The 72,089-nt window shown below is 37.7% G+C and overlaps 2 protein-coding genes and 1 long non-coding RNA gene across 3 annotated transcripts; 1 reads left to right on the top strand and 2 right to left on the bottom strand.

The window, feature by feature from the left end:
• Positions 1–22,521: 22,521 nt before the first annotated feature.
• Positions 22,522–29,741, bottom strand: LOC110907168. The gene is made up of 13 exons (XM_022152190.1): positions 29,688–29,741; positions 28,953–29,142; positions 28,729–28,841; positions 26,601–26,609; positions 25,790–26,116; positions 25,123–25,324; positions 24,736–24,978; positions 24,495–24,613; positions 24,288–24,388; positions 23,571–24,224; positions 23,428–23,489; positions 22,966–23,367; positions 22,522–22,874 (listed from the first exon to the last, which is right to left on the bottom strand). Exons 1-13 carry the CDS (start codon positions 29,739–29,741, stop codon positions 22,522–22,524), a joined length of 2,829 nt encoding a protein of 942 aa, XP_022007882.1.
• Positions 29,742–36,837: 7,096 nt separating this feature from the next.
• LOC110905766 lies at positions 36,838–38,256 on the top strand. The gene is made up of 2 exons (XR_002573399.2): positions 36,838–37,223; positions 37,834–38,256. It is a non-coding gene; the product is annotated as an uncharacterized LOC110905766 (long non-coding RNA).
• A 19,308-nt stretch (positions 38,257–57,564) lies between these two features.
• LOC110907167 (protein FAR1-RELATED SEQUENCE 12-like) lies at positions 57,565–59,990 on the bottom strand. Its single transcript, XM_022152189.1, has 5 exons — positions 59,957–59,990; positions 58,880–59,052; positions 58,378–58,814; positions 57,925–58,147; positions 57,565–57,789 (listed from the first exon to the last, which is right to left on the bottom strand). The coding sequence occupies exons 1-5, from the start codon at positions 59,988–59,990 to the stop codon at positions 57,565–57,567; spliced, it is 1,092 nt and encodes a 363-aa protein (XP_022007881.1).
• Between the last annotated feature and the right edge of the window lie 12,099 nt (positions 59,991–72,089).

The raw sequence follows: 72,089 nt of genomic DNA, 5'->3' as shown, positions 1-72,089 counted from the left end.
TACTGATGTAATTATTATATTTTCATATAATAACAGTAAGTATAAGTATATGAACTCAAATTTCCAGTTTAGCATTTTTAGCCCTTGTGAAATTACTAAAATACCCCTACGGTGCATAGTTTGATTTTAAATGTTAAGTGTGGTATATGGGTCATACCCTACTGTTATAATATGTTAAATGAAGTATATTTACGGTATAAACCAGACCCGAAACTCAGATTTCTAATTTGACTCTTTTATAATCTTTTAAATGACCAAAATGCCCTTATAAGGCATAAATTGAGTTTAGAATTATTCCGGGCAATATAGAACATAACTTACTGATATTATATCATATTTAAAGCATATTATCTCAGGGAACTTGCATTTGACTCATTTGACTACCCGTAACGCCCTTTTTGCGTTCGGTTCGGTTTACGTAACTAGTTTGCGTAAATTGACCGAAACGGGTCAAACGTTATCATTTTTATCTCAAAATCCAGAATGTATTTAGTATACCCATATTATACAAGCATTCAAACTTGTCGGGTCTAAATCACGTTCTATCCGGTCTTCGCTTAATCGTGCGCTTGAACCGCATATTTCCTTAAAACTAACCGGTCTAAGCTTAGGCTTAAATAAAGACCCGTTAGTATTCTAATTGGTTATTTATACCATCGTTCCAGACTAGAGCTCTCCGGTAAATTGTACCTACGCTTACTTAGGAATACGGCTGAGTTATTATTCTTGCTATTTAAGACAGGAGCTAGCTCAGGTAAATACTTTTAACTTATTTTCCCTTATACGGGCTTGGGATACGGTATTATAAAAATACCGCTTGGTCGGGTGTAGAAACTGTTTAATCGGAGATGATTAAATTGCATAATCCCGTTTTAATCTGTGTTGATTGATAACAAATAACATTGGGGGTTAATGACCGTGTCCTGGATATCCTTGGCTCATTTTAAAAAGTGAATGGCCACGACGTAAGCACAAGGTGTAGGCAGAACACCTCCTGTTGCATATGTATAACGTATACTCACTCGTGAGATTATCTTCTTGTGAGATTATATTCGTGGTGTGTCGATTAATCTTGTCCGGCTTGTATTGTATAATCACCGGCCCTAAATGTTGGACAACCATGTAAATCGGATACAAGATTTTTATTAATAAAATTGTCCCAAGTATAAAGATTAATTTTGCCTCTGGGCATTTTAATCAATGTGTCAAGATATTTTGTGCCGTTTGCACTCGAATCACTTTTCAAACTCTTTTTCCAAAATGAGTCAGTTAATTGTATTTACCAGTGTAAACTGACGTATTTTCCAAAAGGTTAAGTGACAGGTACCATGCGTAATTGGCTGGGAGCTCAGGGCGTCACTAAGGAAATCTTGCAAGTTCTAGATGCCTAAAGTCTATTGAACAGTTTTCTTTTTTTGATCCGCCTGTGGATCCTCTACTTTCCGTTGTAATACTTGATATTACCGTATATTCGGAATGTAATATATTTATCTTTTGCTTCCGCTGTGCATTTATATATTGTGTTGTTTGTCTATGATGATGCCAACTACGTCACTATACTCCCCACCGGGCCCACCGGTGACACGTGGAAAATTTGGGGTGTGACACTCAGCCAAGCTACTGGGACACGAAGCAAACCTAGGGTAGATTAGGGCCTGTCGCGCCACGCGACAGGAACAGGAGGACCTCTCGCGTGGCGCGAGGGGGGTGATTTTCTAACTATAAATAGTAGGCTGTGGGACTGGAACTTCTGCGTTGATTTGACGTTTAAATTCCAAATACACTTCGAGTTATGATAGAAATAATCTGAAAACACACACTAATATCGAATCGCTGCCGCGGAACAGGGTAATTACTCGATCGCTATTACGATTCATTTTCCGGGATCAATATATCCAAAGAATGTCTAAGTGCCGCCCACATTGGGTTATGCTTTGTCATTTGTCGATAATTCGATAAATGAGTTGAAGCATTATACTTTGTCGTTTGTCGATAATTCGATAAATGAGTTGAAGTATTGCACTTTGTCATTCATTGTGAGAATTTGATCTCGTAAGTTATCGTAACTGCTGTATTGATCACTAACCCTGTTTTGTGTGCATTATTGTTGAAATTAGGTTAACAGGGCTAAAATCATATTCTGTCAGTACTAAATCTGCAATGTGAGTTATTCTTCTTTTATAAACTCTTTTCTCACAGTTTGTGAGTTGTTAACTATTTTACAATACTCCAAATTCATTTTTCCGAGATTATAATACCAGTGATTAAGTTGATGTAATCACCAAATTACAGCCAGTATGTGGGGTATTGTGCACAATATTATTATTATTGTTTCCTTCACATTAGGTGGGCGAGCCTAAATGTGACATACGTCATTCATTGGGGCAGCCAATGGTGATATGACCACTGTCACAGATCCGGTCGAGTGACAAATACTGTGGGTAGTTGGTTGATATCAGAAACATACGTAAAAGATCTTAACACTGTGAATAATCATAAAATGTGTCATTTTCAGTAACTAGAATAATTCACTCAGTATTTCCCGCTGACAAAATCTTTTTCAAACATGTTTCAGGTAATCTGCTGTAAATCAGGAAAAGTGCTGAGGAGCATTTCAAGCTTAAAATAGTGGCCCAGTATAAAATAAAGAAAGATGTTTTGAAATAAGGATTTATCACTAAACTTATGTATTGTAAATTATCGGGGTTTTATCCCGAATTGTGAAATACAAATAATCGGGAAAAGTTTTAGCTTTACAACGATCCTAATATTAAAAATTTCCGCTGCTAAACTCAATTAAACAAATATCACGGGGTTTCTGTCCCGCGGCTCCGGAAACGGGTCAAACCGGGTCGGGGGCCGTGACAGAAACAAGGTGGTATCAGAGCCACTAAGTTAAGCTAATTAAGTATTTAAACGATACTTAATTTTCCTGATTACTATTATGTAATTATGTGTTATGTGCTTTTAACTGATTATTTGTTAGTTACAGTATGGGTAAGCAGAAGTTGCAAAATATCTATCTTAAATTAGATAGATCAATTTACGAAGAGGGAAGTTCATCCAAAACTAAATTTTCAAAGCTCCCTACGATTCCTGAGGAAGGAATATTTGTGCGTAAAGCACAGTATGAGAATCCATTATCTCCTAGAAAAAGGAGTATGATTATTAAGAAAAGTAAGGAGCAAATCCGAGAAAAGAAGATTAAAAAGGAAACCCAGGATTTAATCAATAAATCACCTTGGGAAGATAAGTTAGATGAAAAATGGGCAAATTTATATATGCTAGCTACTGTAGCAGAAAATGCAAATCTTTAAAGTACTCTGAATATAGTACTAGTATTTCTCAGTAAGTAAATAAATAAAACTGAGTATGTGTTTCCTTGTATTTAGTACAAATAGTGTACAATAAAACTTCCATGTTATTTGTTAAACTTTGCTCCAAAGTTTTAACTTGATATTTTGTGCATTTTGCATATATGCTACACAGCATGAACGAGATATCTGAAGCTTTTCAGAACCTCAATCTGTATCCAGTGAATATAGAAGTTTCTCATGAATTTACGGGATATGTTGCTGATGTGGACCAACCTATAAAATCTCCTACTCCATCATTGACCAAACCAAAAAGAAAGAAAAAGAAAAATTATGTGTGGGGAAGCCGTATACGTAAGAAAAAGTCAGTTACAAAACCTCCTAAAATTCGTAAACCTTTAGAGAAAGGAAAGGCGATTATAATCCAGGAAAACCCTAATCAGCGAGAACAGGAAACTGAAGCCAATAATGAGTCTAGGCAAATGGAGGAACAGTTTGATCAGTATTCTCAAGAAATAGAAATAGAAATAGGGCAAGGGTCTAGAACAACTTAGGTAGAAGTTGGAGAGAGTTCTAATCAAAACAAGAGAATTACTTTTCAAGAGCAGATAGATATTTTACTAGAAAAATGTGAGACTATGCAACCTGCCAGTCCGGGTATTTTTACCTATCCTATCGAAAACCCAATCCCTATGAATTTTGCACCAACCATCACTGAACCAATAGTCCATGACCAACCTGTAGGAATGGAAGAATGGTGGACAAACGATTGGCAATTTCAAAATATTGTCAATAGCCCTTACTCGTTTCTTCCACAGTTCGACCCAGAACCCCTACCTAATCCACCAATGAGCAATGAAAACCTGGCTGAACTTCGCCATTTCGGTGAAGAGTTGATGGATGCAGGGAATAGAATTAGGGAAATAGGGGGACAGATTGCCTGGAAGTATGACGAGAGGGAACTCCGTTTCTAGAATGACAAACAGGAAGGTGGTAAAACTATCTTTGTATAATAGTAAAAGTAAATAGTGAAATCAGTTGTAACATAATGAATAAAACCTTGTAAAATATCGGTGTGTATTGATGCATACTATACTGATATGAAATGGAATCGAGAAATCGATAATTTTGGCTTTATGTGCTTTAAATTGTTTGAATTATTTGTATAAATTGCTAATTGCTAACTACTCCTAATAAAATTATCATCAGATGGCAAATAATGATAACGAACCAGTAAATGAAGTTAATCAATCAGAGCAACACCCAGAAGATCAATATATGACCAAACAAGATATTGAAAATATGGTTGCCCAAGGAATAGCCAATGCAATTCCAATGTTCGTTGCTGCTATGAAAAATCCAAACAATCCGCAACATATCGTTCCTAGTAAACATACTATCGAAGATAATTTCAGTCATAGTATAAACGGGGGCAATGATCATATAAATCATGATAATGAATCTCAGCACACGCCGCGCCCTAAGAAACGAAAGGCTGCAACACCTGGTTGCACTTTCAAAGAATTCCTTGCTTGTAAACCCGCTGAATTTGCAGGCAACGAAGGAGCAACTGCAACACTGCGATGGTTAGAGAAAACCGAAGCAGTAATTGCAATAAGTAAATGTGCTGAAGAAGATCAAGTCATGTATGCCTCAAATCTGTTTAAGGAAGGAGCACTAGAATGGTGGAACACAGTGCTGCAGGCAAAAGGATGACGAGTGGCTTATGCTATGACTTGGGAAGAATTTAAGAATCTTGTTGAAAGAAAATTCTGTCCTGAGTATGAGAAGGAACAAATGGCAAATAAGTTCCTAAATCATCGAATGACAGGGGTAGATTGTCGTGGTTATACTTCGACATTCTTCGAATATGCGAGAGTGGTACCTAACTTGGCTTCGCCAGAACCGGTACTCATTTCTCGATATATTTGGGGATTAATTAGCGAAATTCGCAATATCGTTAAAGCTGCGGGACCTCGCACTATTGACGATGCAGTAGAATTAGCTAACACCTTAACGGATGAACTGATACGCACAAGGGACGAAGATAAGAAGAAGGAACTAGCTCAGAGAATTACCCAAGGATTTAGGATGGGTAATAGTAGTAATTCCAAGAAGAGAGGGACAGGACGATCTGCAACTGTGCCATTTTGCAAAATTTGCCGTAAGAGCCATTTTGGAAGATGCAATAGAATTTGCAATTTTTGCAAAACAACAGGACATCGTGAGGAAAACTGCAGGAAGAAATCTGTAATTTGTTACCATTGTGGAGAAGCTGGCCATTTCAAAACTGAATGTCCTAAGTTAGTTAACCCAGTAGACAACAAACCCAAGGCAGCTGAAGGAACTACTAAAAAGAATGCCAGAGCTTTCCAACTGACTACTCAAGAAGCAGAACTCATTCCGGATGTGATCGCCGGTACGTTCTTAGTCCACAACGTCTATGCAAAAGTATTATTTGACTCTGGTGCAAACCAAAGTTTTATAAATACTTCATTTTGTCAAGCTCTTAAGTTACCATTAACTACCGTTAGGCAGATTTTTACAGTCGAAACTGCAGATGGGAATTCAGTTAAAATCAATCAGGTTTTGCAAAAAGTAGAAATAGAACTTTCAGGTCATAAATTTGTTGCAAACCTATTGCCTATGAAATTAGCTGAGTTCGATGTTGTGTTAGGAATGGATTGGTTAATAGCCAACCATGCTCAAATCATTTGTGATAGGAACTCTATAGAAATTCAAGCACCTAATGGACAGGTAATTAAGATTTCAGGAGATAAACCTCGAAAGCCATTAAAGTTCATATCAGTAATGAAAGTTGCTAATTATGAACGAAACCAAGGAATAGTATATATGATTTCCGTAATCATCTGTACTAAAGGTAAGAAACTCAAGGAAATCCCTGTAGTCTCAGAATACCCAGATGTATTTCCAGAAGGTTTACCTGGATTACCACCAGATAGAGAGGTAGAATTTAGGATTCATCTAGTTCCAGGAACTACACCGATAGCCAAAGCACCTTATCGATTAGCTCCTACCGAAATGCTAGAATTAAAGAAACAATTAGATGAATTACTAAGCAAAGGATTTATACAACCTAGTTCATCCCCTTGGGGTGCACCAGTGTTGTTTGTGAAAAAGAAAGATGGATCAATGAGAATGTGTATTGATTATAGAGAGTTGAATAAGGTTACAATTAAGAATCGATACCCATTACCTAGGATTGATGATCTTTTCGATCAATTACAAGGAGCTAGGTATTTTTCTAAGATAGACTTAAGATCCGGATATCATCAATTGAAAGTTCAAGAAGAAGACATACCTAAAACTGCTTTTAGGACTAGGTATGGACATTATGAGTTTACAGTCATGCCCTTTGGATTAACTAATGCACCCGCAGCATTCATGGACATGATGAACAGGATCTGTAAACCATATTTGGATAAATTTGTAATTGTTTTCATAGACGATATACTTATTTATTCCAAAAGTCAAGCCGAACATTGTCAGCATTTGCATGCACTCTTAACTTTGTTAAGAAAAGAAAAGTTGTATGCTAAATTCTCAAAGTGTGAATTTTGGCTACAAGAAGTGCAATTCTTAGGCCACATGGTGAATCACGAAGGTATACACGTAGATCCCGCTAAGATCGAAGCCATTACCAACTGGAAAGTTCCACAAACTGCAATGGAAATTAGAAGTTTTATAGGTTTAGCCGGTTATTATAGACGGTTTATTAAGGATTTTTCCAAGATAGCTGTACCATTAACTAAACTAACCTGTAAAGCCACTAAGTTTGAATGGGGACCAAAACAAGAAGAAGCCTTCCGAATCCTAAAGCAGAAATTAACCAATGCGCCAATCTTAGCCTTACCAGAAGGAACAGAAGATTTTGAAGTATATTGCGATGCTTCAAAATTAGGATACGGATGTGTATTAATGCAACGCAAGAAGGTAATTGTGTATGCCTCCAGACAATTGAAAAAGCACGAAGAAAACTATACGACTCATGATTTAGAATTAGGAGCTATAGTTTTTGCCCTTAAGATTTGGAGACATCATCTGTATGGAAGTAAGTTTACTGTTTATACGGATCATAAGAGTTTAAGGTATATATTCGGGCAAAAAGAGTTAAACATGAGACAAAGAAGATGGATGGAAGTCTTGAGTGATTACGACTGTAATATTCAATATCACGAAGGAAAGGCCAACGTAGTAGCAGATGCCTTAAGTCGTAAGTATCATGAAAAACAAAGGCGAGTCCGTGCTCTTAGAATAAATCTACAAGTAGATTTAAGGGAACAAGTGAAGGAGATCCAGAAAACAGCAGTCAAGGACGATGCCGAAGGAATGAAAGGTTACCTAAAAGAATTGGAACAAGGAAATGATGGAATTTGGAAATTCCACAAAAGCATAATTTGGGTACCTAAACAAGGAAATTTAAGAACGAAAATTTTAGAAGAAGCTCATAAATCTAGGTATACGATACACCCAGGAAACAATAAAATGTACCAAGATTTAAGAAAGAATTTCTGGTGGATAGGAATGAAAAAGGATATAGCTGAATACGTATCTAAGTGTTTAACCTGTTCACAAGTTAAAGCCGAACACCAGAAACCCTCAGGTTTACTACAACAGTTAGAAATGTCTGTATGGAAATGGGAACTCATAACAATGGACTTTGTTACTAAGTTACCCAAAACCAGAAAAGAGAATGATGCAATTTGGGTAATTGTGGACCGATTAACCAAATCAGCTCATTTTCTACCAATAAAAGAAACCTTTAGCATGGAAAGATTAGCCAAGCTGTATGTGGATGAAATAGTATCTTTACATGGAGTCCCGCTCTCCATTATATCGGATAGAGATAGTCGTTTCACTTCCCGATTTTGGACAAGTTTTCAAACATCAATGGGGACCCGACTTAATTTAAGCACCGCATATCATCCACAAACCGATGGACAAAGTGAAAGGACGATCTAAACTCTAGAAGACATGCTCCGAGCATGTGTAATTGACTTTAGAGGTAATTGGGATAACCATTTACCATTAATTGAATTCTCCTATAACAATAGTTATCACTCAAGTATTGAAGCCGCTCCATTCGAGGCACTGTATGGACGCAAATGCAGAACACCTGTATGTTGGGCGGAAATAGGAGAAAGTCAATTATCAGGTCCAGAAATTGTGCAAGAAACCACAGACAAGATAACTCAAATCAAGGAAAGATTGAAAACAGCCAGAGATCGCCAGAAGAGCTATGCCGACAATCGTCGCAAACCACTTGAATTCCAAATAGGAGACAAAGTACTACTGAAAGTATCTCCTTGGAAAGGCGTTGTAAGATTCGGTAAGAAAGGGAAACTGAGTCCCCGATATGTTGGACCATTTCCAGTGATTCAACGAATCGGACCAGTTGCTTATCGCTTACAGCTACTAGAAGAACTAGCTGGAGTACATGATGTATTTCATGTATCCAATCTCAAGAAATGTTTATCAGACGAATCTCTGGTAGTACCTCTTCAAGACATAGAGGTAAATGAGAAGCTGAAATTTATAGAGAAACCTTTGCAAATAGAAGATAGGAAAATTAAGTTTCTCAAACACAAGCGACTCGTATTGGTGAAAGTCAAATGGAATTCCAAGAGAGGACCAGAATACACTTGGGAACTGGAATCCGAGATGAAGCGCAAGTATCCTCATCTATTTCAGTGAATCTCGAGGACGAGATTTTTCTTAAGGTGGGGAGGATGTAACAACTATTATTAAAATCAATAATTAGAATGATAATTAATCAATAAGGAAACCCTAATTGAAACACCCAAGTAATTCTGCACTAACCCTAAAGTTTTCGAAACAATCAGAATCAGGATCAGGGCCCCTAAAACTTAGGGGGGTTAAAACCCTAGTAGATGTTTATCTTTCAATTTTGCTGTAAAAATGAAATTAGTTCGTGCAAGTTACTCAGCCAAGCTACTGGGACACGAAGCAAACCTAGGGTAGATTAGGGCCTGTCACGCCACGCGACAGGAACAGGAGGACCTCTCGCGTGGCGCGAGGGGGGTGATTTTCTAACTATAAATAGTAGGTTGTGGGACTGGAACTTCTGCGTTGATTTGACGTTTAAATTCCAAATACACTTCGAGTTATGATAGAAATAATCTGAAAACACACACTAATATCGAATCGCTGCCGCGGAACAGGGTAATTACTCGATCGCTATTACGATTCATTTTCCGGGATCAATATATCCAAAGAATGTCTAAGTGCCGCCCACATTGGGTTATGCTTTGTCGTTTGTCGATAATTCGATAAATGAGTTGAAGCATTATACTTTGTCGCTTGTCGATAATTCGATAAATGAGTTGAAGTATTGCACTTTGTCATTCATTGTGAGAATTTGATCTCGTAAGTTATCGTAACTGCTGTATTGATCACTAACCCTGTTTTGTGTGCATTATTGTTGAAATTAGGTTAACAGGGCTAAAATCATATTCTGTCAGTACTAAATCTGCAATGTGAGTTATTCTTCTTTTATAAACTCTTTTCTCACAGTTTGTGAGTTGTTAACTATTTTACAATACTCCAAATTCATTTTTCCGAGATTATAATACCAGTGATTAAGTTGATGTAATCACCAAATTACAGCCAGTATGTGGGGTATTGTGCACAATATTATTATTATTGTTTCCTTCACATTAGGTGGGCGAGCCTAAATGTGACATACGTCATTCATTGGGGCAGCCAATGGTGATATGACCACTGTCACAGATCCGGTCGAGTGACAAATACTGTGGGTAGTTGGTTGATATCAGAAACATACGTAAAAGATCTTAACACTGTGAATAATCATAAAATGTGTCATTTTCAGTAACTAGAATAATTCACTCAGTATTTCCCGCTGACAAAATCTTTTTCAAACATGTTTCAGGTAATCTGCTGTAAATCAGGAAAAGTGCTGAGGAGCATTTCAAGCTTAAAATAGTGGCCCAGTATAAAATAAAGAAAGATGTTTTGAAATAAGGATTTATCACTAAACTTATGTATTGTAAATTATCGGGGTTTTATCCCGAATTGTGAAATACAAATAATCGGGAAAAGTTTTAGCTTTACAACGATCCTAATATTAAAAATTTCCGCTGCTAAACTCAATTAAACAAATATCACGGGGTTTCTGTCCCGCGGCTCCGGAAACGGGTCAAACCGGGTCGGGGGCCGTGACAGATCATTAACACCCTGCAGAAACAGAATAACATTATTATTGACATAGACAAACATTAGCAAATAAATCAAATCATTCATCCATATAAAATAAGATATTAACGAAATATTTAGTTTAAACCTCAGACAAACTTTTAGAAAGCAACTCCTCCGCAGTAATCCCAATAAGTGCAATCACTACATCATCAAAAAAAACGCACGTCATCTCAACATCATTATCAACCACGCGGACAACCAACTTGAAACTGTCAAAATCTTATAATTAAGAGAACAATATAAAAACACAACAATATATAAAGACTTACGCTATCTGGAGATTGAGAACATTTTGTTGACATGATACACAATAATAGGTAGCATCCATGAACCGCACCTTCTTTCGACATTTAGAACATTTAACATACTTCCAATCATTAAACAAATCAACATCAACTATAGTACCAAAGATGTTATAAAATGTCCCCTGCAAAGCAAAAAATATATGGTATCAATTAAAAACATTGTAAAAGCAAGTTAAACATTATTAAAAATAATTGATCTACACCAAAAACAAAAGATATAAGATAGGTTAAAAGCCGATACCTTATAAACTCCTGCCTAAATAGATCGATAAACATCAGCAATACTAACAACTTGCGAGTCTTCATTTTGTGGTGTGTTAGCTTTAAATAAAACAGGCACCGGTAACCTTCAAAGGACGTAAAATAAGTTGCATTAAAACATACAATGCTTTGAAACATAAATAAGCTTTAATACAAGGAATAATATACATTGTCTTGAAGACCTCACAAACTGGTGATGACAAGTTAATATATAATTGAGATGCAACTGTTGACATCACACAAGGAGCACCTAACCAAAAAAAAAAACACCAATGGATCAAGTATATATATTAAAAATATACATACAAATATTTCATCTATTACATTACACATACCTTCAAACAATCGAACCTTGCAAGATGTTAATACAACAACAACTGTATTAGTGGCATGGCGCCTCATGTCCTCATCAGTATACTTAAGTGCAAGTTGGCCCCATATAGAAGCATTGAGATTATTACCACTATATTTAATAAAAAAACACAACCATTCCAAAATAAGCAAAAACAAAAAAAATAAAAAACATAGAATGCGCCACAAAAACAATCTAAAAAACTTACACTTCATCGGATAAAACAATTCGTCGTACTTCCCGATTATTTGATTGTGAAGACCGCAAATCAGTATCAAGATAACCCCACACACGAAGAACACCCACATCTTCTACATAAAAAATATAATTATATATAGACATGAAGACGAAAAGAGAAAAACAACAACTAAACCTGTTAGATATATGTCATTCTTCAAGCGTGATCCAAGCATGTTAAAAGGCATCGGCTCAAAAACATGACGTCTAAATAAGCTCGGTTGAACTCTTGATGGACTAATTGACGTAGATCGCATAAACTTAACATAGCAATCACGTTTCAACGGACGATACCATGAGTCGTATACAAGAACCTCAAAACCATATAGCCTATACACGCAACCATCCTCCAAACGATTAGTAAAAAGATGCATCAAATGAAAAGGAATTTTTGCATGAATTGAACAATCCTGCAAGGAAAACATGCAACATTACAAAACATATATATTATAGTTTTTTTAATTAATTAAAAAAATGCCTTACGCGTTCATCTGAAAGGATGACATCAAATGACAATATACGATTTGAGCTAGAAATGTATGTTGTCCAAGAACGTGTGACCATTACAGTGACTTGCCATTGGTCAGTAATACCAGGCATCAAGTCTGAAATATACCGATGTCCCATTCTATATTATGAGAACCTAAAACATGGAAACAAAAAATGTTATGGAAAGCTTATATTAATAACAAAATATACATAAAGGAAATATATATCTATATATAACAACCAAACACATAAAAACCACATGCAAAACAACGTAATTACAAATGGCATATTTAGTCAACCAAACCAGTATATAAAGTAAGTAAACATTAAATACAAGTGTTCAAATAAGAGAGACATAATATGCTACCTTTATAGAAGCGTACACGGTAGCAATTCCACTTCTCAATAACAACATACAAAACACTCAGACCAATGCATCACTTGACATCAAAGGTAAGTTATAAAAAACTTCCTTATAAACAACATTTCTTGTTAATTGGTTAGAACACTTGCCATCATTATCAACATAAAATCGTAGACCAACTCGAGATGTAACACAGGAGGCAATCACATAAAGTTGACCATGTGAAAAAACAGGCTTTACCAAGTAACCACAAACATGTTTAAATGTTTGGCCCTGACTTTTATTAATTGTCATAGCAAAACATAGTTTCACGGGAAACTGTCTTCTCTTAAAGTGGAAAGGCCAACATGTAGAAGTTGGAGTCATATCGATTCTAGAAATAAAAGCTCTTTCTCCAACATGCGTACTCGTAATAATAACGCCCTCAATAACACGACGACTTATTTGAGTAACCACTAAACAGGTCCCATTACACAATCCTTTCTTGAGATTCAAGTTACGTAGCAATATGATTGGTGCCCCAACCTTTAACTTTAATATGTGATTCGGTAAGCCAGAAAACTGTAAAGTATTAAGAAACTCCGTAGGATACATAGCCTGCATTTCTTCAATATTATTTGTACTTGCACAAATGGAATCGAGACTAAATAACTCATGATTGTCACCTGGCAACTTATCAAGAACATGTAGATTAATCGTATCATCCTCATTGTTAGTCGATGATAAAATACAGCGCTCCTGTAGGTAAGAAACATCAGTGAATCGTTCTTCTATATTAGGAAATGTATCTGAAACAACTGATTCAATAGGATTATCTGAAACAGGAATCAATAGATCGCGAGGTATATTAATCCGAGTCCTCTCATCTTCCCCGTCTAGCGAAATTGCAGGAAGACAACCAGACCCCATATCTAAAATCCACTTATTGAAATCTTGATGCTGTATTACAACATCGTCATTAACACTTGAACTATTCAACCGCATATTAATCGTTAAAGAAAACACCTTACACGCACCCCATATAGTCGATGACTTATTCACAACCGAAGCAACAATCTCACTACGCGGAGCAAGCGGAATAACAGGAAGAATTTGTCGAAAGTCTCCTCCAAGAGCGACACATTTCCCTCCAAATACTCGACGGTCTGCACCAGGTATATTATTTCGACAAATATCTCTAAAAGTACGGTCAACCGCTTCAAATGCATAACGATGTTGTAGCGGTGCCTCATCCCATATTATAAGCGCAACATCATTAATCAGCCCAGCAAGATCCGTCCCAACATCAATCGAGTAGCAAGAATCTTTATCAAGTTCAAAGGGAATCTTAAAACGCGAATGCGCTGTACGACCACCAGGTAGTAGAAGAGAGGCAATCCCAGAAGAAGCAACAGACAAGACGATTTGGCCACGTGAACGAAAACAGGAAATGAGAGTCTTCCATAAATACGTTTTTCCCGTCCCTCCACTACCAAAAACAAAAACAGCACCACCCGTCCGTCTATCAACACAATCACATACATAATCAAACACCTCCCTTTGTTCAACATTCAATCCACGAAATAAATCATGAAAAAGCGTCATTTCTTCTTCAATATTGAAGGTGCGCTCAGCCATAATCAACCGATTTTCCATAGTATCAACCAATTGACGATCAATTTGAGGCAAATTAGGAAAATCTAATAAACTTTTACCATGACCAATTAAAAATCTTTCAATCTCAATCAATGTATAATTGAGAATCTCTTCATCTGTGAATACCACATCATCATTCTGCAGCATTGTGCGTCGATTGTAAGCAATATCATCTGATAAGTAAGGTAGACAATCAAAAAATAACCTCCGTTGATCACTAACCGTACAAAACCATAGAATGCAGACAAATAAATCACGAAGTTGATTCCCCAACTGCCATTGAGAAGCTTCACGTATTGAATCTACCCACTCTACATCATCTCCTAACAAACCCAACGCATTGCAAGCAGACATATAAGTTGGATGCTCAACACCATCAACCGTACGAATGTCTTTAAAGCTTAATGGCCCACGTTGAACATTTAATAACATACGGAGGTAATACTTTTCACCCATCGATGGGCTCACATAATAAATGCGGCCAATACAAACCGTCCTATGTCGTGGCAACCACTCCTTCTCCTTTTCATGCCAAGTGAACTTTGATGGAAACTCTACATATGTCAAAGAACGACCATCCGGAAACCTTTCATTTGCACGCATCCATTCAGTAAAATTTGACATGCTAGCCGTAGCACGTTGGGCAACTTCCTCAACCTCATCATTATCATGAAAATACACTCTATTACACCCTTCCTCATGAAAAGGTAATTGCTCAACAGCAACATCACGGTACTTCATTTAAATTCAAAAATCTTCCAACATGCCTCAATAGAAGATATATACCGACAATTTAAATATTCCTCAATTTCATTTTCATTATGTAATAAGGACGTAAACGTTGTCCTATTTTGAGCACCTTCCAAAACCACAGTTGCACGATCTGGACCTTTGTTTATATAAGTAAAAAGATACTTGACTAACATCCCTTGGTTGCACCACTCAACATTAATGTGACAACCATATTTCACCAACAATTCACGGTTATAAGGAACAACATACCGATTATCAAGCTTAATGATGTGTGTAAAATGCAACATATAAAACACATCAATTAAGGCATAAAACTAACCCTTTTTAAGTACTAATGTTGGAAAAAGAGTGTTTTTGTCTTCCTTTTGTATTTTCAGGATGAAATGAGCTCAAAATCACAAAAGAAGCAAAAAGACCACTAATTCTACCATAAATACAAGAAAAGGAACAAAAGTAGACTGCCCGGACCCTCAACGGCACCTTCCAAAGCAAAAAGGAAGAAACAGAGTCTGAACACGCCCCGTGTCCAGCGAACACGGGGGCGTGCCCAGGAAGCAGCAGAAAAGACAAACCAGTAGAAGCTTCCATTGCCCACCACGGGGCCGTGTCCAGCGCGTGGTGAAAGTACAGCAGGCGCATTAATTGTAATTCGCAATTACAATTAATGAGGAGAGAGAGTGTCAGGCGGGCACGGGGCCGTGTCCAGCGGACACGGGGCCGTGTCCAGCCTTCTGTTCAGCCTATAAATAGAGGAGCTTGGCTTCATTCTCTCTCATCCCTTGGCACACCACCTCTCTCACACCTCATCCACCACCCACCACCACCATAACACCATCATCCACCACCATCATCCATTGTCCATCGTAGAGTGTGTGAGTCGTCTCGGGATCCAAGATTGATCGTAAGAGTTCTTGACAATCAAGGCCATGTTTGCCTAAGTCTCTTACATCACTTGGTGAAGACAAGTGTTTAGTATAATACTTTTTATTTTTAATATTTTGCACTTTTTATTTGGTTTTGTATTAATGACTTTAATAACTAGTTACTTATGTTGAAGGTGATCTTTCCTTATCGTTTGTCCGTGGTGTCTTGGCGTTATTTTACTGTCTATATAAAATAAAAGATTTTCACCATTCATATCTCCACGGTCTATATGGAGGTATGTTGGCTACCTGGTCGGGGGTTAAGGGAACGGTTTGGTAAGGGTCTTGCCCTTGTTCAGCGTTTAGAGGTCCTGCTTGGGACCTGGGTCAAATTTAGTAGGATCTCCTTCAATGCCCATAGGTATTGGATGGCGGGGATCCAAACTCTTTGACCCCCTCATAAGTTAACTACTATTAATACTATAACCCGGCTATTTAGGACTGTATCCCTGCTGACTCAGACTACTTAGCCGAGGGTAACGTCACCGCCAGAAGCGGGGCCTACCACAATTTGCATTAATAACTTAATTCATTATCTTCCAATAATCCGACCCTTTAGGATTGTATCCTTGCTGACTCAAACTACTGGGTTGAGGGTAACGTCGCCTTCAAAAGAGGGGCCTACTACAATAACTAAGATAATCTCTTAAACAAGTGCAAAAGTGCGAAAATAATCAAAGGTTATACTAATACACGTGTCGGATCCAAGTGATTCATCTTGTCTATCTGTTTTTATTTTATTTTTATTTTCAGCATTTTAGTTAGTTTTTATTTTTCTTAGTTTAAAACATTTTTCTAACTTTTTGATTTGATTAGACGTTGAGGATAAACCGGTATTAAAAGCTCTTGTGTCCTTGGACGACCTCGGTATCTTACCAACACTATACTACGTCCACGATGGGTGCACTTGCCCATATGTGTGTTTAGTGTTAGTAAATATCATGTTTTATAAATTTAAAACTTGGCTAAAAGTGTAAAAAGGGCTTAAATATATATTTAAAAACATATATACACTAACACGCATCAAGTTTTTGGCGCCGTTGCCGGGGACACAAGGATTTTAAGAAAGTTAGGAATCAACGGCCTAATCATATTTTTATTTTTCTTTAATTTTTTAGGATTTTTTCTTAGATTTTTAGCTTCTGTAGAGCTCAACACGGGGCCGTGCTTGCTGAACACGCCCCGTGCTCAATCATTGGAACTGGCAATCCTGTTTTAAGTCAGACAGTAGGCTGAACACGGGGCCGTGTCCACTCAACACGCCCCTGTGCCCAAGATTCAGTTGCTGAAAACAGAACCGTTAGATCCCGGCGGTTGGTAATTTCTGATACAAACATGAGTGATAGTAATTCTTTTTACTCTCGGCACTCTTATGGTTTGTGGTGTCGAATATGTGGAGGCGAACATGAGGAATTAAAATGTTTCTTCCTCACTTATAGGCCCCACTACATAGACCCACCGATTCCTTGTAACCTTAAGAGGGGCGAAAGTAAAAATAAGCACTATTTCTCCCTCGAATGCGCCCAGCCAGATATTCTAGGAGAAATGCTCCTTGACGAGCTATTTCAACTAGAAGAACTACTTCTTAATTGGTCAAAAGAACTTAGGAAGGATTTTTTAGATCCATCCCAAGATGATGACCATGAGGAAATGTTGGAACCGCATTCCGACAACCTCGTTGCTCCCGAAAATACCTTCTTACCTAGACAAGACGCGGACGATAGTCGTCCCTGTGCCGATTGTGCCGTGAAGGACTCCCCATCGACTTCGTTCGGTGCATACATAGACCTGAGCGATTCGGCATACACCTTCTTTAACGAGAGCCCGGGAAAGGGTTGGACTTGTCCACCTAGAATGAAAATAGGAATTACCCTCACCGACAACCTCTTGCGTTCTCGCCTTAGTATAGGACAATTACGGTATCATAGGCACTATGGGGTTGTTCCAACAAGTCAAGAGCCACCCGATTTAGATTAGCTCCTTAGTAAAGACAAAACTTCATAAGACAGCTTTCCGACACGGGGCCGTGCCCGGCCAACACGCCCCCGTGTCCACCAAAAGATTCCCTTCTGATCAGAACGTCAGAATACGGACAAACTGTGTCAGAATTTTATCTGCACACGGGGCCGTGTCCAGCGGACACGGGGCCGTGTCCAGCAGGCTGTCGTTTTCTATAAATGCAGCCAAAAATCCTGCACATTTGGACCAACTTGGGGACAGAGATTTGAAGGAATCTTCTCTCAAACAATCCTAGGTAAGTCTAAAAGAAGTTTCCAACAACCCTCTTGTCCTTTCATCTTCTAGACATTTCCTTCTTCTTCATCTTTCTTCAAGAACTACCATGAGAAGTTTGAATTTTCAATCTTTGTGGTAGGGAACAATGAGTTTTGATCATAGAATCTTGGTGAAAACATGTTATTTAACATTGTTTAAAGTTATTTACTGTCAAAAAGCTTGCATGAACTCAAAAAGTAACTTAAAAACCCAAGATTCCTTGCTCCAAAATTCTGCAGAAAGATGAACACGGGGCCGTGCTCAGTGAGCACGGGGCCGTGCCCAGAAACTGTTTCGTCCTATAAACTATTTTTGGTTTATTTTTCGTAGAATGACGAGTGAGAACAGCGAAACATCATCCGTTCATTCCTCAAACAGCCGAAGGGGAAGGAGGCCCTCCGTTGAAGCTACACTTGTGCACTACGTGATAGCGCTAAGGGAAGCTCTCGACGAAATGACGTCAGTGGAGGAGGTCCTTATTGACCATATTAACGATCTTACAATGGGACTTGAAAGCAGCTTCCAAGAAATTAACCTTTTGCACCAAAGGTTAAACATTTTGGTAGCACCCCCTATGGAACCAGTCCTTCCACAACAAGACTGGAACTTGGCACTCGGTGTTAACAACCCTACCGGGTGGGGAGACTTTCCCGCAGAACCTCCTATAGAAAACCCACAAGAGGTCCCAGCGGAAGTTGAAACTCCTCAAACCAATGCAAATGAGCCCTTTTTTCTCCTCCCAAGGGAGGTAGAGGAGTGGCTTGCCGACATATGAGGAGAACCGTACCCGAAAGGAGGAGTTCTACAAAGCCTTATCTAACCAAGACTAGTATCTTCTTGGAAATTTTGCTAAACTAAAATAAAACATAGGGCTAGAACTCCATAAGCTTAATATCTTTGTAGTTTTTATCTTTATGTAATATCTCTCTATGATTCGCAATGTTATGATGGTTTTTATGATTGACGGTTATAAAACACACTCATGGTGGTAATGGATGGAAAAGGGAACGAGAAAAAATGGAACCATGCATGAAGAACAGAGCAACCCGACAAAAATCTCCATCACAGAAGGCTCAACACGGGCCGTGCCCAACCAACACGGCCCCGTGCTGAGCCCCTGCAGAAAAATCACCCAGTTCAGGTAACTGGACACGGGCCGTGTTCAGCGGACACGCCCCCGTGTCCAGGCTTCTGTTTCAATTCTGAAATTTTTGTTACTGGCACTTGACCACGGGGCCGTGCCCGGCGAACACGGGGCCGTGTCCAGACTGCCAGTAACATAAATAATTGCTTTTTAACACACTTTTATACATTTTAATCAACCAAAAATATTGTTTTTGGACACATTGAGGACAATGTGTAATTTAAGTGTGGGGGGGATGCTAAAACCTTGAAATTTTGCAAAATCCTAAACACAAGCCTTACACAAAACTCTATTGGAACCGCTAAACACCCCAAATTTTTTCAAAAACTTTTTCAATTTTTTTTTTTACTTGTCTTAGTTTAAGTTGGGAATAACAAGTTCTAAAAAGGTTATATTTTTATAAGTTTACGACCGATAGCGTCATGATAAAAAAGGAACCAACATAAGAAAATTATGAAACGGCATAACAAGTCTAGTTTAAAATTCGATTATATATGCTTGGTCACATTAAAAACCCATTCCCACAAAAGTGAGTTTTGAGCCTTTATTGAGCATAAAAATACACATATTTAGATTAAATGCTCATTTTTCGTTTCTTGTGTGAATAGCCGCTCGGTCCTTACAAATCTAGAACTTGCCACGACGATACATTCCCGGTCCTTACCAACTTAAACCCAAGTAAGTAAATGATGGAGGCATTAGGACTAACTATTTTTCTTTCAAAACCATTATTTTTCATTTTTTTTAACCTACCCAAAATCCCCCTAGATAGCCCCTTTGAGCCTAAACCTTTCATTTCATTACCCCAAAAACCATTTTTACCCACCAAAAACCTTTTTCATTTTTTTTTCACCCTTTATTTTAGTAACAAGCTCGGTTTTTCGTCAACTTGCCCTTTCATGTGACATCAAAAAAAAAATAATAATAATAATAATAATGATGATGAAGTCAAAAAACAAACAAAAGCTACAAAAGCTTGTTTGGAGAAATACTTCAAAAATAGTAAGTCACTAAAAACAAGGTATTTTATGAAAATCGACGCTTGCTACGATTTTCGCCTTTTTACTAACCACTAACCACCCACCCACCTTTAAACCCAAGCCTTCACCCAAAAAGTCCTCTTGATATTTACAAAGGTAAAAAGTTAAAAAGGAGGAGGATTGATTGCTTGGCAAGCCTATGGAAATACGTAAGTTCCGTGCCGCTCTCGAGTGATTCACTAAAATATACACCTTCGGCCGAGTGTTGAGTGATCTCCCATGAGGTATGTGAACTTGTATATAAATGGAATTTTAATAAGGCATGTTATGCCCAACTAAGTAGTTTATCTTATGAAAAGTTCAAAATAAATCATAACGAATAGGATTGTAAATAAATAAAAATAAAGCCTATAAAAACCTTGGATTCCCGACACTCTAGGACAAGCTAAAAAACTTCTCTTCTACCTATTCCATTTGGGAGTGTAAGCCACATTTAAAGAGTTTTGCTTGAGGACAAGAAAAAGTTCAAGTGTGGGGGTATTTGATGTGTGTAAAATGCAACATATAAAACACATCAATTAAGGCATAAAACTAACCCTTTTTAAGTACTAATGTTGGAAAAAGAGTGTTTTTGTCTTCCTTTTGTATTTTCAGGATGAAATGAGCTCAAAATCACAAAAGAAGCAAAAAGACCACTAATTCTACCATAAATACAAGAAAAGGAACAAAAGTAGACTGCCCGGACCCTCAACGGCACCTTCCAAAGCAAAAAGGAAGAAACAGAGTCTGAACACGCCCCGTGTCCAGCGAACACGGGGGCGTGCTCAGGAAGCAGCAGAAAAGACAAACCAGTAGAAGCTTCCATTGCCCACCACGGGGCCGTGTCCAGCGAGCATGGGGGCGTGGTGAAAGTACAGCAGGCGCATTAATTGTAATTCGCAATTACAATTAATGAGGAGAGAGAGAGTCAGGCGGGCACGGGGCCGTGTCCAGCGGACACGGGGCCGTGTCCAGCCTTCTGTTCAGCCTATAAATAGAGGAGCTTGGCTTCATTCTCTCTCATCCCTTGGCACACCACCTCTCTCACACCTCATCCACCACCCACCACCACCATAACACCATCATCCACCACCATCATCCATTGTCCATCGTAGAGTGTGTGAGTCGTCTCGGGATCCAAGATTGATCGTAAGAGTTCTTGACAATCAAGGCCATGTTTGCCTAAGTCTCTTACATCACTTGGTGAAGACAAGTGTTTAGTATAATACTTTTTATTTTTAATCTTTTGCACTTTTTATTTGGTTTTGTATTAATGACTTTAATAACTAGTTACTTATGTTGAAGGTGATCTTTCCTTATCGTTTGTCTGTGGTGTCTTGGCGTTATTTTACTGTCTATATAAAATAAAAGATTTTCACCATTCATATCTCCACGGTCTATATGGAGGTATGTTGGCTACCTGGTCGGGGGTTAAGGGAACGGTTTGGTAAGGGTCTTGCCCTTGTTCAGCGTTTAGAGGTCCTGCTTGGGACCTGGGTCAAATTTAGTAGGATCTCCTTCAATGCCCATAGGTATTGGATGGCGGGGATCCAAACTCTTTGACCCCCTCATAAGTTAACTACTATTAATACTATAACCCGGCTATTTAGGACTGTATCCCTGCTGACTCAGACTACTTAGCCGAGGGTAACGTCACCGCCAGAAGCGGGGCCTACCACAATTTGCATTAATAACTTAATTCATTATCTTCCAATAATCCGACCCTTTAGGATTGTATCCTTGCTGACTCAAACTACTGGGTTGAGGGTAACGTCGCCTTCAAAAGAGGGGCCTACTACAATAACTAAGATAATCTCTTAAACAAGTGCAAAAGTGCGAAAATAATCAAAGGTTATACTAATACACGTGTCGGATCCAAGTGATTCATCTTGTCTATCTGTTTTTATTTTATTTTTATTTTCAGCATTTTAGTTAGTTTTTATTTTTCTTAGTTTAAAACATTTTTCTAACTTTTTGATTTGATTAGACGTTGAGGATAAACCGGTATTAAAAGCTCTTGTGTCCTTGGACGACCTCGGTATCTTACCAACACTATACTACGTCCACGATGGGTGCACTTGCCCATATGTGTGTTTAGTGTTAGTAAATATCGTGTTTTATAAATTTAAAACTTGGCTAAAAGTGTAAAAAGGGCTTAAATATATATTTAAAAACATATATACACTAACACGCATCACTTAATATCTTGAGAACCAACTTTAACAACTCTTGAATTATTGGGCCTCTTATAACACAACCAACCATCATTTCGGATGAATGTTTCCTCACAATAATTCTTTGGGTACCCTTTACTACATACATCGTTATGCATACAAGGACTTGAAGGGTTGAGCAAACCACATGGACCATGCATCATTTGCGTACGAACAATACCAAAAGCTATAGGGTCTTCCACCTCCGAAGGAAGCTCAGCAGATATATATTTATCGATATTGTCAACCGTATTAATCTTATCTTCAGGTTGTAAAAAAAGCAGAATATGAGAGTGTGGAAGTCCTCGTTTCTGAAACTCGATTGTATAGATAACTAAAAAAATGACCAAAACAAATATTACACCTGGCTATAGAATAAAAAAAAATCGTATAATATTTAAACAATGGAAATGCTAGTAACAAACCTGCTTTCGTGTGTCCAAAAATATTCCTTTTCCTTATGTCTTTGATAAGTTCATCAAGTTTAATTTTGAAAACACGGGCAACAATGTCCGGGCGGTCGGATGCACTCATACCAGGGGTTGTTGCTTGAATATGTCGGGTAATTTCCGGCCATTTTGAATTGCATGTCATAGTAATAAAAAGGTCCGGAGCCCCGGCCCAACGACAAATAGCCATTGCATCCTGATACTGTTGAATCATATATCTTGGCCCACCGGCAAATGTTGCTGGCAGGATAACACGTCGACCAACTGCTTCACAACTTGTTTCACCATCAGCGATACGATCATATAAACCATTATACAAATCCGAACGAATAGTGTTTTGGTTTTGTTTAAACCAATTCATCTCATGTTCAAGGATAGCTGAATAACAGTCCACAACATACGTCTGAAATAAACGGCCAGATTTGTGTAATGTCTTACCTTCATTCCTCCTAAGTTGTAAACGGTAAGAATAATATTCTCGTAATGAAACCGATTGCTGCCTACTTGATGCAGATATATTACATAGAGGAATATTAAGATGGAATCCATCTTCTCCATACGGAAACAACAAAGGATACTACAACGCCATAAAACTTGGGTGCAATTCAGATATACGCTTTGCACTACGACTACCACGTTCTTCAATAATAATATCACGTGAGTCCGCAGGATTTCCGTCACCTGGAATCAATGCAGCCACTTCAGGAACAGTAGGCAAAGAATATTGTCCTTCTCTTCTATTTCGTGTACCAAGCAAGCGAAGCGTAAGACGTTGCATTGAGTTGTCATTAAACCTTTCACGTGCCATCCTAAATGCCTGCACCAATGCATTGTTCGCATCAAGCATCAACAGGAAGTCATTCACTAATGTGCGTAGGATGACTTGATCAGACGTTGGTGACACACAATTTCGCAAAGCATAAAAGCGATTATCAGTCTCATTTTCCGTGTCATAAACGTACAATTGAGCAAATCTAGGGCGTCCATCAGGATGCATAGGCAACAATGATCCAATATTATGATGGTTGTGGCCATTCAAACGGAATGTATAAGGCCCACGACCATCATTTAAATCCGTAGATATTCTCCCACAGGTTGAGGTAAATGCAAACATCGCATTTAAAAGCTTTATGTTTTCTCTAAACACTCGAGATCGTGATTCCCCATTGTAATCAAGAAGACGACCCAATGTTTGAGGAGGATGTCGAAGAAATGGCAAGCAAACCTTTCCTTCACTACAACATAATGAAAAACTTGGAACACGAGGAGTTAAACTTTTAATAGTTCATTCCTCATACCAAAGCATAGCTCCACAATGAACACAACTATGGTTTGCATCACCGATATCATAATACGATGGACATCGCCCTAAAAAAGGTAAGTAAAGTGTAAGCAAACCCTATCAATGTCATATAAGGTGTTCATATATACAAAGTATCACAAGAAAAAATATGATGTTTATGATGTCTGTTTTCGTCTTGAAAGACGTTTGCACGGGAAGGTACTTCCACCTGATTCGAATGTAGACATCCAGATGTTTGTGAAACCGTTGAACCTAATGAAGATTGCACAGCTCCATTTGTTCTACTGGTATAATGCACAACGCCTCTGTTGATACGATCAACTAAAAAAAGCAAAGATAACAATAAACCTATTCAATTTAAAAGGCTTAACCCACATAATATAAAATCATGGGTGCTATTGGGTGAAAACACATAACAAACACGAGAACTCAATCAAGCGTACCATTGCAATGTCTTTGAGTACTTGTAGCCTCACATGTTAAATCAGAAGGGCGATCACGTAATCGAGGACGACCCATTTGGCCCGTCCGTCTACGCCCAACTTCAGTCGTTGCATTAGAAGATATATTTTCCTGAGTGGTACGTATAACCGCAAATGAATCCGAAATTGAAGTGATCGGAGAAGGTTGCACATTTTCATTTGGCATACGCATATAGCGTACCACATTTCTACTAGAACTACCAACTGCATACACAGCAACAGTAGCACTAACAGGTTTAAAGGGTTTACATGGTAAATATAAACATGCAACCCAATAACAAACGAACAATAAGGGGTGTTAGCATATGAAAAAAATCATAAGAAATACAAGAACATAGATAACCACACCGTAAGAACACCGTTGTGAGGATGCAACATCAGGCGTCAAAACAGGAAGTCGCTCCCGCAATCGAGGACGGCCCATACGACCACGGCCTTTACGACATTCAACATGTGTAGATGCTGACATTTCATGCGAAGGGACTGAAGAAATTGATTCGGAATCAGTTGATATAGGTGCACTCATATCAACACCTTCTGATACATATATCTTTAGAAAAGCATGACAAGAGTCAATTATAATATCACACAAAACATAAAATGCTAGTAACATATATAATATCTCAAGGACAACCAAAACTTTAAAAATTGCAACATCAAATTACCAAAATAGAAGCAACAACAAAAGAAACATTATGACCACTACAAGGTACCACTTAAACTCAAAGTTACGAAAATTACAAGATAAAACTTTCTCAAACTAACAATCCGGGGAAGCTATGGTCTCTGTGTAAACCGCACCATGCATCTGCCTATAGAAAAACATACGGCAGAAATAACCTAGATGATCCCGTTGCAAATCAATTTCAATCACTTTTCCAAATTTCGTTGTCACAAGACATGTCCCTGGCAAATTGTAGCATGTGAAAGAACACATAGTTGATAATGGCATCCACAACTTATAAGGATATGCAAAAACCTTCATCCAACTTTTATTTTTAAGCCTCCACAATACAATTTCTCGTCTATAGTCATAGTTTCCGATACAAACATACATATGAAGCTCCTCGTTTATGTTAACTAAACTTCCACTAACTTCATCGTCATATACATTGGGGAAACATAATTCAGAAAACGACTTTGAATTCACATCAAAACGAATAACCGTCAATCCATCTGAACGACCATGGCATTGGGTAATGACAAAATATAAACCACCACCACACAAAGTTGCTGGGACCAAAGGTAGGTATAATGGTGGTACGGGCGGTGTTTTAGGAAGCGTACAGTACTCCATGAATTCAGCTCCATCGAATAAATATAAACGGTCATTATACCTCGTCTACGTTTAATATGTAAAATGTTGTAATCATCAGAAGAGTCAACAAAAAATCCTAAAGCATCACTATCAACTTTGTAGAAACCTTGCGAATTAGAATTTGCCAACTTCTTGAACTTAGTCGTCAATGGATTCCAAACAACCAACTCACAAGTGTTTTGGAGACAAACACACAACATACCATCCAAACTTGCCAAAAAAAACATTCTAGAAGGATGAGCATAGAACGGGCGGGTAACACCTCTTGGTAAAATAAATCCCGGGGACTTATAATTTAAGGAATGTACTTCGATAGTCTTCCAACCAACCATCAACAATTTTTTATCAGCCGATGCACGCATGTAATGACAATGAGCCCTTACAAACTTACGATCTAAAATGAAATCTAACTACTCCTTGCAGACAAGCTTACATTGAGCAACATTTTTTGGTGGAAGTCTTGCAATTATATCCAACATTACTAATAAAAATGGAAGGCACGACATACCGCTTTTATCTAAAAACACAATTTACAAAGAAAAATAAATTAAATCATCGTAAGTTTCAAGCATAAGATAAATACTAATAATAGGTCTTGAATATTTATACAATATTATAACTAACAAATAAAACATGTATTATCACAATATAGGATAATAAAAATATTAAAAATAAAAAATAAATCAACAAAAATATGTTAACTAATAACAATAAAACAATTATTACAAACTAAACTATGAATTTGTATCGATATGGGCCAGATATATCACATTTGCATTTTGGGCCAGGTTATCAAACCGGATCAGGTAAACATGAGACGGGCCGGTTTGGATACAGAATACGGATAATCCAAATTAAGAAACGGATACTACATAGTGGCAGTTAACTCAACCCTAACCACATATGCGATGAATTCATCCCTCTTTCTTGTCCAAGTCTCTCCTCTCTGCATCCCGTATTCATCGAGACATCAACAGTTTCCACGGCCATTCACCATGGTTATACTTGTGTACACTCCATTCTTCTCCGTCATACGTATCATCAGTTCAATCGATTCAAAATTTCAAGGTATTTACCTCTATAAACCCTAGCATATTATACATCATACTATTTTGTTCGACTAGGGTTCTTCATATTCGATTAATACCTTCTTTGATTATCGATTAGGGTTAATGGATGTGGATCTTCATATTTGATAAATAACCTCCGGATTTTAGGGTTTGAGTTATTCAAACATGTCAGAACTGTATTAAGGCAATTTTAGGGTTAAGGGTTGTGGATTGATGTTATTATGCTTATTCATATTCGATTAGAGTTATTCGGAATTTAGGCCTTCAGTTATGCAAACATGCCAGATCTGTGTTTCGGTAGATTGACGAGCTTAGGATTTTTCGTTGTCCTCAATATGTTACCACCGAGTTAAAGACATGGCGTAGATAAGCTCTAGAACATAAACAAATGGGGGCTGAGTTGGATCCAAAACTTGGCAGACACTTTGTAAGTTTTATTTCTTATGATTATGACTACATCATTGAATCAGTAGTAAGGTTTTGTCTGTTTTAATGTGCTAACAGGAGGGATCATATGAAAGACATAAGCTAGGCTTATCCTTGAGAGTTTGAATCAGCTTACGGACATATTGTGCATCTTGCAACCCATGCTCTTAATCAAAAATTATGGCACTGTAAGTCTTTCTAACCACTGATTCATACTTCTTAGTATGCCTATGTGTTTGCTTTAATAAAAAATTGTTTGAATTTAAAGGTATAATTTGCACAATTTATGTTTTTCATATAAGTTATAGACTGTGTTTTAGATATAACACTTAAGTGTACTTAGCTTTGATCTGACACTGGTAGAATGTTCACATTTAATAAGACATCGGTCTACATGTATTTGAACACATATCAAACACCTAAATGGTTTTGATTCTATTGTTTAAACTAAAAAAGCAAACACACATTCAAACTGATTTGTAGAAAAAAGATGAACTAAAGAGATTAGGAAAACATACCTTAATTCTCCAACTGGCTCTCCAAAGCTACTCAATATGATGATTTTTATGGTAAACAAAATTCGAAGAAAGAAAGCGACACTGTAAGGTCATAGAACTACATTATATAGAGCTAATATCCGAATTTTTCTCATGGAAGTTAATATTAATTCAGACAGTTAATAAATCATGGGATAGTGGGAAAGTGGGCTAAACTGAAAATATTTTTAAAATAACTGCATAATCAGTTACTAAACCTATAAGTTTTATATACCAGCTAAATTTTCATTTGAATTTTTTATAAACAAAGCTGAACTTCTGTAAACGTATCAACAAAAATATTAAACTATTTGATAAAACTTTTTTTTCCACTAATGAAGACATATTTATTAAAAACTTTTATGTGTACTGACATTGGAATACAATAACAATTAAAAATATAATTTTATATTTATCTAAACATAATATATAAGCAATTCTTTATAAACAAATAACACACAAACAAATAGTAGAGTAAAAAGCAAACATTAACTAAAAAAAGAACATTACATCCGATGAAGGAACTTTTCAAAATTCAACAAACATTTTGAAGCAAAAAGAAAAAAAAAGGATTAGCAAACAACATGTATTACTGAAGACTTGCCGGCACAATAGTTTCCACATACATTGCTGTCCGTATAGCATGATTCCAATCGCTTGGTATGAAAAGGTCACATGTCTTCTTGTTCAAATCGATTTCATAAACCTCACCCCAATCTGTCATCACAAAACACTTTTCTTCTGAACTAACATGTGTAATTGAGCACCAAACTGGCGTTGGAATATAACTAATCTTCGGAAACAACATGACCTTCGTCCAATGCTCACCTTCATAACGCCATAGATCCACAGCCATATCTATAAACCCATGACTAACAAACACGTGAAGTTTGTTATTCATATTAACCAAGTTCCCCTGGCATGTTTCACCATTGCCAACATATGGAAACCCTATTTCTGAAAACGTCTCTGTATTCACATCAAATCGAATTATGACAATATCACCAGCAAGCCAAAACTGGAATACAGTAAAATATAAACCATCCTCACAAAAAGTCCCCCCGACCACACATAACCATTAGTATGGTAATGCCTTTTTTGTAAAAACGGTATTCTCTTCCAATGACTGGTCCTCCTTGAATAAGCCATAACATCAACTATAAAACGACCACGTTTTATATGTAAAACTCTGTAATCATTAGAGGAATCGATGTATAGGCCAACAGCATCGGAATAGATTTTGAAAAAACCATAAGACTTAGAATCAGATATGTTGATGCAGCTACGGATCAACGGATTCCAAATAAGCATTTCAAACGTATTGCGTAAACAAACACATAAAAGCCCATTCAAGCTTGATAAAATCCACACATCAGAAGGGCGAACATGAAACGGTAGGGTAATCATGGTTTTCTCATCGACTAAATCAACACCCGTGCTGGAAATAAAGCATGATTCCTGTCCAATACTAAGAATTTTTTGTCTAGACCCCTTACACATATGTCTACAGTGCATCATGACAAACTCCTTCGACGATATACATGACAACCATTCTTTACATACCTTCTTTGCACGACCTACACATTTTGCAGGAAGTCTTGGCAGTATCTCTGACATTATTAAGTCAGGACCAAGGTCAGGCAACTTAGTGTTCGACTCAGAGGTTGAGTAGAGGCACCCCTTCAACTTTTTCATAACTCGTTAGTTTCTGATATTAGAATCTAGAAATACAGTAATACACGAATTTTAGTGATATTAGTGATATCTTATATAGAGCTACATGTCCGACTTTTAATGAAAACAGTTCATTTATTGAGTAAAACTTAGGTAGTTATTCAATCATGGGTTAGTGAGCAAGGATCATGACAAGTGGGTAAGTGGACTGACTTTGAAATAAACTTAACATAACCGAACGATTATATTAATTTCTAAAAACCTAAGGTAGTTACTTGATCATGGCTTAGTGGCCCGATGATCATGGTAACGTGACTAAGAAGGCTGACTTCGACATTAATTCAGTATAACCGTCTTTTTTATAGGTTTTTTTTTCAAAATATCTTATTCTTTTCCCGTTGTTATTTATATAACTGAATGCTATTTTGAATTTTCGCTCTAAATAATAGAAAACTTATTATTTTAAAAAACCTATAAAGGACTAAATATTTTTTAAATACCTAAATAGGCCTCTTGTTTGAGAACACGGAATTTGTTAACATGAAACAGGATATTATTGGGCACTTAATTTTCTAGTTTGTTTTTCTATGAATTATAGGTAACTACTTATATAACTGTTGAAGTTATGCATATCTGGACTTTTTTTTAAGTATTTTGAAAGTAAAAGAACATTTAACCTTTATAAACATACATACAAATTGGTGAAAACCGCTACTTACATCTTCTTTTTTATTCATAACAGTAATGTTTATTATTAAATAAACAATTAATCATCAACATATATGCTAAAACTTATTATAATAGTAACAAAAACAATAAGTTGTTACGTGTTAAATTGATTTGTGTGTTACTAAAACTGTATACCAACTATGTGTTAGGAAAACTTAATCTAACTGATTGGTTGATTTTGATGTTAACACATTATGTAATATGTAATATAGTTAACATATAAAACATAGAAAATCAATTGAAAAAAGGAAACTACATTTAAACTAAAAATAGTTGAACAAACAAACCTTAACAAACACTGACTTGAAAGGCAAAACATAAAAGATGACTATGACAAAACAGGACTTAAACTGAGTAAACTTAAAATGCAACCCATCCAACATGATCGTTGCAATTTTTAGTTATACGTGGAATCTTTGATCTTTTCAATGGACTATCCAAAGAGTCTGCTGTATCACTTAACTCAGACTCCAAATCATCTTGTTGTTTTGCCTTAAAATCATCTTTCTGACCATTCGAATCTTCACTTTGGGTAATATCAATGACCTCATCCCATTTCCAAGTTAGGAGCGCATGCTTTCTTTTAGCTTGTTTTTCTATATTCTAAAACTACAAGAACTAAAAACATTAGTATAATACATTTAAAAAAAACATATAGGTGTGAAACAATCATGATACACTTATGCAATTAAAACTTTATTTTAAAAAAACACCACCTGTTCAATAACCTCCCTATGCATTTCAGATTTGAATGGACTAAAATACTGTCCATATGAAATGATCTCTACTCTTCCACTGTCCGTCTGAAACAATAAATTGATAGAATTTAACAAATCAGACTAAATATCAAAACAATTTTTATACATTAGCTGTGACTTAAAACGATACCTTCGGAGAATCTTTCATTGGGCTGCATATTTGATTCTTCTTCGGTGTCATTGCATTAAAACCCAGCTGAAAAAATTACAGTTGCTACTATATATTAGAAGACTAAATATTTGGTGCAATTTACAAACAATTAGAAACCATCCACATTTAGATAGCAGTTTATAAATATGCACTATAAAAAAAGGTACCATAGAAGAATCTTTCTCTGGGCTAAACATTTCAATATCAATTTTCTTGGTTGTTCCATTGGAACTCAACTGCAAAAAAGGCTTAGAATTCTTAACATTTCAATCTTCCTGTATGCTTTGCTAACTAATAATTTACATTCCAACTTACTTTCATTGCAGACTCATCGTCTTCATAAATGTCCACGAAGTCATCCGAGATATCCATTGTTGCAGATGTGTTGTTGGATGAATACAGGAAAAGCGAAAAAAAGACAGAAGTTTACACTACCTGAACTTGTATTATATAGCCACCAAAATATGCACTTAAGTGTCCACTACCCCACTAAGTCCCTGAAAATAAGGAACACATTTTAAACCGCATTGCAACCTGCATTTCTGATTGGTGCATCTTGATAAACTGCAGGAAACCGCAAGATCATGGGTGAGAGAGTGCTGAACTGCCGTGAACTGCTGCTTCTAGAAGGAATTTAGAGACTTTATACGGCTGAGATTAAAAGTTGATGACTTTGAACGGCTGTAATTAGCCCAAAAGACGGTTAGCAACAACGGGAACAATATAATATAGAATATCGATTATTGGGACCTTTAAACCAAAAAAATTGCAATTTATTTAATTTGCTTTTAGTTTTTTTTTTATAATTCCTTTTTAATTTTTAATTGGTGCTAAAATTAATTCAATTTTTAAATAATTAAATAATTAACTTAACTTATGCCATTACTCTCGAAGTGTTGTAAGAATCGCTAGGCGCTAGTCGGGCGGTGGGGTACCGACTAGTGATTAATCGGGATTAATAGGGATTAATCGGATCGAGATTTTTATATGTAATTTTTAGTTATATATATACACACACATTTTTATTTGTAGTTTTCTAAAGCAGATATTTTTTAACCACTCATTGACACATTTATTTACGTAATTGGAAGGAATTTATAAGGTTTTGTCGAAATTTGGCCGGCGTGTAGCCAAAATTTGGTCAGAATAGGACCGCCATTGACCGCCTAGTGATTAATCGGCCATTAATCGGTGAACATTAATCGGCGACTAATCGAAGACTAGTCGGGATTTTTACAACCACGTCTTCGATGCTTTGTGTTTCACTTTCATTATTGCTTTTAACGAAATTCTGACTCAGAAATTTATTGTCAAACTTCGGTAGATGTGGCCCTGAGGATAGTGAAAATATATCCACCACTTGAAAGTGGGGAAGTGCTTAAACTCTTGGCTCTAAAGCCTGAAGCGTTCTCTGAAACGAAATCAAATAAAATCAAAAGAAACATAAATTTAGGTAAACATGAATTCTCCTTGATGATTGTTGTACCTCTTCAAGTAACTAAGTAAGTAATGTATTTAACTATTTTAAAGACTTTACAAAGTACGATGTTTATAAATTCCAAGAAATATAATATATAGATCTAAAACTAGAACTAATTTGTTCGGTGTTTTGTTGTGTCTGGGGTGGTACGAGCCAGAGTGGTGACGGTATGTGGTGTTGTTAAATGGGTTGTGGAGGACCGATTTAAGTGGTTTTGCAGCATCATATACCGTCACCACGTTAGCTTGTTAGAAGGAAACGAGGGTGGTTAAAGGGCTGTGAGGTCAGTAAGGGCTTGAAGGTCGATTAAAATTTAAAAGTAGCCGCATCGTGAGGTGGGTTTGGAAGCACCGCTAGACGAGCAATATGGAAAGAACCAGGGAGACAAGCGGGTCTCAGCTGGGTCTAATACAACAATGACCCAAATTTAAGGGGAATTTACCAAATTAGCCAAGAATAAACTTTGACCACCAAATTAGCCATTTGATGCCTCCTTGGAGCAGGGCATCACAGATTCAAATGTGCGGGATGCCTCTTTCAAGACCCCTCATGCCTCTTTAAATATGGAAGTGACACGTGTCTCAATGATTAGGTAGACTCCTCCAATGCCCCTCAGCAGACTCATCCAATGCCTCAGCAGACTCTTCCAATGCCCCTCAGCGGACTCTTCCAATGCCTCAGGTATGAGTTAAAATTTTATGTGGGACCTACCACCCACTTCATCTTCACCACCACCGCCACCACCACCACCACCACCACTTCATCTTCAAGATCCTTCATGAGCTCCAACACATCAATAACTTCATATCCTTGCTCTAAAACACTGTTCTTAAATTCTTTGCGAAGTCAATTTTATGGTGAATAATCTGCATTATGTACGAATCTGAATAAAGTTGCATTATATGCTGCATTCGGTCTATGCAAGAACGTAGTCCCTATAACTTCAGTTTTTATTAATACTATTATTTTCGAATTCAAAGATTAGTAGTATATTTTATGGTGGTGGTGGTGGCGGTGGCGGCGGCGGCGGTGGTGGTGGCGGCGGTGGAGGCGGTGGTGGTGGTGGTGGCGGTGGTGAGGATGAAGTGGGTGGTAGGTCCCACATAAAATTTTAACTCATGCCTGAGGCATTGGAAGAGTCTGTTGAGGGGCATTGGAAGAGTCTGCTGAGGCATTGGATGAGTCTGTTGAGGGGCATTGGAGGAGTCTACCTAATCATTGAGACACGTGTCACTTCCACATTGAAAGAGGCATCCCGTACATTTGAATCCGTGATGCCCTACTCCAAGGGGGCATCAAATGGCTAATTTGGTGGTCAAAGTTTATTCTTGGCTAATTTGATAATTTTCCCCAAATTTAATCTATTCACTCCTTTTTTTCTAACTAAATCCAATTATTTATTGATTCATATGAATTCTTTTACTTAAATCCTTTTAGTTGTTTTGTTTGATTAATTAAACATAATTTTTTTGATGACAAATTTCTTTTATTCATGTCGTCTGTGGGACTTGAACACAAAACCTCCCCCTTCTATGGTGTTTAAAGGTTTTGCCTTTGTCAATGAACCACCACCCTATTGGTATTAATTAAACATAATTAGGTGATATCTTATTCATTTATATCCTTGAAAGAAATGTAAGTTCACATGTAATATAGTTCTTTTGTTTTGAATAAGTTTAATATTTATTTATCAAGCTTCATGAAAATCTGAAATACAAAATTACAATAATCATTTCAATTTTATGTATATTTATTATTATAGTTATTACTATATATTAGTTATTTTTGTTTTTCTTATTGTTTCAATTTTTAATTGTTAAATCATCCGTTTGACCTTTTCCGGTTGTTGCTTTCAGTTTTTTCATTAATTGGTTTAACAGTCGGAGCTTATGAAAAGGAAAGTAAAGCATTGCAGTTACTAAAAATCATTTGGGAGGATATAGCCAAAAAGCCTAGGAGTGAAATTGATAGCATACTAAGCGGTTTGGCTAAACCAGTTGTTGATTCAGATAATTCAGTTGATTCACAAAAAGGTAAAAACTCACATACAAGACCCTACTCTTCCGTAATGTTTAGGCAATATTACGTTTTTAGCTGAGCTCATCCGTCGATATCCTGATCTAAAACAAAAGTTAAATGATAACAATATGAGTATATTCCATATTGCTGTCAAATACGGTCATGAGGGTATCTACAATCTGTTGAACCAGATAGGCGAAACGAAGGTTTACATAACTACTCGTAAAGATGGTGATGGTAATAATATGTTGCACTTGGCTGGAATGAGTACCATGAAAGAGCGACTTGCGGATGTGTCTGGAGCGGCTTTACAAATGCAAAGAGAATTATTATGGTTTAAGGTACATATATTAGTTCATGCGTCTTTTTTCTTTCATGATGATAAGTGGCATATGCTAGATAGTAGGGTATAACTTTTCTAGTTTGTTTGTGTTGTAGGAAGTAAGTGAGGCGGTCCCCTTTTATTATAAGGAACAAAAGAACAATAAGGGTTTCACACCACGTGAGTTATTCTCAAAGGAACACGAAGAACTTGTTAAAGAAGGTGAGAGCATCACCAATAGAGGTGTTTTATGGTGGTGTTTTTTGGTGCTAATGTGGCACCTGCCCAACCAATGAGAGCGTTTCTCTCTCTTGACCCACTCACATACACAAAAAAAACATTATTTCTCTCTTCTCTCTCCTCTCTCCTACATCACACTCACATAACTTTACTCCCTCCATTTTTTCTCATTTTTCCTCACAAACATAACTACACTCTCTCTCCTCCACCTCTACACCCTCTCTCCTCCACCTCACTTTCTCTCTCTTTAAAAACACCAAAAAATATGTCTATTGTGGATGCTCTGAGAAGTGGATGAAAGATACTGCAAGTCATTGTATGGTTGTTGCAACGCTTATTGCCACGATGGTGTTCGCAGCTGCTTTTACAATTCCAGGAGGATATAATCAAACTGATGGTATTCCAGTATTTTATCGAAAGCCAATCTTTATTGACTTTGTAGTGTCAAATGCCATGTCCTTATTCTTATCATCAACATCCATACTCGCATTTTTATCAATCCTCACATCTCGTTTTGCCGAACGTGATTTTGTGGAAACATTACCCATAAAGCTCATGTTAGGTATATCAACTCTTTTCCTCTCTATAACAGCCATGATGATCAGTTTTAGCGTCAGCTTCTTTATACTATACAATAAAGAAATGAAATGGATACCTATCTTGCTTAGTGTGTTTGCTCTCGTGCCAGTCCTCCTATATGTTGTGTTGCAATATCTTGTGTTAGTCAATGTAATTCGCTCAACATATGGTTCAAAGTACCTCTTTGAGCCCAAGAAACAAATTCTTTTTGTAAATCATAGGGTCTAACCATTGTAACTTATGTGTATTAATAAAAAAATTTAAGCATTACGAAAAGTAACTTCCATTTTCACCATTCTTGCCATGTTATTTTTTCATTATTTTTAGTGTATTATAATTACTTTTAAGCATATATTGTTATTTATTACAACATTTAAGATACGATATTTTATAAAATTTCAAGATGTTGTGACGTTTTATTTTTATCTACGTTATGATATAAATTAAAGTCAAAACCGAGTTGTGAATAGTAATACACAAGTAATCCAAGCACAAACATACATATCATCAAAGTTGTCTCGCGGTTTAGCTTTTTTATCTATTAAGATGTCGTTTTACTCCTTTTGTTATTTAATATATATATATATATATATATAGGCTAATTATAAGGAGAAAACCCACTCCAGTTGACTAAACCCAAGAAACCCAATTGTGTGGACAGGAAGTAGGCACGTGCTTTTTGTAAGAGATTGGCTTGAGGGCATATTGGGAAATTTGCACTAGACAAGACAATAAATGCACCACTTGACATTTGATAGAAACATTGACACACACTTCTCTCTCTCTTTCGACACACACTTCTATCTCTCTTTCTCTCTCTCTGGATAACCATTTCTAGATCTAAGATCTTCATAACTAACCACCAATATTCTTCTTCTTATCAAAATCATTCATAATCAACCACCAAAACTATAGATCTACAAGTGTAACAACCTGCCAACCTGGTGATGGTCGATGATCGATGTTGAAGATGATGTGATGGCGGTTCCAGATCCGGTTGAAGATGATCGAAATCATCTTCCAGATCCGGTTGAAGATGATCGATTTTGAAGATGATGTGATGGCGGTTCGATTTTGAAGATGACCCAAAAGATGATCGATGTTTAAACATGATGTTCCAGATCTAGAAGATCCTCCAGGTCCATAAGTATGTTTGTTTTTTTTTTCCAGACTTGCAATTTTTTTGCGTTTTGTAGTTCTTCATTTTTTTTTGTATTTTGTAGATCTGCAACTTTTTCCTGGATATGTTGTTGTTTTTTTTGTTTTTCTTGATCTAAATCCAAAAGATGATTTAGTTCAAAATATCATCATCCAGATGCTCCAACTTTTTTCTGGATATGTTTTTTTTTTTTGTTCAAGAAGATGAATGTTTTTAATTTCTTGATTTATCAATTTTTTGTGTAAATTTTGTTCAAGAAAAAATGCATGTTATATTTTTCCGTGTCACATAAATAATGTACATTTACATAAAATAAAGTGAATTGTTACACTTTTTCAGATTATTGTAAAAATAAAGTGTGTTGTTACATGCAACTTTTTTCTGGATATTTTTTTTGTTCAAGAATATGAATATTTTTAATTTCTTGATTGATCATTTTTTTGTGTTAAATTTGTTCAAGAAAAAATGCATGTTACATTTTTCCGTGTCACATAAATAATGTACGTTTACATAAAATAAAGTGCATTGTTACACTTTTTTAGATTATTGTAAAAATAAGTGTGTTGTTACATTTTTTATGTTACAAAATGATAATCAGTTTCAGAGTTAACTAGGATCATACCAGGTCTTTTGAGGAACATCAACAACCTGCAAGTTGAACTGTTTACCCGTGAGCAAGAAATTCGGAAGAAGAAGAGGGTTATATGGTTACTGATATTAGCGTTAGTGATTGGCAGCTTACTTGTTAGCATTGTTTGTTGTGATTGGCAGCTTACTTGTGATTACTTGTTAGCATTGTATGTTAATGACATTTTCGGTAGTATGTACTTGTTGATGTTTGGTTGAATATGAGAATTTTCTATGTTATGAATTTTTTGGTTTTGTTTTTAACATGTTACATTTTTCCCCTGAGATTTATGTAGACTTTTGCTGTGTTGAATCTGAGAATTTTATATGTTATGGATTTTTTGGTTTTGTTTTTACCATGTTACATTTTATTTTTGCCTCAGATTTTTGTACAGTTTTGCTGTATCCGTGTTACATTTTTTTTTTCACTGAGATTTTTGTACATTTTTGCTCTATGTGTGTTTGATCATGTGCTTTTGTTGATGGTTGCTTGAATATCTTTTTTTATGACAACGTTGTATATTAATTAAGAAAATTAGTATATAGAAAAATAATTCACCATTTTGACGAGCATTTTCGGAAATTTTCTTTATACCAACAAATTAATAATAATAAATGACTGTTATTAATGACAATAAATGTGGTGATTGTAGTTAGCAAGATTGAGTTAATAAAAAAAATAATCACAACATAAAAAGAATTTTGAGAGATGAAGGATGATGGGATGAAGAGAGGGAGAGAGAGAGACAGAGAGAGAGAGAAATTGTTAAAAAATGGATGTAATAATGATCATGCAGACAACTATTCTTCCAAGAAGAAAATTGTCACACATTATTCCCATTTTACCCCTTATGTGTACTATTACTGATTAGAATATTAAAAAGTAATATATATTACACTAAAAGACATCACAACCATCCATCTTTTTTAATCAATGGTAAATCTTGAGTTTTCAGGGTTTAGTCAACTGGACTGGGTTTTCGATTTATCCTTGCCCTATATATATATATATATATATATATATATATATATATATAGGGTAAGGATAGTGTAAAAAGGGTCTAAAGTGTGAGAAGTGTATTATAACACTATATATATTACTATATAACACCATATAAACACCGTATAACAATATGTAACACCATATAATACCATATAACACTATGTAACACTATATAACATTATATAACAAATATAACACTATACATCTATCATAGACATGCTATCAGACAACCTATAGTGTTATATTTGTTATATAATGATATATAGTGTTACATAGTGTTATATGGTATTATATGGTGTTACATATTGTTATACGGTGTTTATATGGTGTTATATAGTATTATATATAGTGTTATAATACACTTCTCACACTTTGAGCACTTTTTACAGGATCATCTACCTATATATATATATATAGAGAGTAGGGTTCCTACGGAAAGTGTGTTTTTCCTAGAAAGTCTAGGAAGCGATCTGGTCCATCGAATTGGTGTGTTTAATGGTTGAGATTAAATCAATGGCAATCTTGTAATATTTAACTAAATTTAATAGATTATTTTAAATGATCAGGGGTAAAATCGTCATAACAGTGTTTTAAAACAATCAAAAATAACCGTCAACACATCACATCTCCTTAATACACGCGAATTTCCCTCTCTCTCACTTTCTCTCTCTAAACCCCCAACGAAATCAGTAAAAAATCATACCAAAAACACCTAGAATCATGGATGAAGATAAGAGATTTTCAAACTTCTATATACGTAAGATCAAACGGACATTGTGTTCTGTGTTTTAGAAGGCGATTAGGGTTCAATATTGTTCTAAATTGAAGTGTTTTATGTTTGCAGGTAAGAGATTCAAAAAAAAGGTGGATTTGAACAAGATGGATTCTAGCAAAATCGAAGTCGCTGAAAGTGAAAACACAGTCGCCGGGAGCAAAGTTGTAGTAGCGAGAACCGTAGGTATGTGTTATAAATTAACAAATGTGTGTATGATTTCCGTTTGTTGGGGATGACTGTGTTTTTTCATTGGTTGTTTTTGGTTATGTGTGTTATGGTATGGCTATGTAGGTTTTATAGAGTATCAATTTGTGTGTGGGAGTTGTGTGTTAAAATTTTTTTGTGTTAATGAGTTTGCCCCAAATGTGTTTTATGGGTGTGTTTTAAACAGGTGTGTTTTAAGGTCAGGTTGTTAGAGGGTTTTCCCTGAACAATGTGTTTTATGTACAGTTTTTGAACAAATGTCTTTTATGGGCACGTTTTAACATGTTGTGTTTTAAGGATAGGTTATTAATGGGTTTTCCATAAGCTGTGTTTGTTAATGGCGTTTTATTTGAAATGTGTTTTAAATAGATGTGTTTTAAGGTCAGTTTGGTAGTGGGTTTTCCCTGAAGAAACATGTTTTATGTACAGTTTTTGAACAGATGTCTTTTATGGGCACGTTTTAACATGTTGTGTTTTAAGGTTATGTTATTAATGGGTTATCCATAAACTGTGTTTGTTAATGGGTTTTTTTTTTTTTTTGAAATGTGTTTTAAACAGATGTGTTTTAAGGTTAGTTTGTTAGTGGGTTTTCCCTGGACAAATGTGTTTTATGTACAGTTTTTGAACAAATGTCTTTTACGGGCACGTTTTAACATGTTGTGTTTTAAGGTTAGGTTATTAATGGGTTTCCATATACTGTGATTGTTAATGGCTTTTTAAATCCTAAACAAGTGTTTTAAGTTAAGGGTGGGAATTGTGTTTTATAAATCCTAAACAAGTGTTTTCAGTCAAACGGAGAAAGAGTGAGAGAATAAAAGGAAAATGGCTTTCAAGGGTACCTGGAAACCCACCTGACAAGCCAATTATACTGGATGAATCAGACACAGAAGAAGCATCACCTTTACAAGGTGCGGTTAGTTGTGGCAGTTAAGGGTGGGGGGGGTAACTTATATGGCTATCTGTCTGATCGGTTGTGTTTTTTTGTTACTAACAGTTGAACGTGTTAACAAAACTACAAAAACGGTAGACAACAAAGTAGACTGCACACAACAACCGCCTGCCGGCACCCTTCTGTCTGATATTGCACATCTATTTCCGAACGTAATGGATAAAAATGACGTTTTACAGTCGGAACCCAACGAAAATCGTGAAATGCCCATATTCAAGTTAATTGAACAAACGTGAAACCATATGTTTGATGATTTAAAACACAAATGCATAATACTAACACCTTTTATGGGCTTTAAATCACCCGACGCAAGCAAAAAGGGTAACGATACCGGTAAGAAAAGGAAGGACAAAAAGGGTGGAATCAAACCGAAAGAAAAGAAAGCTGCGGTTATACAAACAGTCAAGACGACTAAAGAAGCAGCACACGGTAAATTTAAAATTATGAACTAAATTTCAGATACTGAAAAGACTGACTTGCTGATCGGCTTCGTATGTTGGTGTTTTGTCAGGTTCCACAATAGAAGATTCTGATGATGATTTTGACAACCCACCTTGGAAAAAAACGAGGTCGGGTGCTGGCCCACAAGTTGTTGAGAAAACACAACGACCCGCAGATGCTAGATCAATCAAAGACTCTAAAACACGCAAGAGGCCAACAACGGTCAAGAATTACATACCACTTTCTGATGGGAAACTAACTTTGCGATTGGCTCTTAAGCACATGGGGGAGTTGATGAAATCTTTGAACGAAAATCAACGGGGGGCTGTCAGAAACATAGGTTTCGGGTCAATACTTAGCTTTCGAATGGGTCAGATTCCCTCAACTCTGAGTTGGTGGTTGGTAAATAACTACGACACTAAAACACGGGTCTTGAATTGCGGTAGCCACCACATTCAAATAACAGAGGCATTGGTGCACGATGTGTTCGGAGTACCAAGAGGGAATGAAGAAATAAAGGAAGTAGAGAGAGCAAGGGCTGATTTCCACGAGGTTGTGGTAGAATGGAAAGGACAATTCAAAAGCGCTCCTGCACGCTTGACGCCTGTTCAATTCAAAACATACATGCAGGGGCAACAAGCGAGCGGGAGGATCTTTGTGTTGAACTTTTTGGTGTTCTACAACACACTGCTCGGAGAGACAACTACGAATTCATCAATTAATATGAAGTTTTTACCAGCCTTGCAATGCGGGAAGGATATCAGAAGTTTTAACTGGTGTGAGTACATGATCAGGTGTCTGGATCGAATGGTGGAAACATGGACACCAAAGGAGCCCTTCCTTGGACCAATGCCATTGCTAGTGGTATGTTCTAAATACATATATAAATTTCCAAGTCACACACTATGAATATGCTTTAAAACACATCTGTTTGCTGGTAAAACACATTAATATTGTTTCAAAATATAGTAATGCACCAGTATACTCACAACATATTGTGAAAACCATTATGTATATAAAAACCATCAACACACATTCGAAGTGTAGTTAAACAGCATTATAGGTGATAAACACAATCTGATGTATATAAGAACTTTAAAACACATCTGACATCAGTTTTGTTATTGGTTTTTTACAGGCTGCGTTGATACGTGACCAAAAGATATACAAAGAAGGTGAGCCAAGAGCAACTTATCTCATCGAAGATATCACTGATGATGATATCGAGGCAGTCAGCATAAAGTTGGACTCGGTCAGATTTGATCAAATCTTAGTGGATGCATAACCGGAACAAAGGTATCCATTTGCAAAAGAGTGTGATGAAGAAATTGAAGCAAAAGAAGTGAAAACAAAAAAGAAAGATGAACCCAAGACTGAAAAACACATTAGCAAATGTGTTCCGGCAAAAAGGAAAAAATCTGTTGTGAAGCCGGCCGGTAAAACGCATGGAAAACCTCCGGTCTCACCGGTACCGAAAAAAAACAAATTGAAAAGGAGCTGGCGAAAACCGATGAGGCTGGGAAGAAGAAAACTGATGTTGAAAGTGGCCCGGAAAATGCGCGTGTTGTCGAAGAAATCCCGGTTAATGCGGGTTTCCATACAGATTTTGCAGAATGCATGAATGAAGAAGTTGGCCCGGAAAGAGTGCCTTTTGTGGATACATCCGATATAGAAAAATACTACAGAGAAACAGGCGAGTGGGGGCAAACACAACAAAGTCAGCCGGGAATTACCTCACCTATGGTATCTCAATATGGATCGACACAAGCGACACAAAGCGACGAGGTAATCTTTTAATTTTCCAATTAATTATACTTAAACATAAACAGAAATAAATTTTTTTGATATGTGGCAAAATTAACACCTTAAAACACAATCAGAATACCAAAAAACAGAATTTGGCATTAGTAAAAACACACTGCTGATTGGTAAAACACAATAATGATGAAAAAAATATAAAAAAACAAAAAATGATTGGTAGATATCATTTTCAAAATGGTAGAACACTTTAAGAGTAGTAAAACACATTGAAGCTTGGAAAATAGCACACTGAACATTTGATACACACATTCTGATTGCTAAAACACAATGCTGGTAGGTAAAACACAATAAACATTGAAAATAAAAAAGAAACACAAATAATGATTAGCAAAACACATTTTAACACTGGTAAAAACACATTGCATATTGGGAAAATAAGACAATGATAAAGTGTGTATGATGTAATTCAGGTACATGCGAGAATGTTGGAAGTGTTCTTGAATCAATTCGACGAATGTGTAAAAAGGATAAACGACACTTTTAAAGAAGGCTTCCAATTGTACCCACAAAGTGAGAAAACAAAAGATATACACACATTGTGGACTGATAAGCTGAAAAAGGTCGGATCGACGTGTACGACAACTGCACAACCACAAACTCCTGCGGATAGAACACCGGAAAAAGAGGCAAATAAGGAGAATTTGGATATGTCACAGTTGTCGCAGTGGACACCTTCATTGGTAGAAGAGGTATGTAAGACGGTTGACAAGACAACCACACAGACGACTCAGCTTGCAGTAATTGAGCAGCCCGCACAGAAGACTCAGGTTGAAGAAATGGAGCAGACCGCACTCGCCGTCACACCGATCTCCCAAAAAACACAGGAGGAATATGAATATACGATTAGACGTGGGCAGCTTATACACGATTTGGACCTTGGAAAGCGGAAAGTAAGACCGGAAAGACAAACAGAGTTGACCGATGCTCTAAGGTCTCCTTACGTGAAGCGGGCAGTAGAGATTAAGGCAAAGCTTGAAAACGTTGAGCTCTCCGTCAGCTCATACATGTTCTCAGCCTGGGGTTCGATGTGGTATGTTATAAAAATGCACTTTAAAATAAGAATGTTTCTACAAAAATATTTTCACACAATATTTGAAACTGATTCTGATGAATATATTATAACACATTTATTAAAATACATTTGTATACATTAGGGATGTTGTGTTTAGAACTAAGAGAGGAGTGTCGGTGATGAGATCTCCGCTCGAATCATTATTGCCGGGAATCGAGGTGCACATATTGGTAATAAGCGCATGGGCGGATTTGTTGAATTATGAAGAAAAATTCAAGCAAAAGGGGAGCATCGCACGCCTGTTCTGTTCAGTAAATATGTTGGTAAGGCTGATCATAATGGAATTGAAATTTAAGTTGACAACTTTAGTAATATTGTTTAACGCGATCACTTTAAAATGCAGAATGAAGACGACTACATTAAAAATGCAAAATCAAGGGCAAAAACATTCGCAGACAACATGGAACCGGTTTTAGTTTCAGCTGATGTGAAAAAGATACCTGAACAGTCGATCATCTTTTTACCAGTCTTACACGACGCTCATTTCTGTTGTGTATGTTTTAATTTAAGGGACATGAAGGTAGAAGTTTTGTACAACAGCGCTAAGGATATCTCAATGCAAGCGAAATACAAAAAACGGCCGGAAAAATTGGTACGCCCCTCTATATATAAACTACAAATGTCCTTTGTTATAGAAATGCATGCCATTTGATTACACCTTTGTTATAACACAAAATAACAAACTGCAAAAAAATGTTTAAAATAGTTCATAAAGATGTATAAAGTTTGATGTTAAAACACAATTGATACTAAAATGATATTAACTCAAAACCCACTTCAACAGAATTATAAAAGTCTTATGTTAAAACACAGTTGATAAATGAATGATACGTTATCAGCACTAATAATACTTTAAAACACAGTGTAATATGACAAAACATAATATCATAGAATATTAACTTAAAACACACTACATCAAAATTTTAAAATTTGTTGTTAAAACACATTGATACTGAATGCTACGTTGTCAACACTATTAATACTTTAATACACATGTGTTTTAAACAGATGTGTTTCCTAAACAATGTGTTTTAATGAATTCAGTTTAAAACCCAATCTGATTAAAACTGTTTAAAATAAACTCACTTAAAACACACTGAGTCAGAACTTTAAAATAATCCCTTTGTTAATTACGTTGTGCATTTTAATGAATTCAGTTTAAAACACAATCTGATTAAAACTGTTTATCATGCAGCGTGATGCTTTATCAGTGTACTTGGAAAAAAATGGGCATCCAGCGGGCGGGGTGATCGATAAAGTTGAGCCGGTACAATTGGAGATGCCATGGCATACAAAAAATAATGTAATCGATTGTGGCGTCTTCCTGATGCGCCATATGGAAACATACAAGGGCGTATCTGGAAAAGGTTGGGAATGCGGATTCTCAAACGAGTGCACTGATGCGGGTGAGATTTCATACAAGCAGTGCAAAGAAATTGATGATCTGAGGCGTAAGTACATCACGAAGATGCTCCTAAGTGAAGGAAACGAGTACAGAGGTTTCGTTAAAGCTGAGGTTGCTAGATATAACAAGTTGTCGGCCGATGAAAAAAAAGAGGCTAGAAGCAAAAGCCTATGACGCAATCCTTGCAAGATTGGATAACTAACTTAAAATGGCATGTTCTCGAAAAAAACTTCGTTGGCGGTAGTTTGTTGAAGTATTGTGCACTGATGTTCTAAAAAAACAGTTTTACCATTTTGTTCAGTTAGAATATGTAGTTTGAACCTCTTTAACCTTATGAATTTATGACGATATTGTTACTTTGTTTCGATCTACATCAGACATACAGTTGTATGACCTCTTAAAACACAGCCTATATACTTCGTGCAAATACTGTGATCTGGTAACCAACCTATCTATTTCATCAAGTATCTATATTACCAAAAACAAAGTTAAAACACTTTAATATCAATACAAAACTAAACTGTATACCAAAACCTGCATGCTAATAAAGTAATAACCATGGGATAAAACAAAATAATGGACAATAAAACACACCGTATATTCAAGTATAAAAAACATTGACTTCAGCTTCGAATATATGTGAAAACACATTACATATAACAGGCTGATGGATTCTAAGGAACTTAAACCACATTAGCTGTTAAAACACATTACTTATAAAAGGCTGATGGTTTCTCTGGAACATAGTTAATACTTAAAACACAGTAGAAAAAACTGTGAACTGGAAACCAACCTATCTATTTCATCAGCACTTTATAGTTTAAACACATTTAAAACACTTTTTTTACAAAGTAAACTATATGCCAAAACCACGAACAAATCAATAATCCTATAAGACACAGAGGGCTATTAAAAAAACAAACTTAACACTAAAACACAAAGCAACAAATATCATAAAATGTCGAATCCAATAAGTCTTAAAATCAACAAAAACAAATCCAAAACAAACATAAGAGAAAAATAAAACAGAAAATTGAATAGTTCAGCAACAGACTTAAAATATTGATGACTAAAGATCCTACTCTGCCATGTCCTCATCATCCATATCTGCATCGTTTCCAGATGTGTAAAACACATCATCATCATCGTTCGATCCAGGACCATCACCTTCAACAACCATAGCAGCATCTCCTTCGCGAATTGTATCTTCATTACCTCCAGCATTCCGCGAAGCACCTGCCTCAGGCACAGCCACGGTGTATTTCCAGCACGTTACTCTGTTATGACCGTATTTTTTACATAATGAACATTGACGACGTTTACTCCCAGACTGACTTATGGCTCGCTCCTTTTGAGATTTAAGGCGTTTATGAGAACCACAACCCTTGAACCTGTTACCAACTGGAACACGGATAGTGGTCGTGCTCTCTGGAGCAACTCCTAGCAGTTCAGCAAATCGATTACGTCGTGTTTTGGGAGGTGCATTTATTTGAGCTTCATCAGCGACTGACATAAACTGCTTGATATGATCACAAAAATCAGACAACTTATCAAATTTTGAAATCAACTTGTTCACAACATACTCAGTTGCGTGACTAATCTCACGAACACAACGGTTAACCTCCTCACTACGATCTGGATCTCCACCATTCGTAAGAATGGACCCGGGGAACTATTTGGAACAGCTTCACGCGTCCAACGCCTCAATATATATTGTTTCGGAAACTCCCTTATATCAAGAATCCGTAACATGCAAAAAATGTGACTACACAACAATCCAAACTGCTCAAACCTGTTGCAGATACACTTAACAGTAACATCCTCCTCGCGTATCATAACCTGTAACATTTAATATCCATAAAACACGGTTCATATAAAAAATGAATACTGAAAAAAAAGGGTACACATGTGACACTTCGGACTTTCCCGGGAAACCTTTTTAATGTAACTTACGTGTATATGTGTGTTTAAATGAGAAATTATGAATTGCTTGTTATTACGTGTTGGGTGTATATGTGTACGTATAGGTATATATATATATATATATATATATATGTGTGTGTGCGTGTTATATATAGGAGCCGAAACCCGACTCGAGACCATGCCCGGTCTCGAGTGAACAATAGCACTTGGGCCGGTTAAGGCCTTGTAGCCGAAAAACCCAACCCGGAACCCCCCTAGCCCAACTCGGTACATTATATAAACCAACCCTCCCCTCCCTTAACCATTTTTACAAATCTCACAACACTCTCACACTCTCCTCTCATCTCTCTCACTAAAACCCTAAAACCCTCAAAGAATCACCTTCCTCTCCTTTCCTTCTCCTTCTCGGATCCGACCAACAAGAGCACCCTTTGGATTAGCTTGGAATCATCACTCGAAGGCTCCAATCCATCACCAACTTGAACACCTTTGTGTCACTCTTGAACCGGTTAGTGATGATGATGTTGTTTATATTTGCTTGTTACTAAATGATGCTTGATTATTGTTGTTGTTGTTGTTCTTGCTAGACAAAATAGAGTGTTTTTCCGGTTGTTATGATGTTTGGTTAGATCGGTTATATGTTTCGGACTAAGTGCTAGCTATGTGATTCATGTTACTAATAAGAGGATATGTTATATTGTTTAGGTTGAATGGTCTTCTTTGTTTATTGTCCGATTGATATTAAGGGCTCGGGTCGGGGACTTTATGCATGATTTTGGGTTATAAATGATGAATGTGGTTTTGAATATTGTTTGAACATTGTTTGAATAAATGAAGAACATGTATGTAGATGTTATGAACATTCAAATATTATGGTTTTTGATCTGTTTTGTGCACATTATAGACAAACAGACATGTTAGTGGATATAGTACACAATTTACATGAAATTGCAATTCTATTGGTTAGTACAGTTTGCAGGTTCTAGAAGGTCTTCATGTGCACGTAATCACGGTTGCGAGTCGGAACCCTTGGTTGCGACTCGAGACCACAGCAGGATTTGTCGAGACCTCCCGGTTGCGAGTCGTAATCACCGCGTATCGAGTCCGGTTGCGAGTCGTAACCACTGTTGCCTTGTCGGAACCGCTAGTTGCGAGTCGTAACCACTGGTTGCGACTCGTAACCCAAAACGTGATGAACCGAGACCTCGGTTGCGAGTCGCAACCTTGGTTGCGAGTCACCCTTGTCTCGACTGGGCTGTTATTGGGCCAAAGAACTTGTTGGATTATCTGTTAACTGGACTGCTTGTGTAACTGTTACTGTTTAGGCCCAATACCCCAACGGTTTGTGTATTGCATGTTATACGTGACTGCTTTGTGTATTGCCATACGTGTTCGCTATGTGTTTACTTGTACCCGACTTGACCCATACTTGGTAACCATGTTAGGACGTGGTGACCAACATACTTAACCAAGTAACGTATCATACCGAGCAACCCAAGGTGAGTTCACAACTTAAAAGCATGCGTCCCGGTGGTTTGGGACACGAGACTAAAACAACCCTATCCCCTTGTAAAGGGGATACCGTCTACATTCCTTCCCTAGTTATTGGGAACAAACTTACTTTATCTTCCCTTGTATTGGGAAACCTTTGTAGTTAATTACTGTTTATACGGAATGCAACCAACGGCACTAAACGCAACTCTATCACTCAAGTCCCTACTACATAATACCGATTAGTCGCCGGTGCCAGGCGAACGGGTTATTAGTTGATAGCGCTATTTAGGTCTTACCAGCCTCACACCGTGCCATGGTATGGGATCGGTCGTGAACTAATGTACTCAGGCATCCGTCAATGATGATAGAACATTGACATCGGGGCATCCTGCGGAAACGCAAACGGTTACCTAGTGTTCGGTATTGGAGAAACGGTTTAGTCGCTAACTTTTGGGGTAGCTCCCCATGGCATGTATAAACGGATAAATTAACTGGCGAAACAAGTTTTTGGTAATTAAAACTGGACAACAAGTGAACTCACTCAGCATTATTGTTGACCCCTTACTGCATGCTTTGCAGGTGGCCAGTGACTGGAGCAGCGGCTTGGGATGTGTAGTGGTCGTCTGCCCGTGTGTTGGGCATTTATCATGCTTACCTTATGAACATTGTTTAAAACTGTTTATTTATGCTTCCGCTACTTATTACTGTTTAAACTTGAAACCTTAAACTCTGAACTTGATATTTGCTAATCTTATGGTTAGTAAGTATTACTTTTGTTATCAACTTAATTAGTCAGTATAATTGGTGGCTGGATCCTGGTCAGTCACGCCCTCGAAGCGGGTGTTATCCGCAGGTGGATTTTGGGGGTGTGACAGATTGGTATCAGAGCCATTGGTTATAGTGAACTTGGTTTTAAAAAGGGGAAAAATCTTTTTGAGAAAAACCAGACTATAACCCGTGACTCGTGACGACACTACACTCCAAGTGCAAGGCTCGACTTATCTGACCTCATAGCTCGGACCCATATTTACTTGCTTAATTGTCTTATGCTTTCCGCTTTACTATACGTACTAGTTTGCCTGATTAGATAGATACACCTTCTCTCTTCTATCTCATTCTCGCTATGTTACGACATCACACTCATACTATGTTTTCTGGTTATGAAGACAATGAGTGGACGCGGACGAGGAAACGTCAACATGACTCAGGCTCAGTTCACAAACCTGCTCAACACTGTGGCTGCAGCTTTCGCAGCTCACCCTATAGGTAAACTCGATGTTTTAGGATGTTTAGATCCTACCGCCACATCGTCTTTTCGCCTCTAAACCTATTTCGCTTCACTCCTCACAACAGGTCAGCCTGCACCTGTGCAACCACGTGTCTGTACCTTCAAGACCTTCATGGATTGCAAGCCTCTTCCGTTCAGTGGCACTGAGGGTGCCATAGGTCTTCTACACTGGATCGAGAAGGTCGAAGCTGTCTTCGCTGTCTGCGAGTGTCCCCCTGCTAATTGGGTGAAGTTTGCTACTGGTACTCTTGAGGGAAGCGCACTTTCATGGTGGAAAGCGCAAATTCAAATGCTTGGTTTGGAGACTGCTAACGCTACTGCGTGGGAAGATTTCAAGGACATGATCAAGGAAGAGTACTGTCACAGGGATGACATCCACAAACTCGAGGACGAGTACTATGAACTCAAGATGGTTGGGTCAGAGATTGAGACCTACACCAAACTGTCCAACGACTACGCTGCTCTTTGTCCAAACTTGTCCCGACCCATGTACCGAAGGATCGAATTGTATATCAAGGGCTTAGTCCCAGAGATCAGGAGCCACGTAACCTCGGCCAACCTCCCTGCCATACAGCCCGTGGTTCGTCTTGCCCACAAACTCACCAACCAGGCAGTGGAGGAGGGCAGGTTGCCCAAAAGGATCAGTGCTGCGGAAGGAACTTCTAGTGATGGCAAACGAAAGTGGGATGGAAATCAGGGCAAGGATGCTAACCCTACTCAAGCCCCAGCTCAGCAAAGGAAAACTGACAACAACAAAGGCACTCAGCAACAGGGTGGCTACCGGGGAAACTACCCTAAGTGCAACAAGTGTAACAGGCACCACAATGGGGCATGCAACAAGGGTCAGTGTCAGCGATGCCACAAGATGGGGCACGAAGCAAAGGATTGTAGAAGTCAGTTCCCGGCAAGACAGAGTCAGCAACAACCCCAACAGCAACAGCAGCAGGGAAACAATAGAGCATGTTTTAAATGTGGGGCAACAGGGCACATGCGAAAGGATTGCCCTGAACTGAATCAGAATCGCAACAACAATCAGGGAGCTGGGAACACTGAGCAGAACAACAATGCTGGGAATGCAAGGGGAAGAGCTTTCGTGATTGGAGCTGGCGAAGCAAGGAACGATCCCAACGTCGTGGCGGGTAAGTTCCTACTTGATGATCGTTATGTTTCTGTGTTATTTGATTCCGGTGCCGATGCCAGTTATGTATCCCTTCGCATTAGTAAGAAACTTAAGCACTCGCCCGCATTATTAAGTTCTAAGCACATCGTCGAGATAGCTAATGGTAAGAACATCGAGGCCACGCATGTGATCCACGACTGCACGCTAGAATTGTCTGGCCATACGTTTAGTATCGATCTTTTCCCTGTTAAACTTGGAAGCTTCGACGTCGTCATTGGTATGGATTGGTTATCCAAACATCGCGCTGAGATCCTCTGTCAAGAGAAAGCAGTTCGTATACCTCGTCGTTCTGGTCAGCCCCTCATCGTTCAAGGCAACAAAGGTGGAGAAGTCACAGGCATTATCTCGCTTTTAAAAGCCCAGAAGTGTCTGCAAAAAGGGCACACCGCTATCCTAGCACTTGTCACCGACACCCACGATAAGGAAAAGAGGATTGAAGATTTTCCTGTAGTACGCGACTATCCCGAGGTATTTCCTGAAGAACTACCTGGACTCCCTCCCCACCGTCAGGTCGAATTCCAAATCGAGCTAGCTCCCGGAGCCGCACCCATAGCTCGTGCACCGTACCGTCTAGCCCCTGCAGAACTGAAGGAACTCTCTACGCAACTACAAGAACTATTGGATAAAGGATTTATCCGTCCTAGTTCATCACCCTGGGGAGCCCCAGTACTCTTTGTCAAGAAGAAGGATGGCACATTCCGAATGTGCATCGACTACCGTGAGTTGAACAAGGTTACCATCAAGAATCGTTACCCTCTCCCGCGTATCGACGACCTATTCGATCAGTTGCAAGGATCAAGCTACTATTCTAAGATCGACCTGCGATCAGGCTATCATCAGCTGAGAGTTCGTAATGAAGACATCTCCAAGACTGCATTCAGGACTCGTTATGGTCATTACGAGTTCCTCGTCATGCCTTTCGGAATGACCAACGCGCCGGCAGTGTTCATGGATCTTATGAACCGCGTATGTAAGCCTTACCTTGACAAATTCGTGATTGTGTTTATCGACGACATCCTGATTTATTCGAAAAGTCAAGAGGAGCATGAACAACACCTACGCCTTATTCTGGAACTCCTTCGCAACGAGCAACTGTACGCCAAGTTCTCGAAGTGCGACTTCTGGCTTCGAGAAGTCCATTTCCTCGGCCATGTAGTTAACAAGGACGGAATTCACGTCGACCCCGCTAAGATCGACTCGATAAAGGACTGGCCTACGCCTAAGACTCCCACTGAAGTTCGCCAATTTTTGGGTTTGGCAGGCTACTACCGCAGATTCATTCAGGGATTCTCAAAGATTGCACAACCCCTCACGACTCTCACTCAGAAAGGCGTCGCCTACAAGTGGAATGCAGCACAGGAATCTGCTTTTCAGAGGCTTAAGGATAACCTCTGTAGCGCTCCTATTCTCTCGCTACCTGAAGGTACTGACGACCTTGTGGTTTACTGCGATGCGTCTATTCATGGGCTCGGTTGCGTGCTAATGCAACGCGAGAAAGTTATTGCCTACGCCTCTCGACAACTCAAGACGCATGAAAAGAACTACACGACGCATGACTTGGAACTGGGAGCAGTGATCTTTGCTCTTAAGATATGGAGACATTACCTGTACGGTACCAAGTGCACTATTTACACCGATCACAGGAGTCTCGAGCATATCTTTAGGCAAAAGGAATTGAACATGAGACAACGTCGATGGGTCGAACTCTTGAATGACTACGAATGCGCCATCAAATACCATCCGGGCAAGGCCAATGTTGTGGCAGACGCCCTCAGTCGAAAGGACACTATACCAAAGCGCGTGCGAGCACTGCAACTTACCATCCAGTCTAACCTCCCTACCCAGATCCGAAGTGCTCAAGTTGAAGCATTGAAGCCGGAAAACATCAGGGCTGAGTCTCTGCGAGGATCGAGACAGCAACTAGAACAGAAAGAAGATGGTGCTTACTATGTAACAGGACGCATTTGGGTTCCACTCTATGGAGATTTACGTGAACTCGTGATGGACGAAGCCCACAAGTCCCGCTACTCAGTACATCCTGGTTCGGACAAGATGTACCACGACTTGAAGACTACATATTGGTGGCCTGGTATGAAGGCCCACATAGCAACATACGTCAGCAAATGTTTGACTTGCGCGAGAGTCAAGACAGAATACCAGAAGCCAGCAGGTCTACTCCAACAACCAGAAATCCCGAAATGGAAATGGGAGCAAATTTCCATGGATTTTGTTACAGGGCTACCTAGGTCTCAACGCGGAAATGATACTATCTGGGTAATAGTAGATCGATTGACCAAGTCCGCGCACTTTCTGGCTATTAAGGAAACGGACAAGTTTTCTACCTTGGCGGAGATTTACTTAAAGGAAGTAGTTTCGAGGCACGGAGTGCCAACCTCAATTATTTCCGACCGAGACGCTCGTTTTACTTCGGAATTGTGGCAAGCTATGCACAAATCCTTTGGCTCACGTTTGGACATGAGCACTGCTTATCACCCGCAAACGGATGGGCAGTCTGAACGCACCATCCAGACTCTAGAAGACATGCTTAGGGCGTGTGTGATCGATTTCGGCAAGAACTGGGAGAAGCATCTACCGCTAGTAGAGTTCTCCTACAACAACAGTTACCACACTAGTATTCAGGCAGCACCTTTTGAGGCATTGTACGGTCGTAAATGCCGGTCACCTCTCTGCTGGGCAGAAATCGGTGATAGTCAAATCACGGGCCCAGAGATGGTGGTAGATACAACGGAAAAGATTGCCCAGATCAGACAACGCATGGCGGCAGCTCGTGACCGTCAGAAGAGCTACGCTGATAAGCGTAGGAAACCATTGGAATTCCAGGTCGGTGACCGGGTTCTACTTAAAGTCTCACCCTGGAAGGGTGTGGTTCGCTTTGGTAAACGGGGCAAGCTTAATCCGCGTTATATCGGACCATTCGAAATTACCGAGAAGATCGGTAAGGTTGCTTATAGATTGAACCTGCCTGAAGAACTGAGCGCGGTACACAACGTTTTTCACGTATCTAACTTGAAGAAGTGTTTGTCGGATGAAACACTTGTGATCCCTTTTAAGGAACTGACGATTGATGAACAGCTACACTTTACTGAGGAACCGATTGAGATCACTGATCGAGAGATCAAAATCCTCAAACGTAGCCAGATACCTCTTGTACGAGTTCGTTGGAACTCGCGACGTGGCCCAGAGTATACCTGGGAGCGGGAAGACCAGATGAAGCACAAGTATCCCCAGTTGTTCCCAAACGAAAACCCCAGCACTGAAGCTACGAACGAATTTCGGGACGAAATTCCAAACTAACGGGGGGATGATGTGACACCCCGTTGAAACGCTTTCACTCACACTAGCTTGACAGTGGCTGCCTTAACTTTTGGGACGAAAGTTCCTAAAACTTGGGGATAATGTGACACTTCGGACTTTCCCGGGAAACCTTTTTAATGTAACTTACGTGTATATGTGTGTTTAAATGAGAAATTATGAATTGCTTGTTATTACGTGTTGGGTGTATATGTGTACGTATAGGTATATATATATATATGTGTGCGTGTTATATACAGGAGCCGAAACCCGACTCGAGACCATGCCCGGTCTCGAGTGAACAATAGCACTTGGGCCGGTTAAGGCCTTGTAGCCGAAAAACCCAACCCGGAACCCCCCTAGCCCAACTCGGTACATTATATAAACCAACCCTCCCCTCCCTTAACCATTTTTACAAATCTCACAACACTCTCACACTCTCCTCTCATCTCTCTCACTAAAACCCTAAAACCCTCAAAGAATCACCTTCCTCTCCTTTCCTTCTCCTTCTCGGATCCGACCAACAAGAGCACCCTTTGGATTAGCTTGGAATCATCACTCGAAGGCTCCAATCCATCACCAACTTGAACACCTTTGTGTCACTCTTGAACCGGTTAGTGATGATGATGTTGTTTATATTTGCTTGTTACTAAATGATGCTTGATTATTGTTGTTGTTGTTGTTCTTGCTAGACAAAATAGAGTGTTTTTCCGGTTGTTATGATGTTTGGTTAGATCGGTTATATGTTTCGGACTAAGTGCTAGCTATGTGATTCATGTTACTAATAAGAGGATATGTTATATTGTTTAGGTTGAATGGTCTTCTTTGTTTATTGTCCGATTGATATTAAGGGCTCGGGTCGGGGACTTTATGCATGATTTTGGGTTATAAATGATGAATGTGGTTTTGAATATTGTTTGAACATTGTTTGAATAAATGAAGAACATGTATGTAGATGTTATGAACATTCAAATATTATGGTTTTTGATCTGTTTTGTGCACATTATAGACAAACAGACATGTTAGTGGATATAGTACACAATTTACATGAAATTGCAATTCTATTGGTTAGTACAGTTTGCAGGTTCTAGAAGGTCTTCATGTGCACGTAATCACGGTTGCGAGTCGGAACCCTTGGTTGCGACTCGAGACCACAGCAGGATTTGTCGAGACCTCCCGGTTGCGAGTCGTAATCACCGCGTATCGAGTCCGGTTGCGAGTCGTAACCACTGTTGCCTTGTCGGAACCGCTAGTTGCGAGTCGTAACCTCTGGTTGCGACTCGTAACCCAAAACGTGATGAACCGAGACCTCGGTTGCGAGTCGCAACCTTGGTTGCGAGTCACCCTTGTCTCGACTGGGCTGTTATTGGGCCAAAGAACTTGTTGGATTATCTGTTAACTGGACTGCTTGTGTAACTGTTACTGTTTAGGCCCAATACCCCAACGGTTTGTGTATTGCATGTTATACGTGACTGCTTTGTGTATTGCCATACGTGTTCGCTATGTGTTTACTTGTACCCGACTTGACCCATACTTGGTAACCATGTTAGGACGTGGTGACCAACATACTTAACCAAGTAACGTATCATACCGAGCAACCCAAGGTGAGTTCACAACTTAAAAGCATGCGTCCCGGTGGTTTGGGACACGAGACTAAAACAACCCTATCCCCTTGTAAAGGGGATACCGTCTACATTCCTTCCCTAGTTATTAGGAACAAACTTACTTTATCTTCCCTTGTATTGGGAAACCTTTGTAGTTAATTACTGTTTATACGGAATGCAACCAACGGCACTAAACGCAACTCTATCACTCAAGTCCCTACTACATAATACCGATTAGTCGCCGGTGCCAGGCGAACGGGTTATTAGTTGATAGCACTATTTAGGTCTTACCAGCCTCACACCGTGCCATGGTATGGGATCGGTCGTGAACTAATGTACTCAGGCATCCGTCAATGATGATAGAACATTGACATCGGGGCATCCTGCGGAAACGCAAACGGTTACCTAGTGTTCGGTATTGGAGAAACGGTTTAGTCGCTAACTTTTGGGGTAGCTCCCCATGGCATGTATAAACGGATAAATTAACTGGCGAAACAAGTTTTTGGTAATTAAAACTGGACAACAAGTGAACTCACTCAGCATTATTGTTGACCCCTTACTGCATGCTTTGCAGGTGGCCAGTGACTGGAGCAGCGGCTTGGGATGTGTAGTGGTCGTCTGCCCGTGTGTTGGGCATTTATCATGCTTACCTTATGAACATTGTTTAAAACTGTTTATTTATGCTTCCGCTACTTATTACTGTTTAAACTTGAAACCTTAAACTGTGAACTTGATATTTGCTAATCTTATGGTTAGTAAGTATTACTTTTGTTATCAACTTAATTAGTCAGTATAATTGGTGGCTGGATCCTGGTCAGTCACGCCCTCGAAGCGGGTGTTATCCGCAGGTGGATTTTGGGGGTGTGACAACACATAAAGTAAAACAAAAAATAACCTCGAAGAACGAAGAACATGGCTGATCGAGATCCTTTATAAAAAACTTAATGAAATCACCGACGTGATCTAATCTGACACTAGTACAACGATGAATAGCGTGTTGAATCTCGAGTTGAACATCCAAAAATAAAGTTCTGGTATATATCTGAGCTGCTTGCTTCTCGAGAACAAAATCACTCCACTCTCCAGGGTTGGTGTATCGAGTGTCATGATCGTTTTTCCGATGCTCGTGCCTTTGCGCTTCAATAGTCGTATCGAAGTGGCTAAGAAATTCAACCAACGTGCACTTTGGATTGCTAATCTTGCCAAAAAAAAGTGATTCTCGCTTTCGGACCTAGATGATGTCCGCATAAGACCAGACATTTCTTCTTCGCGATAGTAAGCTGGTTGATTCACGTAGCCCGTATATATACGTCAGCCATTCATGGTCGGTTAAACCGAAATCATGAATAATAGCTGCCCATTCAGCCTCAAACACTTCGGGCAATAGAGAATCAGTCCAAACAACTGCAGACAATCTTTTCCTAAAATCTGTATTTGAACATAGGGCAGCCCCGACCTAAGGGAACATTGTATCATGAATGACAAAAAAAAATATTAAAACACAGTAAAAATCACACATATAAAAAAAATAAAACCCTGCCATATAAAAACCAGACCTTTGTAGTGAGTTTATCCATGATATGCCACATACTATACGATGCCTCGACTCAGGCCAAACATCCGCTATAGCCTTTTTCATCGCAGCGTCCTGGTCAGTAACGATTACGGGAGGCGCGTACCCATATGCGTTCTTGATCGCCCTAAGTAACCAGCTATACGTCTCTGCCGTTTCAGAACCAAGAATTACAGCACCAAGTGTCACGTTCCTACTATGATTATCAATCCCAGTGAAAGGGACAAACATCATGTTATACCTTAAAAAAACACACAATCAGCGATGACAAAAAGATCATGATGAATTTATAACACAGTAAGTTTTAAAACACATTGAATATATAAAAAAATTAAACGCATCGTTACTTGTTACGCTTGTAGGTAGCATCAAATGATATAACGTCCCCAAACATATAATAATTTCTCTTCATATCCTCGTCGGCCCAAAAAATGCACTTCAACACACCTTCGTCTGTCGTTTCATATTCACAAGAGAAGTTCGGTAAAAACTCCTTTTTCCTCATCAGTCGCTTCCGCATCAAATTCTCCGATAAAAAGATTTAATTCTTTCTTGAAATTTTTAAAATCGACTTTGGTCGCACCGACTTTGTCGAACCCACCATACACTTCCTTCATAATGTTAAATGCACGAACAGGACCAATGTTGAGATGTGACATCTTGTTTATCATCTCTTCGTGAGCACGATTAATACCCCTGTTTTCCTTGAGAAGATGTAAATCTTCTTGATGCACAAAATCATGGTTGTGCGCCTCTATAAAATGATACAGCAAATACTTCTTAGCATCGGTAAGCTTTATTCTGATCGCAGCTTGGCATCCGGTCCTTTTGGATGGTACCCTACATACCCACCTATCAGACGGCTGTTCGACTAAGGTATCGACCGGTCGAAAGTCTTTTTGACCCTCCTTTGAACAAAAAAGTACTTGTTTATAACAATACCACGGTTCTCGTGCTGTGTGCCCTTCCTTACAATCCAACCTCCCGCTTCTGCGTAAGTTTTATAAAAGTTATACGCGTCATCAACTGTGTCGAATAACATTCCCTCTGCTGGCGTCAACGAAGAGGGTGAATCTGGAATATATCTCTTTGTTCCAGTGTTTGGAGAGACTTGTTCAACACCATGTAATTGGTAATTAGGTGCATCTACAACACATGACAAAAAAAAGTGTATAAAACACATTTCTAAACAAAAATAATGCAATTTAAAAAACACCGATTCAATGATACAAGGTGAAACTATAAAAAAACATTTACTTCAAACTCAATAACTGTTAAAACACATCACATATAACAAACTGATTTTTTCTCAGAAAGAGTTTAAATAAACAGAACAAAAAACTACAACTATGGAAGTTAAAACACACCATTCAAATATGTAAGAAAAGGGTGACCATGATACTACAAACCATCAGCCCACTTGTATGAATCAATGAACAAAAACAACCTGAACATGTATGACTGTTAAAACACAACACCAATAACAAGATGATGGTTTGGCACAACCTCAACATCTGTTGAAACACATAATTGGTAAAACACATCATTCAAGAAGAAACTATAACAAAACACATAACTAGTAAAACACATTACTGTTAAAACACACCATTCAATATGGAACTATAAAAAAAATTGGCTTCAGCCTCAATAACTGTTAAAACACAACACTATTTAAACACACCATTCAATGGATTTATATAAACCGTTGACTACAACCTCAAGATCTGTTAAAACACATAACTTGTTAAACACATTACGGTTAAAACACAAACAACCTGAATCTGTATGACTGTTAAAACACAGCACCAATAACATACATGATGGTTTTTGCACATAAATTACAAGTATGGATTTTAAAACACACCATGAAATATCTTAAGGAAAAAAAATTAATCTTCAGATTAGAAAAACATCGGTCATCTTATAGAATCACTGAACACTAAACCTCAACACCTCTGTTGTTAAAACACAGCATCAAGAACAAACTAACGAATTTGCATAAACATGATAATAAAACAACACAAAAGCCTACAAAAGTAATTGTAATTACCATCTCCACCATCAGCAAGGGTGTTCGAAGCCATGATTTTTCAGACTGAAATAATATAGAATAAGAACGATGCTGGTGAAGAATAGAATGATCGAAATATATATATATATATATATATATATATATATATATATATATATATATATATATATATATATATATATGTGTGTGTGTGTGTGTGTGTGTGTGTGTATGTGTGTGTTTCGTGTTCGTGGAATTTGGAATAGATTTGGATTTAAAAAAAAAACTATAATCCCGCATATCATGCATATAATCGGTTACACATACGAACATGCAAAAATATAGTTATTTGAGATAATTACCAAAAATAAAAAAAAAATATATGCAATTACATGTTTGCCCTTCTAGTTAAAATACATCCATGCCACATGTCAATATACTATTGCTTCCTAGACTTTCTAGGAAAATTGGACTTTCCACACAACTCCTACTATATATATATATATATATATATATATATATATAGAAACGGGATCAAGACAAAACGCTCAAAAGTGTGAGAACGGTGAGAACGCTTCCTGGCCCAACACGTGTCACGCCGCTTAGAGAAGGGCGGAGGGGTTTTTTTGTCCTTTCATATTTCTTTTTTTAAATGCGTGTCACTTCATCTTTCCATTTTTTTGGCGTTTAATAAATACGCGGCGTTTTTATTGTTTTTAGATCAGAATCATAGTAAATATTTTGGCGTTTTAAGTATTGTTTTGGCGTTTTTTTTGTTTTTTAGATCAGGATGCAAGCCTTTAATGTAAAAAAAATCAGTAATTTTCTTGATTTTATTATATCAAGTTTTTTGCCATCTAGGATACAGGCCTATAATGTGACAGGCAATTATGGCGTTTTGAAAAGATAAATAAATTTCAATTTTCCATGTAGAGGCATTAATATAACTATAATGTTTGGCAATAATGATATCGTCTCTTTATTTTACTGTTTCTTTCAATTTTCATCTGTCAATTAGTGTTGATTTTTCCAGTAATACTTTGTTTGCGTTTTTTGGCGTTTTATATAGTAACATCGTGCTTTGCTAGCATTCGTTCTCACAGTTTTTCACACTATCAGGCGTTTTGGTGTTTGTAGTTTTTGGCGTTTTATACTCAATTTTTTTAAAATAGTAGAAATTAGATGATAAACAACAGAGAATTAGATAACAAACAATAGAAAATGAAAAAAAAAATAAAAATTATAATCTAATTTCTCATCTAAATCTTCACTGTCATCAGCCTCTTCTACTTTAACTTTTTTGGCGTTTTGAACCTGTTTTTGAATACCTTATGTAGATCATTATTTTCCTACATAACGGTCGTCTTTAGAAGATCCTTATTTTTTGTTGCATCCTTTATGGTGGGTGGATATATACTTGTTTGATGACATGTTGAAGACCAACGCCTGCTCTAATGTATTGATCCCTTCATGCCATCAATATATCCATCAAGAACAAAGTGACATGATGTCATATCAGTGTCATCAGTCTCTTTATCTTGAATATTTGTCCATCTCATTCAGCAAAAGATTATAGAGATACCCAACTCAGAGAAGAATCCATTCAGTGTGTCGCAACCCCCGTCCCCTAACAACCCGAAAACGGGCGGCCGCGGCCAGTTTTGGTGGTATATGTTTTTTATCCATTTTGGCAGCAAAAATTTCATCAGGACCGTAGTTAGGAAATATTTTATCAGAGTAAAATACCACACCTTTAATATATTAAATAAATGGGAAAATCCCAAGTTTCAGGTACACACATTTTTACAGGGATAATCCCTATTTTATTTAATAAAAACATCTATTTATTTTAGGTAACTTTATAGCCACTTTTCCAAGCCTTCAGTGCTGTCCAGCTGGCTTCTATTTGGCTTTCACATTTTGTTACCTAAAACGCATTTAAAAACATTTTGTCAGTGGGAAATACTGGTGAGTGAATCTCAGTTTAATCAAGTTTAATAAAACCATTGTACAGTATTGAGGGCGGTCGCGCAATTACATTTGTTTCCAAGTCATACTAATTACCACCCACGGTACTGTCGTCTCGACTTATGGTCATGTTACTCCTCGCAAGGCAGTAACAAATTTTGTATATAAAACCCCAAATATACCGACGATAATTGTATCCTTACAAATACTCAATAACTGTTTAATATATAATTAATCGTGTGAGGTTTTTTAAAAACAGTTTACAAAAAGGAGATTACTCACATTGCTGTCTTAGGTTTTCTGTAAGGGTTTCCTGGTGACAATCTATAATTTACACAAATGCACACGTGTTAGTATAATAACCCATTTTAACATTAGTAATACCCTCCCCGAGACGGCATTCCAACGACTACGTCGGGCAGAACCACGACAGCCGTTACGGAACCCTAGATCAATCGGGCAGTGTATCTAATACGTATCCAGGGGTTATGATACTTACAACGGAGCAGAACTTCGTTATTTAGAGGGGTATAATGCCCGGGCATAATGCCTACACTATAGAAATTGAGAGAGAGATTGAAAAGTTGAGCGAGTTGGGACTAAGGCTGATCGAATTCATTTATAGGGCTGATCAGGGGGTCTGTCGCGCCCCGCAACAGATGAGGGTGAGTTTTACACTGGCCGCCAGGGACTATGTGTCCCGCTATAGGCTTGCCGAGTTAGTCCTAGACCCCACACGCGTCGGACACGTGGCGCGCTCCGGTGCGGCCTCGTAGCCAGGCCGTCGCGCCCCGCGTAGGCTTTGTGCCTTCTCCGTCGCGGGCCGCGAGGCCTTATTTTTATTTATTTTATTTAATTTTTAATAAAATTAAGATATTTGGGGTCGGTTTTCACATACGGGGTATGTTTTAAGACATATTGGGATATTTTAAAATATATTAGGGTGTCGGAAAAATTTCATGAGGGTTGTTATATCCTCCCCACCTTGTTTTAGAGCTCGTCCTCGAGATCTACTGGAACAAGTGTGGATATTTCCTTTGCATTTCTGATTCAAGCTCCCATGTGTATTCTGATCCTCTTTTGGAGTCCCATTTTACTTTGACCAGAACTAATCTCTTGTGCTTGAGGTTCTTGACTTTCCTGTCTTCAATCTGTAAAGGTCTTTCTACAAATTTAAGTTGTCCATTTACCTCTATATCTTTAAGAGGTACTACTAGCGATTCATCAGCTAAGCATTTCTTGAGATTAGATACATGAAATACATCATGTATTCCTGCCATTTCCTCTGGCAGTTGCAGCTGATAAGCTACAGGTCCTATTCTTCTAATAATCTCAAAAGGTCCAACATACCTGGGGCTTAGCTTTCCCCTTTTAATGAATCGGACTACTCCTTTCCAAGGAGAGACTTTTAGTACTACTTTGTCTCCTACCAAAAATTCTAACGGCTTGCGTCTGTTATCTGCATAGCTCTTTTGTCGATCACGTGCTGCTTCCAGACGTTCCTTGACTTGAATGATTTTGTCGGTTGTTTCTTGTACTATCTCAGGTCCTGATAGTTGCTTTTCTCCAATCTCTGCCTAACAGGCTGGAGTTCGGCACTTTCGTCCATAAAGTGCTTCGAATGGTGCAGCATTGATACTTGTGTGATAACTGTTATTATAAGAAAATTATATTAATGGTAAGTGTTCATCCCAATTACCTCCGAAATCAATTACACAAGCTCTAAGCATATCTTCCATTGTCTGAATTGTCCTTTCGCTTTGTCCGTCCGTTTAAGGATGATAAGTTGTGCTTAGGTTCAACTTGGTTCCTATTGCTTTTTGGAAACTTGCCAAAAAATGAGAGGTAAAACGAGTATCTCTATCAGAAACAATTGATAAAGGAATTCCATGTAATGAAACTATTTCATTTACATATAACTTAGCTAATTGTTCCACACTGAAAGTTTCCTTCATTGATAGGAAATGAGCTGACTTGGTTAGTCTATCTACAATCACCTAGATTGTATCATTACCTTTTCTTGTTTTGGGTAATTTGGTAACAAAATCCATTGTTATCAATTCCCATTTCCAAACTGGCATTTCTAACTGCTGCAATAAACCTGAGGGTTTCTGATGTTCAGCTTTGACTTGTGAACAGGTTAAACACTTAGAAACATAAGCTGCTATATCCTTTTTCATTCCTATCCACCAAAAATTCTTTCTTAAATCCTGATACATCTTATCACTTCCAGGATGCATCGCATACTTAGACTTATGGGCTTCTTCTAATATGCAATGACGTAAGTTTTCTAATTTAGGTATCCACATTCTTTTCTTATGGAATCTCCAAATTCCACCGATTCCTTGTTCTAATTCTTTAATCATCCCTTTTAGCTTTTCAGTATCCTCCTTGATTACTGATTCTTGTGCTTCTCTAATTTGTTCATTTAAATCTACCTGTAGATTTAACTTAAGAGAACGCACTCTTTTTGGCTTTTCATGATACTTTCGACTTAAAGCATCAGCTACCACATTTGCTTTTCCTGCATTATACTGGATATTACAATCATAATCGCTAAGAATTTCCATCCAGCGTCTTTGCCTCATATTCAACTCTTTTTGTCCGAAGACATACCTTAAACTCTTATGATCGGTGAAAATGATAAACTTACTACCATAAAGGTAATGTCTCCAAATCTTAAGGGCAAAAATTATAGCTCCTAATTCCAAATCATGGGTTGAATAATTCTCTTCGTGATTCTTAAGTTGTCTAGATGTGTAAGCTATAACCTTTTGACGTTGCATCAATACACATCCATAACCTAACTTAGAAGCGTCACAATAGACTACAAAGTCTTCAGTTCCTTCTGGTAACGCTAGTATGGGTGCATGGGTTAGTCTTTGCTTAAGAATTCTAAAAGCTTCTTCTTGTTTTGGTCCCCATTCAAACTTAACAGATTTACAAATTAGCTTAGTCAAGGGAATAGCTATTCTAGAAAAATCCTGGATAAATCTCCTATAATAACCGGCCAATCCTAAGAAACTTCTAACCTTGGTTGGTGACTCAGGGGTTTTCCATTTGGTAATAGCCTCGATCTTGGTAGGATCCACATGAATTCCTTCATGATTGACTAGATGTCCAAGAAACTGTACTTGTTCTAACCAAAACTCGCACCTTGAAAATTTAGCATAAAGCTTTTCTTTTCTCAATAAACTTAAAAGTGCGTGCAAATGCTTTACATGTTTCTCCTTATTCTTAGAGTAAATGAGAATATCATCTATAAAGACAATTATGAATTTATCCAAATATAGCTTACATATTCGGTTCATCATGTCCATAAATGCGGCTGGGGCATTGGTTAGACTAAGTGGCATGACAGTAAATTCATAATGGCCATACCTTGTTCTGAAAGCGGTCTTAGGAATGTTCTCTTCCTGTACCTTCAATTGATGATATCCCGATCATAAATCGATTTTCGAGAAAAATCGAGCTCCTTGCAACTGATCGAACAGATCATCGATTCTTGGTAATGGATACCGATTCTTAATCGTGACTTTGTTCAATTCACGGTAATCAATGCACATACGCATCGATCCGTCTTGATTTTTAACAAATAAAATTGGTGCTCCCCATAGTGATGAACTTGGCTGTATAAATCCTTTCTCCAACAATTCGTCTAACTGTTTCTTTAGTTCCTGCATTTCTGCTGGTGCCAAGTGGTAGGGTGCTTTGGCGATTGGAGCTGTCCCTGGTAGCAGATGGATTCTGAATTCGACTTCTCGGTCCAACGGTAATCCTGGCAATTCTTCTGGAAACACATCTGGAAACTGAGATACTACTGGAATATCTTTCGGTTCTTTTCCTTTAGTGTTAGTGATTATGGAACTCAAATACACTAATGACCCTTTTCTTATATAACTTGTTGTTTTCATCACAGAGATGAATTTCGTGGATCTAGAGGGTTTATCTCCTTTAATTGTGATCTTTTCACCTTTTGGTGAATTTACTTGAATTGAGTTTTGATCACATAAAATACTGGCTTTATTGGCTATTAACCAATCCATTCCTAATACAACATCAAATCCTGCCAGATTCATTGGGTAAAGGTTTGAAACAAACTTTTGATTTAAAATTTCTATTCTTGCTCCCTGCAAGATTTCAGAAATTCTAATGGTTTCCCCATTTGTTGTTTCTACTATACAATCTTGTGAGAGTTTAGTTAATGGTTGATTGAGAAGTTTGCAAAATGAATTATTAATAAAACTTTGGTTCGCACCAGAGTCAAATAATACTTTAGCAAAAACATCATTAACTAAAAACGTACCGGCTATCACGTCCGGAATCATCTTGGCTTCCTCTGCCGTCAAAACAAATGCTCTAGCATTTTTGGTAGTCCTATTGCCTATGGTTGGAACTAGTTTCGGACAATTTGGCTTGATGTGACCTTTTTCTCCACAGTTGAAACACATCCCATTATTAGGTTTCCTCCTGCAATCTTCTTCCTTGTATCCTGGTATCTTGCAGAAATTGTAGTAAGTGGAGCATTTTCCCAAATGCTTCTTCTTACAAGCCTTGCAGTACGGTGCAAAGGTAGAACCTACGTTCCTACGGTTAGAATTTCCATAACGGAATTCCTAGGTAAGCCTTTGAGCTAGGTTTCTCCTCTGGTCTTCTTCTCGAGTACGAACTAATTCATCAGTTAAGGTGTTTGCTAGTTCTACAGCTTCTTCTATGGTTTGGGGTCTAGCTGCCTTGACTACATGCCGAATCTCCCCGATTAATCCCCAGATATAACGGGAGATTAACACTGGCTCTGGTGATGCAAGGGTTGGTACTATTCTAGCATATTCAAAGAATATAGTAGTATAACCTTTACTATCCACTCCAGTCATTCTAAGGTTTAGGAACTTATTTGCTATCTGTTCTTTTTCATTGGGAGGGCAAAATTTCCTTTCCACCATATTCTTAAATTCCTCCCATTCCATATTGTAAACCCTATCACTTCCTCTAGACTTAAGGATAGTGTTCCACCATTCTAAGGCTGAGTTCTGAAATAGATTGGAAGCAAACATTATCTTATCCTCTTCCGCACACTTACTTATTTTTAAAACAGCCTCAGTCTTTTCTATTCCTTGTAGAGTTGCAATGGGTCCTTCACTGCCCGAGAATTCTATTGGTTTGCAGGACCAGATGTCTTTGTAAGAACAACCATGAGATATGGTTCTTCTTCTTTTGGGAATGGGCGCTTGAAGTATGGGTCCATTGTTTACGCTGTGTTCCGGTTCAGTTGGTCGCTTACTGCTATGTTTACTTTTATTATCTGCTTCCCTAACTGTTTGGATAATAAATGGCATTGCATCTATCATTCCTTGTGCCACTATGTGTTGGATGGCACTATTGTTCGCTTGGTTTCCATTGTTATTGTTGTTCGGGTTCTCATTATTCGGGTTATTGTCGTTCTGGTTATTATCATTCTGGTTTTCCTGGTTCACTTCGTTGTCCATCTGAATTTTAAACATTTACCAATTATTAATGTCACAAGATAATATTTAATACAATCAATCATACAACATGCAGGTTGATCAAAAATGTCGAGCATTGCGACTTACTCTTTCTTAAATATATATATAATATGCATCTAATACAAGCCAATACTGGAAATAAAAATTGCAATACAACTGAAATGGAAATTACACTACTAATAGGCATTTATAATTATATATATATATATTCATACACACATATTATATATTATTATATTATTATTATTATTACTATCTCCACCATCACCTTCACGGATATGGATTCATCCAGAAATCCATATTGCGCTCGTCGTACTTCCAGACGAGTCGCTCTCCAACCTGTCTCATCCTCTCGCTATTTTCTAAGATCTCTTCTCCGAATGTCCTAAGTTCTTGCACGTTTTCTACACTCATTGGGGGTGCAGGTTCTGGGACTAGGTTTAGGATCTGGGGCATGGGTTCCTGATACGGGTATGGATTCTCTAAAATTTTCCTAATGTACCGATCACTATCGTAGTATGGATCTAGAGGGTCCAAACCTGGGTAAGCTCCTATATTCGGCATGGGCATGTCTTCTGGTATTGGGTATCGTTGCACATAGTCCCTATTGTCGTCCCACCACGGGTCGTAGTTTGGGTCTAAGGGATTGGGTGCTGGTATCCTAGGTATCTCTTCTGGGTTAAAATCATGCATTTCAACTTGATTTTCGGGGTTGTTTTCTATCTCCATTGGCTGATTAGGGAACAGTGGTAGTGGTTGGGGTGCTATCAGTTGCTCCAGGTTAGGGTCGGCTGCTGTGGTTGCTAGGATATGGAAATTGGCTAAGCTCCTATTTAACATATCCTGGGCATGGGCATCGGTTTCTCTTTTAGCAGCTGCTAGGACTCTCTGTTGTTGCAACTTTTTCATTCGTTTCCTACGTTCATGCGCTCCCCTACTGAACCATCCTATCTTTTTAGGAGGGAATGGCTCTTCAGACTGAGCCTTAAACACGAATATTCCTTCTTCATTATCAGCTGAATACCCTGAGAGGGCAGCCTGTGAAGAGGTGCCTTCGCTTCTAGGCGAGCTGGACAATTGACGATACGCATCGGAAGGTCCTTGGTCGCTCATACTGTAAACTAACAAATAGTCAAATAACACACAAGAATAAAATACAAATATGCACGTATTTCCGTAATTTATTTCCTAACACTTTTAAATAACTTTTGGTGTCAACAGAACACTTCTGTGGCTGAATCAGTGGCTTAGCTCCGATACCACCTTTTGTCGCAACCCCCATCCCCTAACAATCCGGGAACGGGCGGCCGCGGCCAGTTTTGATGGTATCTGTTTTTTATCCATTTTGGCAGCGGAAATTTCATCAGGACCGTAGTTAGAAAATATTTTATCAGAGTAAAATACCACACCTTTAATATATTAAATAACTGGGAAAATCCCAATTTCACGTACACACATTTTTATAGGGATAAACCCTATTTTATTTAATAAAAACATCTACTTATTTAAGGTAACTTTATAGCCACTTTTCCAAGCCTTCAGTGCTGTCCAGCTGGCTTCTATTTGTCTTTCACATTTTGTTACCAGAAACGCGTTTAAAAACATTTTGTCAGTGGGAAATACTGGTGAGTGAATCTCAGTTTAATCAAGTTTAATAAAACCATTGTACAATATTGAGGACGGTCGCGCAATTACATTTGTTTCCAATTCATACTAATTACCACCCACGGTACTATCGTCTCGACTTATGGTCATGTTACTCCTCGCAAGGCAGTAAACAAAACCCCAAATATACCGACGATAATTGTATCCTTACAAATACTCAATAACTATTTAATATATAATTAATCGTGTGAGGTTTTGTAAAAACAGTTTACAAAAAGGAGATTACTCACATTGCTGTCTTAAGTTTTCTGTAAGGGTTTCCTGGTGACAATCTATAATTTACACAAATGCACATGTGTTAGTATAATAACCCATTTTAACATTAGTAATACCCTCCCGAGACGGCATTCCAACGACTACGTCGGGCAGAACCACGACAACCGTTACGGAACCCTAGATCAATCGGGCAGCATATCTAATACGTATCCAGGGGTTATGATACTTACAACGGAGCAGAACTTCGTTATTTAGGGGGTATAATGCCTACACTATACTTACAACGGTGCGGCCTCGTAGCCAGGCCGTCGTGCCCCGCGTAGGCTTTGTGCCTTCTCCGTCGTAGGCCGCAAGGCCTTATTTTTATTTATTTTATTTTATTTTATTTTTAACCAAATTAAGATATTTGGGGTCGGTTTTCACATACGGGGTATGTTTTAAGACATCTTGGGATATTTTAAAATATTTTAGGGTGTTGGAAAAATTTCAGGAGGGTTGTTATACAGTGAAACTTCATTCAGATCAATACTCAATATAGCAGAATCGAGGTTCTGCATCTGTGGCTTTTTTAACTATTATTTTGGGCGTTTTTAAAGTGAATGGTTTCTAGGAAATATGGCATTTTGTTTCTGGGTTTGTGATCAGTTGATTGTGCAGAGGCGTCTCTCTTATAGGATGTTTTTGGCGCATAGTTTAAGCGGGATTTTATTTATAATATATGATATTAATAAAGTAGCTGTCTTTTCAGTTACTGTGTATTTTTACTGTTTTTTTGTCCAGTTTTTTATGAGTTTTTAGGGTCATAGACTTTCAATCTCCCAAGTTTAGCGTTTTTGAATGGGTTTAAGTAGTTTTTGGCTTTTTTTTCCATTTTTAGCTTTTATTAATTAATAATTCTGCAAATTAATTTCATTATAGTTTGGGAGTTTTGGCGTTTTTACTCCATTTATGGCATTTCATATGCATTATGACTATTTGACGTTTTATTAATATAATGTATTTTTTATTCTACGTTGAAAAATACATAGCAAACAACAGAAAAAGAAAATTAAAAAAAAAATAAAAATAAAAACAATTCATCTTCCAAATCTTCACTGTCATCAGTCTCTTTCTTCTTTAAATCATGTTCGCTAGTGGTTTGGCTTAGCCATGCTTGTGTTTTTGTGGCCGTTTGGAAAGACAAAATGACATGAGTTTTTTGTTTGAATATGTATCTTCAAACAACTCATTAGTGTCATTCGTCTTTTCATGCCATTATAATATTCATCAAGAACAAAACACAGAAAATGACATAAGTCTGACCCTAGCATTTTTTTGTTTATAATTTGTCCATCTCATGCGGCAAAATATTATTTGAGTCACAACACCTCAGGGAAGAATGCATTATCCGAAACTTTGGCGTAGAACAATATTTGAATATACAAGAAACGATATTTGGCATTTTTGGCGTTTTACTGAGGAAATAGTGTATCTGAAAGAACCGTCGATTTTTTTTGGAATCTTTTATGTTTGAGTGTTTTGGCGTTTTCTAAGATGAATGGTATATAGTAGAAAATATGGCGTTTTTTGAGTAGTTGTGTTTGATGTTTTTGGGATTTTGGCGTTTGTAAGATGAATGGTATATAGTAGAAAATATGGCGTTTCAGGTTCTAGGGGTGTGTTTTTATGTGTGGGATGTTTTTGTTTATATAGCGATGTATTTTGGTCCGTAATGGCGTTTTGTTATAGAGGTGTAAAGACACTTTTACCCTTAATGAGGCGCGTCCATGTAATAAAATTGATGTTATTTACGAAAACGCCACCGCGCCAATCTAGTCCATAGATTGTTTTAATCGGACGATCCATAAGCGTTCTCTACGTTCTCACACTTTCTACCGTTTTCTCTAAATCCCGACCCTATATATATATATATATATATATATATATTGCACTAAAAATACCTAAAAAACACTTGCATCATGTTTATTTTTATCTACATTTCATCAGAAGTTTTATTCCAAATCGAAGAGTCAACTATAACTGACTTTGTGTTCTTCACCTTGACAAACTGTAACGATGTCGGTCGAATGACATTGGTACCATCGGTACCGGTGTTCGTTTTTACAGCTTTTTCAATGTTACCATATAAATTGAGATGAAAATGGAGTTGTATTCGCGATATAGTATTTTTATGGATAGGTATAACGAGTGGAATTGTCGTATTGGTAATGTGAAGAATTGAACCAGCCGATATCATCCACACATTATTGTTATACCTAGTGACAGTTTCGTACCGATGCTGTAATGAACAGAACCAGTACCAACTGAAGTTTTTTTTTTCGATTGCTATAGCAAGTGTCGGTAGCGTAATCAAATCGATATCGACCAAATTCCTGATACCGACCAATTTTGCAACGCGGAGCGAGGTATCCATTGTAACTTATAAATTGCAACAGTGCAAAATGGATATAAGTTACATGTGGATATTGTCATAGTCCGAAGTTTACTCTCATTTTATTATATGGAAGAGAAATAAGAATCAGTGTATTCCATTAGTTGATTTACTCACTTGGTTAGAAAACCATGCAGTACACAAGTTGAATAAAAGAAATATTAAAACCTTGGTAATAAAGATATAGATATTATAAAATGTATATATCTGATATGTTGGTTAAATTATACACATTACGGGCCATCATGTAGAGCCTTTATGGTGCGTAACCCAAATCTAAGGTTTACACCAAGAACAACCATGATACTTGGGTCTTATGGTCCGTAACATAATTTAATAACCAGATAATTATGATAATAGTCTCGAAAATATTTTAGTTGGCATAGTC

Source organism: Helianthus annuus, chromosome 14 (genome assembly GCF_002127325.2).
Source record: "Helianthus annuus cultivar XRQ/B chromosome 14, HanXRQr2.0-SUNRISE, whole genome shotgun sequence".
In the NCBI taxonomy this organism is placed as follows: Eukaryota; Viridiplantae; Streptophyta; class Magnoliopsida; order Asterales; family Asteraceae; genus Helianthus; species Helianthus annuus.
The sequence above is the reverse complement of the archived record's forward strand: the minus strand, read 5'-3'. Positions and strand labels throughout refer to the sequence as shown.

What these genes read in the sequence shown, in the direction of transcription:
- LOC110907168 (XM_022152190.1), bottom strand. Translation starts at nt 29,741, where the DNA reads ATGTCAGAGATACTGCCAAGACTTCCTGCAAAATGTGTAGGTCGTGCA. An exon ending in CTCACAACGGTGTTCTTACG is followed by an intron (nt 24,979 to 25,122) that starts GTGTGGTTATCT and finishes CTGTGTATGCAG; the next exon opens with TTGGTAGTTCTAGTAGAAAT. An exon ending in TACTCAAAGACATTGCAATG is followed by an intron (nt 24,614 to 24,735) that starts GTACGCTTGATT and finishes TGCTTTTTTTAG; the next exon opens with TTGATCGTATCAACAGAGGC.
- LOC110907167 (XM_022152189.1), bottom strand. Translation starts at nt 59,990, where the DNA reads ATGGCTTCGAACACCCTTGCTGATGGTGGAGATG. An exon ending in CCTTGCTGATGGTGGAGATG is followed by an intron (nt 59,053 to 59,956) that starts GTAATTACAATT and finishes CATGTGTTGTAG; the next exon opens with ATGCACCTAATTACCAATTA. An exon ending in CTGAGTCGAGGCATCGTATA is followed by an intron (nt 57,790 to 57,924) that starts GTATGTGGCATA and finishes ATGTTCCCTTAG; the next exon opens with GTCGGGGCTGCCCTATGTTC.